The sequence below is a fragment of the Candoia aspera genome, chromosome 5 (genome assembly GCF_035149785.1).
Source record: "Candoia aspera isolate rCanAsp1 chromosome 5, rCanAsp1.hap2, whole genome shotgun sequence".
Classification (NCBI taxonomy): Eukaryota; Metazoa; Chordata; class Lepidosauria; order Squamata; family Boidae; genus Candoia; species Candoia aspera.
The window spans coordinates 62927760-62999848 of NC_086157.1; the positions used below are offsets into that span (position 1 = coordinate 62927760).

The 72089-nt window shown below is 39.8% G+C and overlaps 1 protein-coding gene across 1 annotated transcript; it reads right to left on the reverse strand.

Moving 5' to 3' along the window:
- Positions 1-216: 216 nt before the first annotated feature.
- On the reverse strand, positions 217-20092 carry LOC134498549 (interferon alpha/beta receptor 2-like). The gene is made up of 12 exons (XM_063304705.1): positions 20013-20092; positions 18632-18895; positions 16192-16288; positions 10419-10460; positions 8946-9069; positions 7702-7870; positions 6423-6642; positions 3941-4210; positions 3328-3470; positions 2505-2667; positions 2182-2300; positions 217-931 (listed from the first exon to the last, which is right to left on the reverse strand). Exons 3-12 carry the CDS (start codon positions 16229-16231, stop codon positions 302-304), a joined length of 1920 nt encoding a protein of 639 aa, XP_063160775.1. The 5' UTR covers positions 16232-16288; positions 18632-18895; positions 20013-20092; the 3' UTR covers positions 217-301.
- Between the last annotated feature and the right edge of the window lie 51997 nt (positions 20093-72089).

Below are 72089 nucleotides of genomic sequence, written 5' to 3' on the forward strand. Positions count from 1 at the left end.
CGATGCTCATCTCCGTTTCAAAGCCGAAGAGCCGGCATTTGTCCGTAGACACTTCCGTGGTCATGTGGCCGGCATGACTAAATGGAACGCCATTACCTGCCTGCCGAAGCAGTACCTATTAATCTACTCACATTTGCATATTTTCGAACTGCTAGGTTGGCAGGAGCTGGGACTAGCAACTGGAGCTCACCCCATCATGCAGATTCGAACAGCTGACCTTCCGATATACATATATACGTATACGTATACATATACACGTATACACACACACACACACACACACACATATCTTTTCATGGATTCATCTTCTCATATATCCAGTGGTACATTCTGTTTCTGAATCAGATGATTCACTGTCTTCAGACCCACTAAGATTTTCCCATGAACAAAGAGGGCTTTGAACATCAAAGCTCTGCCTATCTGGCATTTCAGTGAAATGGTTTGGTTCAAATGCATCAGAAATACAGGACTCCTTCAAGTCTGGTATATCTTCATGGTCAAATGTTGTAGAAAAATCCAATTTTTCATCCAATATTCCTAGCATCACAGTATTTAAGTTTACATTTAAGCAGCCTCTACGTTCTGATTCTGCTCCATGGGTGGAATTCACTTCAGAAGGATATAATTGGGTAATTGGGCTGCCTTTGTCAATATCATTCTGATTTTTTTCTGTTGTATTATCTAATGTTCTGGTCAGCTCATTTGTAGTAGCTGAGCAGCCTATGGACAGCTTCTGAGTGATGTCTACCTCAGAGAAGAATTTTGAAATCTCGTTCAAGGTGCCACATTTAGTATCGAAGTTACTTTCAACATCACTTTCACTGTCCTCATCCTCACTGTGTTGCTGTTCTTTACTTTCCTGGACTTGGACGTTATGCACTTCTTCGACATCCGATCCAAAGATTGAATAAGCCATGCTATGTTTGATGATCTGGGAAAAGTCAAAACAAATGTTGACATGCACAAACATTCACAGATGCCCTCAAAACTATTGGTATGTGATAAAAGACGGCAGCCCTAACCCTAAAACCTACAATTTCCATTCACTTTCAGTGATATGTCTTTGCTTTTCTGCATCTTCAATGCTAGGGCTTTATTAACCTTTCCTCCTTCTGAGAATCTAAAACACTTTCTTCTTCTATTACTCTGCACTGAATTCCCTTCCTATTTCCCCTCTTCCTTAACGAGGAAAAATGTGTTTTGAAGAAATGGACTGTGGAAAGTACAGAGAAGCTGTCAGCAAACCTCTTGGCAGCTAAGGCACCACCTTTCATTTCTTTCTATTAAGGAAGTTATGAGATGGCATGTGCTGGGATTCAGTGTGGCTTTACACTTCCAGTAGGAAACAGAGATGATTCTTGCAGCCTTGTTTGGCACATGAATTGTTTGGCACACGAAGTTAATGAATGAGAGAAAGCATGTGACAGATGCCACTTTTCTCTGACACATACCTTGTGCCCTTTGGCACCGAGAGATAAATAGTATCAGAGGGCAGGGCTTTAACAGAGTTCCTCTGCTGATGTTACTGTTAACCACACCCTCAGCTTAGATGGAGAGATGGATTTCCCTTGAACAGAAAACATTTCCTCATCTCTGATATAGGTATCTAATCATATCTAGAAGCAGCACATAATAATTAAGGGGGAATTCATTTAGCCTTAACAACATAACCTGTCTATTTCAAAGTAAGAATCCAGCGTAGGGATTACCAGTTGGCTGTTTAGAACAAATTAAACTTGCTTCTAAATCAAGTCTGAAGTTACATACTGTAGAGAAGCCTTCTTAAATCATGTGCATGCTCCTGATTGTAAGCTCAGACCCACTTGTATTTCAGGTTCTGCCAAAGAAGTGAAGCCAGAAAATGCACGTGGGTCTGAGAGGAGATAGAAGCAAACTGTGAGTGCTGTTCCCTTTGGCACGTTGACTGAACATCTAAACATAAGAGACTAAAATGAAGAGCGGTGTGCATCTCATAGCCATTAGGATAGAAATGGCTTGTCTTTCCCATAAGCTTATTAGTTAAATTAACGCAGGAGCTAAATCACCTCAAGTCTACGTAGGAACATTCAGTGGAATGTAAGGGACATGTTGCCCCTTCTGGGAATCCCTTTCACCATCTCCAGTTGAACTGCCCCAAAACATACCAATCGTAAGTTGAAAGAATCTTGCCACACTACTTACCAAGACACGTGGCCACTTTTTCCTTTTTAAAAAAATAAAACCAGTCTTATGCAGGATAAACAGACAGAGTACCACTACCAACACCATTAATACAGCCAAGATTGAAAGTATAATATGATCTGCAGGTTAAAAAGATATTTCATTAAGCAACAGTGCATTTGCAGATTATTACAAAACTTCCTGGTTTTGTCAGGGAGATAAAGACCTATAATATAAACATGCAAAAGTTGCTGAAATGCTAAACAAATTCAATGTTTAGTCTTTTTCACAAAATAAAACAAGTTCTGACCCATTCCCTTTCCTTGTTTCATAACTCATTGTACCTTGTCTATTGTTGGAGTCAATCATAACACATTTTGGAATGGTGGAAGTGCACTGCTTGTTATGAACTGTATACACATGAACAGCAATGCAGTAATTTTTATTTGGATGCAAATCTTCAAGAACAGTGAAGAAACTGTCATGTTTGGTTTTATTATCAATACGCTGTAAAAGACAAACAATTGGTCAGTTGTTTTAAAATGCATTGAAAAGATAGAGATAAATGATGTGAGCTGGTGAAACCTCACTTTGACCTGAAATCAAGGAATGGCTTTGCACTTGCTTTCTATTTAAGAATATCATCTTCTATATGGGGGTTAGAGAAATACTGAGATATTTTGTGAAGTGCTCTAAATTCCACTACTATTAATAACTACAATAACCATAATATCAATGGCAATAGCAATATTTCATTCCTGCAATTCGTATTCCTGAATTGTATGACATTGCAATGCCAATGTACTGTCTTGCTTTTTGATATTTTGTTAGTTTAATTCAACTCTATAGACTTGTATGTTTCCTATATTAGTCTTAACAACTCAATCCAGCAAGTTTAGCTGGAGCTCTGAACCCATAAAAAGCAATCTTGTCCATCTGGATTCCATCATTCCATTCAGTACCAGTGAATATAAACACTGAACTGTAACTATTGGAATTGTGGAAGAAACCAAGGTCAAAGTGGCTGAGAACCATATGAGTTCAACACATCTGAAGCCGAGATATATAATACTATAAAGTGCAGCAGAAAACTTAGCAAGTTTCTTAATTATGAAGTGAATTCCCTTTGATATTTTCTAAGAAGTTCTTTAATAATATACTACTTACATTTTCCTTGATATCAGCTGTTTCCACTGTGATTGTATAATGAAGTTCTTGATAAACTTTAAGTAACAGAGGTGAAAGTTTCACGGTGACGTTTACACAGCTTTGACAAACAGAAATATTAAACTGGGGTGGCCTAAAGCATCCTGATTAAAAAGTAAATAAAAGAAATTATCAGTGCAACTTCCTGACAATCGAGATTTTTTTTTACCTTTAGCAAATGTAACATTCTAAAATGTAAATAGCTTGGAAATAGGATTTCTAATAAAATCTATTTGAATTCTTATAAATAATGTTTTCAATAGAAAGATACATACTATTCTTTTATTTTTTTACTTTTTATTATTGTTTTGCTTTAATCATCAATGTCAGTTTTGATTCTAAAAGTCAGCCCTGAATGTAGAACCTGATCTTTTGTGCAACACTTAACTTCTAGCATAGGCTTTTAAAAATCTCGTTAAATGTGTAATATAACTGGAGATAAAGGTCATCAAGGCCAACTCTCTTGACAAGTGAACAAAAACCATTATCTCCCCAAAGGGAAGATGACCTGATTTGAGATCTCAGTGATAAAATTAACATATAGCAATTCAAACAAAAGTAAGGAATTACTTACGTGAAAAGTATGGACTGAAAGACAGACCATCTGAATAATTTATTCCATTGCTGGTGTATTGTATTACTATGATAATCATGTATCCTTTGCAAAAATCTGCAAATTCATTCGTTAGATTACAGAATGGCCTTGTAATATGGGTACATTCCTGGACTTTCTGGTAGCTTGATTTTAGAAAACTACATAGAAACAAGAATGAATACATTTTTTTCAATAGGAAAACAGTGATTCCAAAGAAATGCATGATAATTGGCCAAAATGTTGGTCCAAATTAGCTATGTATACAGTAGTCTATACAAGATTAGGCACCCTTGTAAAATTTTATGTTCATCTTTCAATGAATTCATAGTTGAACAGTAGCTGCCAGAATCTCTACATGTTGTGTAGTTAAATATAGCATCTTTCTGCAAATTTCAATGCACACTTATTATGAGCACAGATTCAAAAAGAGAAGGCAGTGAATGTGGCAGCTACAGAAGTATAGACACCCAATTTTATAATATTTCCTTTGGCAGAAATAATGGCTTTATTGTTTCTTATAACTAAGAATATTTCTGTTCTCACTTTTAGAATCTTTTCTCACTCTTCCTTGCAGAACTCTTCTAGCTCAGAAATATTTGTAGGTCTCCCTGTAGGCAGTGCATCTTTTTAAAAAAAAATAACTTTATTAGTTTTCAGAATATAATTAAAATACAAAATATAGAATATAGAACAGATAGACTACAGAACTAAAGAAAAAAGATGAACTATAAAAGTACAGAACAGAGAACAGAAACAGAAAGTGACTTCCAACCTTCTCCAGTACAGATATGAATACATTTACCAATATAATCTCTTACCATTAGTTAACTCTTAGTAACATTATTTCTATCAAATCAAACCATTTAATCATTAAAACCCAAAATCAAAACTTCATTTTTTTCTGACACAAGCAAGTAGTCTAAAAGTGGTTGCCAAGTAGAAACAAATCCAGAAACAGTATTTTCTCTTATCAGCGCTGTTAACTTGGCCATTTGGGCCAGTTCCATCAGTTCGATAATCCAGTCCTCCAGTGTAGGTATTTGTGGATCTTTCCATCTCTATGCATATAAAAGTCTTGCTGCTGTAATCATGTATAAAAGCAAAGTCCCATGTTGTGTCTTGAGCTGCTTCTCCATCAGACCTGTAGGCAGTACATCTTGGAGATGATCCTCTTACATTCACTGATAAGAATAACAGATGCTATTAAAAACAAAGGAATGGGCAAGAGGTGCAAACACCCAGGCACTGTTCCTGGAGATCACTTTTGGAGATTAGCCTGAGGTTTAGCTGTTATTTGGGAGGGTTGATGAATTTAATGCTTTTCTTTCTTCCCTGCCTAGTGAGCTTTTCCCTGCAGCTCATCTCTATCCATTTTTATTCCTCCCTTTTTCTTCATTTCCCTTCCTATTCTAGCCACTCTTTTCCCTTAACCTAGGTGTTGATAAAGTATGAGTCATGACCTCTGGGAGGTTGGTATTAATTTAGATGGCCATTTACTTTTTTTTAAAGCTGGTGAAGCATAATGGGTGGTCTGTCCAAACTCATTTACATTTTGTCTAGGCAAGCCTGCAGCAGGTTTGTGCAGAGAAAGTGGGGAACAAAGCCCAGAGCAAATTTCAAGAGACGATTAAACCCCTGTGCCTAACTATTTGTCAAAATATTAACCAATCACAGCAGTTTTACTTGTTTCTTTGACATTATGTGTTATTTAGTTCTATGGGGGGTATCACACACATTCATTTATCACTTCAGAGAGTCTCAGTATTGCAGAGTTTGATGACGTTTTTACTTCCCCTGCTCTTGTTTAAACTGTGACTTCTGGTAAGTATGTACACATATACATGTACAAGCAAGAAAATAGTCTGAAATACACCTTCAAATCAGCCACAAATATTTACACGGAACAAAAATAAGGGCTTTGGTATGGCCTTCACGGTCCCCAGACTTGAATCTTATTAAAAATCTGTGGGATTATCTCAAAAATACAATGCATGCAAGAATATTTCTGAGCTAGAAGAATACCGCAAGAAAGAATGGAAGAAGATTTCAGAAGATTTTCTTAACTGGTTACAGGAAACATCTGACAGCAAGTATTACAAAGTTGGAAAAGTGTCCAAACTTCTGAACCTGCTATGTTTACTGTTTTCTTATTTTGAAGCTTTAAACAAATGTGCATAAATAATAAATGTGCATTGAAATTTGCAGAAAGGTGCCACGTTTAACTATGTACCGTATAGGACATATATCACCTTTTGTTCACTTGAGGTTCATTGGAACAGACAATTTGACTGGGATGCCTAAACGTTTGCATGCACCTGTATAAGAACTGATGGCAAGAAAGTTTTTTTTTCTGGAGGGAGACACTTGGGGGTGGAGAGTTTCAAACTCTTGGATTGGCTGATAATTTTTCTTGATTTCCATGGAAATGTTCAAGGTCCTTTATTTTTAGAACTTCAGATGCCTTTACTGGGTTTCTGCTGAGAATTTCTTTTCATCCTCCACCTTAGAACGTACTTTATTTCTGGTGACTGTGCATCTGCTTCTGACAAAGCTGGACAGGTAGCCAGTTCCCATGGTCCTAGAACATGATGGTCTGGATCCTGACTTTGCTGCGACCTGGTGGGGGGGAAAAGAGAATGTCTGTGATGGAGATGCAAGCATCGACCAGAAAGAACCATGAATCACCCCCTGTTTTCTAGTGTCCATAAAGACATCAGACTCCCCTGAGAACCTTCCTTATAGTTCTACAGCCCAAGGCAGCTTTTCCCAAACTGGTACACTCCTTCTGGCAGTCGCTGTATATGTGCAGGGGGCATCAGGTTGGAGATGGCTAGTCCAGGCACTGAGGAAAGGCAAGGAGATTTTCTAGGACACAGCTCCATACCTGTAAGTTTCTTCCCCTGAATACTGGGTAGAGCACAATTTTAAAATCAATTTTCTGAACAGGACATTTAAGACTGGTTTTATTTTGGTGATCACTATTGACTTAATTAATGGCTGGGTTAATACACTACATTAAGCCAGAGAATAGTGTCTTTGTCTTGCGCTTAGCATGACTGTGAACTCATCCATTATGGATTATGATGGTGAATCCAATCAATTGTAACTTATCTGACAAGTTACAATTAAGGATCAGTGCACTGTGTAAACCCAGTTAAAATGCAGGGACAGTCTACGTGTATTACACTGCCTGTCTAAAGCCCCAAGTCCTAAACATAACAGTTCATGCTGAAGCAGAAAAATGGGGAAGACTGAGTAAATGGGCAACAAGATGAAAACCATATCTTCCCAAAGAATAGAGCAATACATAATCAAGTTCATGGCTGATATTTTTCCACCCACATTTTATTTTTATTTCTATCTTCATTATTACATTTACATCCTGCCTTATCTTGGGTAGTTCAGAATGGGACACATGGGAGTCTCCTATTATTTTCTTCTCACAATGCAACCCTCTCAGGAAGTTTGTTAAAAGAAAAAAGAACTGGCTCAATATCACTTATGAAACTCCATGGTCACATGGGGACATGAACTTGGATCTTCCAGCACAGTCCAATACCTATACCACATATGCTCTCTGATTTAATTTTGAACCCCAGGTTCACCCACACCCCAAAGCAAATGTTGTGGAATCCAGCAACGCTAAGATACATTATAATCTTTAAATTCATTGGCCTATTGTTTATTGATATAAAATATTGTGTTTAACAACACAGAAAGCAGGAGGTCAAAAATTATACACTGGATCCTCCTGAGGTAAAAAGACCATCAGGACAAATATAGATATGAGCATCAACTTCTAAAGAGTATTTTACTTGCCTGGAGTTGTTGTAAGAATTAACTTGTTCTTGGCCTCTCACTGCTGATTTCAACTCTGTTCCCATGGTAGGTAAATTACAGTCAACATTACTAAAGAAAATAAAGCAAGACATTTTCTCCTCCATTTTCTGTAGAATTTCCCAGCCATTCAACAAATGCAGCCATTTTGCTATAGCTTTATCAGCATCAAGTAGGAAAAAGTGCCATTGACAGTAATAATGACTGACTGGTTTATTCTATTTATACAAAACGAGAACATATCACCAACTGAGTGATAACTTTGGGCTTTTCCAAACTCTTACATTTTAACTGGATAATATCAGACTGTGGGTTTTGTTTTGTTTTTTGGTTTCATTCATAGGCACTTAGTAAAAACTATGACGACAAATAAAATTACAAAATAGGCATGTTGTATCCAGTGTTGGATGCAAGTGCCTCGGTCACAGGTTTGCATCATGACATCATAATGCACTTTTTGTCACTTGCCTTCCTTTGACTCCCCTGAATACACCAAGGATTCCATTGCTATTTTGCCCCATGGTTTTCAATTGGTTTTAGGTTCATACAGGGTAGCACCTATATACTCCAAGTATATACAGCACCCAGAATCCTTTCTGACTCCAGTTGCTTAAAATCGGCTTCATAGTTTTCTATCATTTTGAGACTGGAAACTGACAAGATTCAATTGTAATCCCAATAATAGGTTTTATAGAATTAAAGAAAGAAGCCTCTTTAAACTCTACCTTAAACTCAAGAAAACACTGAAAAATCTGGAGCTACTCAAGCAGGTGTCATAGCCTGGACACTTTGCTCTGTGGCCTTTGCCATTCCTAAAACTATTAAGTGTGGCCCCTGCCACAAAATGATTACCCACCCCAACTGTACCATGTATTTATAAGGGATAATATCCCAAGCCTTTGATCAAATTGCCTCCAATCTACAAAAGTTATGCCAAATAAATCTGTTGGCCTTTGAAAAGTTGCATTGTTTTGATTTTTCTTGAAGCAGTATCTAAGTACCTGTATTAAAAATAATGCTTTGTCCATCATGATTATTTATAAACATTTACAAAATATGTGTGTGTGTGTGTGTGTGTGTGTACACACACACACACACAAACACACACAAATATAAATATAAATATAAATAGGAAACAGATAGGAACCTCTCCTTATACATCACTGTGTAGCATGCTGGTGTCCTTGAACTATTTCCCGCTTTCCATGATAAAAAGTACTCAAAATCCTCTGGCCGTTTCATTTCCAGACTGAGTCGTGGCCCAGAAGTTTCTTGTGAGGAAAAAAAGACTCTGTTCGTTTATATTAATCAAGGAAGAAAACACATTCAGAACACACAAACATATCAGGACAAACCATGACTATTTCTCCCACAGCTCAAGTCTAGCCTCTTCTTGCCACTGCCCTTCTTCACAATTTATTTGACAGGTCTACCAGCAAATCCAAAACTAGTCACTTATCTTATCCCTCCCCTCATGCTTCAAGCAGACTGTTTGCCCCCTTTATTTTAAAGTAAGAAGCATGCTAAAAGGAGGAGGAGGAGGAGGAGAAGAAAGCGAAGGGAATAAGAACCATCTTTTAAATGGTGAAAAAATACAGTAGCTTTGGAAAGTAAGAGAAATCAGCACAGTGCATACAGTAGCTGGCTTCTATTACAAACAGAATGAGATTTCCCTGGGCTTCTGTGGACAAGAACAGTTTCAGCAAGCCATAATAGCCATGTCTGCATATCACATTAACACTTAGTTTAATACAGGGTTGGTTGGATACCTTTAGAATATTGAGGGCCTATATAGGTGCAAGCATAAAAATGCTCCCATGGAGGAGAATGCCTTCATATTTTATTTTTACAACTACTCATATTCATCATGAGAGTCAAGGATAGATATGAATAGTTGTAAAACATTCCATTTACCATAATGCAAATTGGTGCTTTCTCTCACTCCATCTAACCACCCGGGCTGCTCCTGGTCCTGTGTAATGTACTTTTGTCCCCACTTCTTTTTGAACAGCTATGTATATTTTGAAACAGGCATTAGACTGCAATCAATCAACATGTTTATTTTCTAAGAATATCTATGGGTTGATCTGGGGCCCAAGGAACTCTTGGAGATAAGGAGGCTGGTGATTTGCTTTTTAGCCTCCCAACATCATATTGTTGTTGTTGATGATGATGTTGATGTTGTTTAATTATATTTTAATGAATAGAACAGAAAGCCTGACAGACCCAAGCTAGAAGGGGTCAATTAAGCATCAGCTTTGCATGTTCCCTCCACCCCAGCAGTATTTTTCTTTAAAACTGGATTTTGGTTAATTTAAGCAATCCAGCTTTATCACCCACGATTTAAAGTGGCCTCATTTTGACATCAGCTGTCTTTAAAGGAAACTAAAAATAAACACTTCCAAAATCTTCCTCCAAGCCATGCAAGAAAAAGATAAAAAAGAGTAAGGGATATGTGAGAATCAGAGGCTTGCTTGATCTTTGGATATGTCACACTAAATCATGCTTTGCCATAGCATTACATAGACTGATGGACAGAATTTATATCATTTGCAGGGATGTTGCTTTTAGTAAGAGCTCATCTCTAGCAAGTTCTCTACAGTACAAGAAAAATACTTACCAAGTAAGCTGCTAAAAGTAGATATTATTGCACTGATGTATACTATAAATTAAACAAAACATATATTAAGAAAAACACTAAAAATAATATGATTATATATAAATAGCTGACTGGAAAGTACTTTATATAGAATAGAACCTAGCATCAGAGATTCATGGCTTTGTCCCAGACAGGGTGAGATATTTTGTTGAAAATTGTACTATGCAGTGTCATGTCAGAAAACACTTCTTAAGCAGCTTTGGGCATCCAATCGTCTTCAAGGAAGGTGGTGAAAAGTATATTATCCCCATTTCTTTCCACGGTTCTCTGTTTCATTTACTGTTTGTCCTCTTAACACACAAACGACCATACTTTTCTCTCCTTTATGGCTTTTTATCTGTAAATCTTTCCAAAACATTCAAGTTTATTTAGAAACTGCTATCAGTAAAGTGTAAAATAACCATCATATACTTTTGCATAATTAATTCCATTAATTATACAGATTTATTTGGATTTCGGATTTTTGCTTCTCTGTTACAATTCTTTCCTTCTAGACAAATAATGATATCCAGGTTATCTATTATTGCAAAAATTTTAGCAGGAAATGAAACAGAGAACCATGGAAAGAAATTAGATGGTAGGATTACCCTGCTATAAAACTTATTAGTAAAGTCAGGTGGAAGAATGTCAGGTTATAGGTATAGGATTTTATACTAGTTAGTGGTATTTTTATGGCAATGACAAATATATTATGGTGTATATTGATTTTATAGTATTTGTGCAATTTTCAACCTTTGTTTAATTTTACCTGTAATTGGATCACACCCTACTGGAGTGCATCTTTTATTTTTGTTTGTTTAATACAACAGTCAGGCACTTGGCTTTCTCTCACTGCAATAAATAAGACTGAAATTTGCTTTTCCTTTTTGTATTTTTTTCATTTATTGTAGCAGCTATAGACCATTTCTTTTATGTCAGGAGACTTACAGAACTACAAAGTAATATTATTTATTTGTAAAAGCTATATTTTCACCAAATATTCACAGACAGGAAGAGCTAAAAAATAGGATGTAGATGAAGTTAAGATCAAAGATGCAAAAGCTATCGGACAGAACATCACATATTGTACAAAACCATAAGGTGGTTTTAGCTTAGTACAACACGTGAACCCAGCCACTGTTGTTTGCAAGCCATGATTTTTTTTGGCTTAGGCATTAGATCAAAGCTAGATTAACTATAGCTTGTTCAATAAATCATGATTAACACAAACTCTGGCTTAGTACAATGTGTTAGCTCAGCTAAAAAGGTCTGCAAATTAAAGACAAGCCCTCAACAAGCTACTGAGGAAGAGCTGAGGATCTTTTGGAATATTAATGGTGTTTATGACATTGTTAGATTAAAGTCTTTAGGACATCTAATTGCTGATGCTGCCATACAAGAAAAGAAAACATGAAGCTGACAACGAAGAATTACAGTGGGAACAGGAAATGTAAGAAGTATGAACATGGGAAAGTTCAACACAGTGAAAGATGACATGAATCTACTACACATTGACATCTTAGGCATCAGCAAATTGAAATGGATTGAAACTGAATATTTTCAGTCAGAATATCATACTGTTTACTACTTAAAACATGAAAAACATAGAAGGAATGCAACTGCTTTCATAGTCAGGAAGGATATAGCAAAGAGACTGCTGGATACAATGACTGAATAATATCAATTAGATTTCACAGACAACCTTTAATATGATGGTTATCCATGTTTATGTTCCAATCACTGATGCAGAAGATAAGGAACTTGAGGAGTTTTATGGTCAAGTTCAATCTGAAATTGACTGAACATGCAAACAAGATGTTCTGATTGGGATTGGAGATGGGAATGCCAAAGCTGAAAATAGTAGGGAAGAACAAAGAGGTGGAAGAACTCAATTATTAGAGTAAAAACATGGCCAACAGATCATAAACTGCTCATGGACAGATTCCAAATCAGGGTATGCAAACTACTGTACAATAACCTTAATTTCACACATTAACAAAATAATGCTTAGTATCATCCAACACAAATTAGTGTCCTACATGGAAGGTGAGATGCCAAATGTTTAAGATGGTTTTAGAAAAGACCAAGGAACAAGAGGCATTATTGCTGAAGCGTGCTGGATAATTGAGAAAGGCAAAGAATATTAAAAAGAAGTCAATATGTACTTCATTGGTTATAGAAAGCCCTTTGATTGTGTCAACCATATAAAGCTCTGGAATGTCCACAGAAAAATGTGAATCCCAGAACATCTCATTATCCTCATATGAAATCTGTATGTAGGACAGGAAGCCAGTCTTGATGAAACATGGAAAAACTGATTGGCTCCAGACTGTGAGACATGATCATAAACCTTCTCCTTATTTATTCACCCCCTATATAGAATTTATATTGAGGGAGGCTGAATAGGAAGATGAGTGGTTTCAAAACTGGAGGAAGAAATTTCAATAACCTACACTATGCATATGACATACTCTGATGGCTGAAAGTATAAGCTCTAATAATGAAAGTCAAGAAGCACAGTAAAAAATTGGACTATGATTAAGTATAAAGACTAAACTAATGACAACAGATACAGCAATAAGCTTTAGAAATGACAATGAGGACAGTGAAGCTGTGGATAGCTTCTGTCTTTTAAAATCAACTATCAATAGTAAAGAAACTAGCAGTTAAGAAATACACCACAGACTAGCACCTGCTAGGGTAGCAAAAGGCCTTGGAAAGCAGCACCCTCTCCACAGCCCACATGCACTTTGCAGCAGTACCCTCTCCCCAATTACCGTCAGGACTACCTGTATCATATTTTGGACACATTATGCAAAGTCATGATGTTAGGAAAGTAGAAGAAAAGAGAAGAAGAGGACAACAAGGTGGATAGATTCAGTTACAGAGATGATGTGTGCCATAGTTGGGAGACCTGAAGGGGGAGGCTGGGGATAGATCATCCTGGAGAAAGTCTATCTAGTGATCGCTAAAAGTTGACACAGGCTTGATGTCATATAATCACTCAATCAGATTGTAATAGCTCATAGGACTCCCAGTTCAGCATCCGGGGCCTTTGTCTTGTGTACCAGTTGTGTCTCTTCCTGAACCAGGAGGCCTTGTTCACAGCCACTCATGTCTTAGCCACCTTCTGTTTGGATGATCTGGATTACTGAAATGTGCTTTACATGGGGCTGCCCTTGAAGACCACTTAGAAGCTACAATTGGTCCAGAATGCAGCGGCATGCACAAAGTTGGGCACCTTTAGGTTTGCCCACATTACACCTCTGTTGTGCGAGCTACGTTGGCTCCCAGTTTCCTTCTGGGTGCAGTTCAACATACTGGTTACTACCTTTAAAGCCCTATATTGCATGGGACCAGGTTATCTGCAGGACCGCCTTTCCCTGAGGGTATCGGCCCATCCTACCAGATCAGATAGGGCAGGCATGCTCTAGGTCCCTTCCCTGAAATGTTGCCATCTAGTGGGATCTTAGAAGCGTGCCTTTTCCATGGCTGCCCCCAACTTATGGAACAGACTCCCACCAGTGATCTGGAAGACCCCCACCCTTTTAGTCTTCTGGAAGGCCATCAAGATCCAGTTTTTTACCCAGGCGCTGGGGTAGAGTGATGATGTTTTGTGTTGGTTGTTAGAGCAAACCAAGGGGATGACTGAGGCGCTGGGCTTTGGTTGTGTTTTATGGTTCTTATAGTTTGGGGTTTTACTGTTGTTATAAGCTGCCCAGAGTTGTGTTTTAAGATGAGACATACAAATCTTTTAAATAAATAAATAAATTAGCAAAGCATAAGTGTTCTTTGAAAGCAAATGTACAAAACTCCTCTACAAATATTACAAATCCAAACATGAGGGGGGAGAGAAATATTTGCTGTTGCCTGTTCCCCTAATCCAGTCCAGAAGGAAGGCTGTCTAGGAGTTATCACATATGGTTGAACATGATTACATACATATTTATTGTATTATAACCAAAGGCTACGGAACATGGTTGTACTCCTCTGTGCAATCAGGAACTCAACATGTCTCAGTAACTAAAGGTCTGTAACTGTTACATCCCCTGTTCAGACCTTTTGGTTGAACTTAGGAAGCTCCAGGGGTGGTTGCGGCTAGAGAATTCTGTATTTCTATCTCCTTTACACACAATTAGAGCGCTCAGTGCCTGAAGTAAGCTAAAAAATTCTGTGATCTTAGGTAGAATTCAGAAAAAGATTTTGTTTATGAGCCTTCCTTCACTTAGGATTTACAGCAAGATCTGTACGGTGTTACCATCCATTTTTATCAACTTACTCCCAGCCCATGATTTCATAGAATCACATCGTGGTCTTATCTGAGTGGTCTTGTCCCAATGTACCATGTACAGAACAGTGTCTAAACATTTTTTACTTAAATTGCAGAGTACCATGATATGAAAACTTCATTGCAATCCCTCATCTGCATTTTGGAGATGTGCTTATGTGACCAGGCCAGCCTTAACTGTTGTAGGTAAATTCTGCTGCCCAGGCGATTTTATCACTGGGGAGCAGCCTGTACATTAGGAGAAAAGGTAGAAAATATTCTCCATTGGCTATTAATCAGCCAATCAATGCCTTCCAAACAGTCACCTGATGTACTAATGCATCTGGTTAGACAAACACAAATGTGAGTTTCAGGAGAATACTGTATCCTGAGGGAAAAAAAACACCCTCACAATAGCAAGTGCCAGATGCTTCTGCAAATCAATGAGAAAAGGTTGTTCATATTGGGAGACTGGGTTGCTGCAAAGATGTGCAGACAAAACTTGAAACTGTTCAAGCGAGCATGAAAATGGACTCTCTGGTTCTATCACAATTATTATTACCTGGCAACAGATAATTCCATACATAACACATTGACTGTGAAATGTATTATGCACAGCACAAATGGCAGGAAAAAACAGATTTTTTTAAAAATTTCAAAGGTATACAACATTTTATGTGAAGGAAGCCCCCACTGATGGTGAACAGAATATTATCTTTTTTTTTCTTGCTGCACTAACTCTGCTTTTATGCATGAGTCAAAGCCCTTTATAAAGCTCTTTAAAGATCACAGTTTAGGATTATAAGTAATAAGAAGATATTTTGCAATTATGATTTTTTTATTCATTTGTGTCAGAAGCATCCCAATTAAATAAGGCATATTGTAAAACATAGAATTTAAATATAAATGTTAAAATATATAAAAGTATAAAACTGGCAACATTGTGTTCTGTCGCACTGTCATGAGGTCCTCAAATGTGCATTGATCAGAGCACAGATGACAAGGGTACATACGTATGTGTTGTCTGCATGTCTCCACAATCACAAAAGGCAGAGGCCACTGGATAGCCCCATTTGTTCAGAGTATCTCTGAATGCAAAATGTGTTTCTTAAAAAGAAAAACTATGTAAGATTAAATATTTTTGGGACCTTAAAGGAAAAATGTTCAAATCATAAAAATGCTGAATGAAAGAAAATGATTATTTTTCAAAGGTAATTAAAAATACTTAAAAACAAATTGTGCATAATTTTACTCTCCAAATCAGGTAGGACTGCTTCTGCTGCTGCTTCAATTAATGTATCTACTTGAAGATTTTAAATTAATATTCTGCTTTAAATAAACAATTTGTTTTAGGCACATGGAGGGAGGTGATCATTACATCTGTTGGGCAAACCTCTTTCCACATTTAAATGATACCCCCCAATAAAGAAGAAAAGGGAGAAACTGGCAACCAAAATACTACATTCTCTCTAGTTAAACTTAACTTACCGAGTTTGCAGAAATTCAGTGGTTTCATGGAAAATGCCATTGTAGTTCAAAACCACATCCTACCAGATAAGTGTTGATGTTAGTTCTGCATCTGCAACTGCACCAAATAAAAGGCTGTTCAGATGAGAACAAACCTGGCTGTTTAACAGTGTAATATAATGTTAAAGCTTTGCTATGCCCTCGTATTCAGAGAAGGCTTTTTGATGTAACAGAGGTTTTTAAATGGGGGACGAAAACAAATTTCAGTTATCTCCCTTCTCTCTGCAGGCCTCTGCCACTCAAGTCTGCTCCAAAGAGGTGGAGGACCTCCAGAAAAGCATGGGATGAGCAGGGCCACAATTAGGGTCTGTGTCACCCAGGGCAAACATGGATTCCGCACCCATTTTGGCGTCCCCCCAGTGCTCATTTTGGTGCCCCCCCAGAGCGGCGCCCGGGGCACATGCCCCGTTTGTCCCCCCCAGTTGTGGCCCTGGGGATGAGGTACTGGGTCCTAATAGAAAGTGTGTGTGTGCATGTATTTCCTCTCATTCTCTCTCTCTCTCTCTCTCCCCACTACTGCTTCTGTTCACTGAAGCCTTTGCCAAAGGATACAATGAAATGTAATTCAATGAAACACTCCAAGGTTGAAGTCTGATGACATTTAATAATTCCTTCTTCAATTTCTGAAATCAAGATTTTATTCTACTAAATCTTTAGCCTATTTCCTTCCTAGCGGGCAACTTATAGCAGAATACTAACACATCATATAAAGGAAGGAAATGAAATTTCAGGTGCGTGCTATCTCTTTGCTCCAGTTAAAAGAGTTAGGTTTCTAAGTACTTTCAAAGCCCACCATGCACAGTGTTACTCAATACTCATGTTGTCCTTTGCAGGCAGAGGTTTAGCAATCAAAAACCAGAACTCATTTGTTTGTCCATGCCTTCACAGAATGCACCAGAGCAATAAAAAGTCAGAAGAAGCCAAATGAACTATTCCTTTTTTCCAGGAACCCTCAGTCAGACACTCTACTCTACGATAGCTGTACATATTTTACGTACAAAAATATACACATAGATTTCTCTCATATACAGTAATTCTATGCACATTTATACAGAAGGAAGGAAAATAAAGAAGCTAAGCTTGGCTTTTACTGAAATAAAAAGTAGTCATGATAAACAGAGTCACCCTGATTTCAATGTGGCAAAAGTATAATTAACATAATCAACAGCCAACCCTAATAGCATTGAAAGCAAAGGGAAATTAAAGCTGATAAAGCTATGCTGTAGGGAGAGGTTCTGTTTATCAAACTGTATGTAAGGAAGCAATTACAAACCTGTATTGTTAATGTTGGTTTGTTTGTCAGTTTATTTGTTTTACAAGTCTTACAATACATTCTGATTCAAGCCGACTCTGGCTGGTGTACAATTCCCATCTTAATAACTCAGACAAAAAACAATATGAATAGTAATTTAAAAATCCACAAAAATGTGTAAAAATTGGGAATACAACAGTCAACAGCCCCAAATCAAAACACTTCTTCACCAGGGGTGAAGCAAACACTTCCTTGCATTCCAGCCTCTATGGCCAGATGAAACACCCATGTTTTTATAGATTTTTGAAAAGTCAGGTGGGAAAGGGCCAGTCAGATGTCCAGGGGCAAAGTATTCTGCAATCTGATATTAATCAAAGTATATAATGAGGATCTACAACAGCACAACATCATGTCAAGTGAGGTGGTGTGTTCTTTGCCAGAATATAAATTGCTACGTGGGAAATTATTGCTGGGTCTTTCACATCTAATGCACCAATATATCATTTTCAGAGTTTCACAATAATCTCAATGCCCTGGGCCATGCAGGCATTAGATTTAAATATCGGTCTCTTATGGAGGCACCTTTAAATATCCACCTATGTTGCTAAATTGTCAGAGGCAATTATCTTTCCATACAGAAATAGCCACCAAACTATACTCAAAACACCAAAAGCTTAAAACAAAAGTTATTAATCAGCTTTGGAGATTATGACCAAGGACTTTCAACAGTAGTGAAATGTAGGCTTTCATGCCCAATCACCTAAGAATGTGGTTGTCTAGTTATGTTGCTATATAACCCTTTTCATCTGTTGAAATGTTTACTAGAAGTGTACAAAGTGTTTAGAGATCGAACAACTTCTGGTAAAGTCAGATTGGCCTATCCAGATGTTGCAATACTTTGGTGATATTGGAATAACCCCTGCTGAGATTGGAATGGGATGTCTGAGGATCAGAAAGTTTCAGCCTTGAAACATCTGAACATCTTTAATATTTGGCAGAATTTGTTCTGCTACTAGTTACAATCTACAGAGCCACAAAAGTTGACCATGACTGTGGTGAGACAGAACATTCATTCCAAAAGCTGTGACAACAGGACACATGATACATATACTGTATTCCATAATATATGTAAGGACACACACACCTTACCTTTAAATATGTCTCCATGAAGCTTGGCCTAAGAGGGCTGTGTCTTAGAAAGCTTTTTAAATGAAGTGTCTAAGACACTCAAGCTTTTAGAAACAACTATTTGATTCTCACCAGAACAAATGGGAAGTGACTGGCACTGAAACCAGATCACAAAAACACACTTGAGTGTAAACAATATTAAATCTGCGCGCACTTCCTTTTTCTGAAGGGCCATGGCATCTGTGCTAAATTTCCAGACAGGGAACTAATGTGCACTGTGTTAATCTAGATGGAAGGACAGTCATAATTTTTGAAGGAACAAGCAAGCATTGTTGCTGTCCTCACTATATTTTAAAAACATAGTGTTGATCATCAGCCATACTTTACATTAAGAACCCCCGTAACAGGAACCAATGCTGGAAATTAAAATATTAGTGTCCAGTCTGAAGTTCAGTTGCTAGAGAATTAGCCAACACAGCTTCTGAATTTCTCACAAATATAAACAAACAATCATTCTCCTAATTCTGTAAGCAAAAGCTGTCTTGGGGCTTCTTCTGCGTTGCAAAGGCAGCTGCCCTGCAGATGCTCAGGACCCTCCTGATGGTAGGAGGATTTTTGTGGATGGTAGATGGTAACCATCAGGAGCATCAAGGGAGCTCTCTGGGACCGAAGGCAAAGCAGCCCCCATTCCCTGTCATCAGTGAAGACCTAGCGGCTCCATTCGGGGCGGAGGCCTGTTCTGGTGCGTCCCTACACAAGCCGCTCTCGGGCGTGTAGCTGCTTTTTAGGGGCGAGCGCCGGCAAGTTGGATCAACACTAGGCCTAATACAGGTCTTAGTTATCGGTATCCTTTTCCTGTCATCTTGGGCCCCCCCGAAGCAGCAGAGGCTGCAGCGACCTTCGCCTTCAATCCGCATTCGCCTGCAGCTCCGCTTCCCCCACTCCCCAACGTGGCACTCGGGCAAATCCCCCGGTCGCTGCGGCCGAGGTCCGAGCGTGGGCGTCTCAAGGGCTAAAGACGCGGATGGCCCCCTGTGCTAATGCGTCCCCGGGCGGCTGCCCCTCTTCCTTGGGCTGCTGCTCTGCGCCACTGAAAAGGAGTAGTGCCAAATGAGGCGGGAGAGTTTTGCCCGGTTTTTCCTGCTTCAGCACAAAGCCCAGCCTCGTTTTCTCTCTGCTAATCGTGCAAAGTGGCAGAAGAGAAACGCCCGACTCCGGCCTAAGGGGGAGGGCACAACCTGCTGTGCCACGCCTGGTTCTCGCCGAAGCCCTGAAGTAGCTCCCTTGGGTGCGGCGGACGCTCGCCAAGATTCAACCGCTCTCGCCGCGAAGTCAGCAGTTTGCGGGCGAGGATGCCTGCCTGCCTCGCTTAATAACGGATCTAGCCCCGTACCCGGCGTACCTGCCAAGGGAGAGACCCTTTCCTCTGTGTCGGACTCCATCTTTGCTGAGCCAACTAAGCCGTTACATTGGCGCTCGGGGCGATCCTGAGATCACCCAGCTTCACAGCGGCGAGGCCGTGCTTCCGAAAGCGAAAGCAAAGTAGAGAGGGAGGGGCGGGGATACATAGGCTGGGGGTGTCTCCGCCGCGAGCTGCAGGCTTCGAGACGGCGAAGAAGCGCTGCCTTGGCCAAGGAAAGAAGGGGCGGGGTGTTGTGAATTAATCGCAGCCCCGCGCGGCGTCTGCTATGCCTGATTTCTTCCTCAGCTTCTTTCAAGTTAGATGTTTGGCTGCTTGAGCACTTTGATACCCACTTCACTCCTTTTGATAGCTGGATGCCACACTTAATCCTTAGGCCTCCAAAATTGTTAATGGTAGCCACTAGAAGATTCCCCATGCACACTTGAACACATGAAAAGCTTTCACCAGGGAATTGATAAATTATACAGCAAACCAAGCAATGTGGAATGTAGGATATATAAAACATTTAGGAACCATGTTAATTTGATGCCACTGAATTGAGCCTGAGTCATGGTGACTATGGACAGATGTTCCCTATCTTGCCCTGCTTCCAGTGACAGTTGTAGCTTTTCCAGAGACTTTTATGTTGGACCTGACCATCCAGCTGACCTATGTCTTGTCTTCTCCTCCTTCCTGCTGCCTTGCCAAGCATACCTTTTTTCCTAGTCATCCAGTTGCATTAGAGATCCGAAATACAAGAGTTCCTGCTTACAAATAATTACCTGAAGGAAGCAGTCAGCCTTTATTTCTTTCAGGACAGAATGACTGGTTCTTCTTGTGCTCCACAGTACCTCTAAATCAGTAATTCAAAGACATCTGTGTTTTTCCTTTCTCTTTCCAACTTTCCCTTGCTCTCATTGTTTCCAGCTTTCACACACACACACCATTTGGAAAACCATTACTTTAACTATTTGGATCTTCACTGTTGTAGAAATAACCTTTCATGAGTGTTTCACTATTTGTCATTGCCTTCCTTTGTAAGATTAACCTCCTGCACATTCTCCATCCTTGCTATTCTTGAGTCCAAGGAAACAAAGCTATCTAGTAGCTTTTTTTTTTTTTTGCTGTCAACTCTTAATTCAGTAAGCATGATGATTAATATTACATTCATCACAATATTAAATAATGACCAATATTATTTTTTTCTTCCATTCTTTCTTTCTTCTAGGTCATATATTTTGTCAGCCAACAAAGCGGTATCATTTGTATATTTCACGTTTTTAGCGTTTGGGCCTCCAAGTTTGATTCTAACTATCACCACTTCCAATCCTACCTTTCTTATAATATATTTGCTACTGAAATTAAACAAATATGAGAACAATGTACATCCTTACCTCATTCACTGAGAGTGTCTAAACCATTCTGGGTGGGTTTTTTGTCATATTCATGTGTTTCTTAATACATTCTTCGCTGTGAAGGTTCTTCAGAAGAAAAATTGTTATGCATGAAGTAGATATGTATTTATACCACATTGCTTGGGACATTATTGAGCACTCTATATTGTTTATTGCTTTTCACTATGGAAGAAAAATGGAAGATTTGAAAGACTTCTGGTGAGATGGCGAGGCAGGAGGCTGCGCTTATGTGAGCACCATCTGATAATTTTAAATTTTATACCATAAACACTGGGTAGGAGTTTTTAATTAACTTTTTAATTGAAGCACACAGCATCAGTGTCAACTGTGCTTTCACTGCAACAAGCTAAGTTATTGCAGAAGTGTGATACGCCGATAACAAATGTAAACTAAAGGTGGAAGATCTGAACATTGGTTCAGGCTTCAGCTAACATATACAAGCATATAGGCTTTAGGTATGTAACTTGCATATTTGTTCATTGATATAGAATGACACTATAATTATGCATATTGGGAGCCAAGATAAAAAAAAAACGATCGCTAACAGATCTTAGCAGAAGGGCAAGAGGTGGTGAAGTGCTCCAATAAAGATCTGGAGCCTTTTACCAGGATGGACCAGATCATGGTCATGGAAAATTCCAGAAGGAATTGGGAAGATTGATCAGTCACAGATCAGGGTCAGGAGGCTAGACAGTGTATCCCAGATGTCTTGACTAATCCTGAAAAAATAGGCGGGACTACTGGAGTCCTAGTCCCATGTTCTCTTGCATCTCCTTTCTTTGATCTTTTTCCAATCAGTCTTGATTGATATTGCTGAAATAGAGCTGTTAGCACTTTTGTTGTCTATTCTTTTGTAGCTTTCAAAAAGTTCAGTGGGTATTTCTTCTGTGCCTTCTATTTTTCTATTTGACAGCTGACAGCTTAGCAATGTCTCTTTTGGGTTTTATTGTTACTCCATAACTTTGTACCATCTCATGTTCTGAATAGTATATTATATAAACATCTGTTTAAAGTGGCCCATTCCAGTCCACTAAATTCACCTATTCTTAAAACATCTACCTGTGCTTGCTTTCTGCTTTGACAATTTCAAGTTTCCTTGGTTCATGCTTTTTATTGTCCATGATTGCCTGGTGGCAGAAACTGAGATCGCTATGCATGTATTACTGCATTGGCTATTCCATATGGCCTGGCACATAGATTCAGTGATGCCCCTTCTATCCAACTGACCCAGTGCGCTGGATAAAAACACTGTCCCCATACTAGCTATTAGTCTCCAGAGATTTCTAGAAGAGGCCTGTGTTGGAATTATCAGGGGTCAATTCAGCATTGTCTCATAAGCATAAGGGGGTCTCTCTAGCAAACACATCTCTATTGTGCTTGTGGGATGTCACATGGGTCAACTGATTTCCACTTCCTCCTTCTTCTTGGCCTTGGGGATTAACAGTCTCCATTACCCTTCTGGCACACATGCAAATAGGAGGTGCTGCAGGAATGCAGCCCTCCCCCTACCATCTCGCTTGCACTCAGACTTTCTATTCCACGTAGAAATGTGTCTACAAAGAACCAGTGATGATTAAGTGCTTTCTACTATGAACCTACCTGTATCCAGATCTACTGAATAAAAGTAAGCTATCTCTATTCTCTTCATCTAACTACAGTGTGAAGACTGAATTTATTTCTGAACGTAATTAAGCTTAATGTGCAAGCTCCTTTTTTGGTTCACGCTTCTACTCTGCAAGATTGCTGTTTGCTGCTTGGGGTTCTTTTATTAACCTTTAAAAACTCCATCAAGGGTTATGGGCTCAGTACAGACCAGTGCAACCCAGCAGAGTCCAGTATACTGACCAAGAACTGATGTTTGAAAAGGCTTTGGCCTCACAGCCAAAAGGAAAGCTGCTTGCACATTTTAAAAGGCAAAGTTCAGAAAAGTTTTTTTTCTTCTCTCTGAACAATGGAGAGAGAGGAGGGAGTTTCTCCCATACCAAGATTGACTGAGGATAATTACTCAGCATGGCTATTCAGACTGAGGATGCAGCTAGATTTTGAAGATTATTTAGATGCTCTGGATTTACCTGAACCTAAACCAGAGGATGGGGAGGAAGCCAAAACCTAGTAGAACAAAAGGATAAGAGAGCTAAAATTCTTATTGCCAGGTCTCTTCCAGATCACAGATTAGCAGAGATTAAAAATATTGCTACTGCTAAGAAAATGATTGAGAATTTATGCACCCTATACTCAAAAGCTGATGATCAGAAAGTGATCTCTTTGTTATGAGAACTGCATGTGTGCAATTTGGAAGACAATGGAAGTGTCAGTGACTACCTGATCAGGCTACAGGCAATCTTTGATGAGCTGAGCACAGTCCAGAATCTCACGAATGAATAACTTAAGATGTCTTTCATGCTGAGTACTTTACCAAATAGATTTTTTTCCTTTTGTTGCTGGTCTGAATATAGAAGGGGAAAATCTTTCTCAAATTTTTGGAGCAATAAGATCAGAATGCCGAAGGCAAAATTTGCATAACAATAGAGAGCCTGGCAGAGACATTGGTTACCTAGCAACAAAGGGTAGGCATGAGCCAGAGCAATCAGTGACACATCAGAAAAACAAAAGGAAAGAAAAGGGAGCCATTATCAGTAGTGCATGTAAGAAGCCAGGACATATTGCAGGGTTCTGCAGAAACAAGAAGGATATTTTCAAGGATAAATCCAAGGGAAAATCTTTTAAAAGTGAAAAGTCTTTACACACTGTTTATAAAGCTGATAACAATAAATGTCCTAGATGATGGGTAATCGATTCAGGGGCCAGCAGGCATCTATGTGGGAGTAAAAGTGACTTTTGTGAGTTAAAGGAAACCACAGAAGGAAGCATAACATTAGCAGATGGCAATTCAACTTTGATTCAAGGAAAAGGAAGGGTGCCATCGCAATGCATCAATGGAAGTGAATACAAAGATCTTATAGCAGAAGATGTTTTCTTTGTGCCAGACTTAGAAGTCAATTTACTGAGTGTCTTAACATTGAACAATAAAGGTTTCGATGTGATTTTTAAAGCTAACGGACAATGTAAAGTCACCAGTGGAGAAAAGATTTATGTTACAGGTTTTCAAAAGGATGGTGTCTGTTGGCAGAGTGCTAGAAAGCATTTGGTCCAGGAGAGATCAGAAAAGTCACACACCAGGCATTTCTATAAAAATAATTTTATTTACAGAAAACAAACATATTTAAAGGCTGTTTGCTGAGAGGAGAAATTTCTCTCAGCTGCATATTCTCTGCAAGCCTACACAGAAGGGAAACTGAAACTAAAACAAGTCCAGGCAAGTTCTTCCCTTAGGCAATGCAACCATTAACACGTGAAAAGGGGACAATTAAATTCAACCTCTTCACCTGGCCAAAATGATTAGTTACCATAGTAACCTTAATCTGTAGTAGAAAACATATTAACAGTGTCTACCAGGTGCACTGCAAACATCCACCACCAGATGTCAGCCTTGTCTATCAGCAGCAAAAGGAGGACAACAGTGCTACCACCTGGCACAGACATTTTGCACACCATGATTTTAATGCAATTTTCAGAATGAAAACTGAAGGCATGGTAAGAGACTTTGAAATAAGCAACCATGATAAATGCCAGTCAAAATGTCTGATATGCATCAAAGGAAAGACAACAAGACCAGCCATATCCAAACAAAGGGAAAGGCAGGCAACCAAGCCACTAGATCTTATCCACACTGATTTGTGTGGACCTCTTCAAGCATCAGCGAGCAGAAATAAATACGTTTTATGCTTTATAGATGATTTTTCCAGATACTGTGTGACCTACCTGATGAAGGAGAAATCCCAAACAGCGGACATGCTGAAATTGTATGTAGCCATGGTGACCAACAAGTTCAACAGAACCCCTCAAGCCCTCCAAAGTGACCATGGAGGTGAGTTTATTTCACAAAACATGCAAACATAGCTAACACAGCTAGATATAGAACACAGACTAACCATTCCATACGTACCTGAACGAAATGGAGTTGCAGAAAGGAAAAATCACTCACTAAAAAGCAGATCTGCCTGACAAATACTGGGCAGATGCTGTTTTAACAGCTACATACTTACAGAATAGACTGCCAACCAAAGCCAACAACACCTTTTGAGCTATGGCATGAATGCAAGCCAAGCGTAAAGCATCTGAGAGAATTTGGATCCAAGGCTTATGTACACATACCAAAGGAGAAAAGATCCAAACTAGACCCCAGAGCTGAAGAAGTCATCCTGATCGTGTATGCTCCAGGAAGCAAGGGATACAGAATCCTGAACCTGAAGACAGGAAAGTAAGTACATGCAGAGTGGTGTACTTCGATGAATGAGAGAGAGGCTACCATAGTCATGCTGATGATGACTGCGCAGAAACCAACAGCAGCAGTTACCAGCTTGAGATGTTTAGCTCAACATTCGAAAACACAACCACCACACTGACCCAGAGGAAGATAGCAGCCCAGGCAGAAACTCCACCAGAGTCAGATGATGAGGCCGAGGATGCAGAAGGGGTTGAACCACCAAGTGCCACTCCTGGACCTGCTCCAAGACGCTCATCATGACCAAACAAAGGAGTTCCAGCTGAGAGACTCACCTATCTTGCAAGGTTGTCATTACCAAAAGAACCTGCATCATGGAACAAAGTCCAGCAAATGCCACCAGATGAGGCAAGCAAGTGGAAGAAGGCAGCACAAGAAGAGCTAGAAGCTCTACACAAGAACAAAACATGGACTTTGGCAGAACTACCAACAGGCAAGAAAGCCATAGGATGCAAATGGGTTTTCAAAGCCAAACAAGATGAAAATGGAGAATTACAAAGATACAAAGCTAGACTAGTCACAAAAGGCTATTTGCAAAAATATGGACTTGATTACGATGAATGTTTTGCTCCTGTTGTAAAACATACCACAATCAGAATGCTCCTAAGTCTATCAGCTTCCAGGAACATGGGTGTTGAACACCTAGATGTAAAGACTGCATTTCTACATGGAAAGATAGAGGAAGAACTGTACATGCTAAAACCTCCAGGCTTTGCCAATCCCAAGACAAAGCAACTTGTTTGCAAACTTCAGAAGGGGATTTATGGCCTAAAGCAAGCAGCAAGAGCCTGGAATAAGAAGTTGATGCAAGTACTTCTTAAGCAAGGTTTTGTTCAAGAAAAGCTGATCCCTGTCTCTGCACAAGATGCAGAAATGGCAGAGAGGTGTACATTCTTTGTTATGTGGATGATTTGATGATTTGCCATAATAGCAAAAGAGACTTTGATGAAACCGTGTCCAACCTGAACAAAGAAGTAGAAGTCAAGCATCTGGGTACTACTTGGGGATACAGCTTGAAAAAGAAGAAGATAGAAGCTTTCTTCTAAGCCAGAAGCAAAAGATCCTAGAACTGTTGGAGAGCTTAGGACTGCAAAACGCCAATCCTATGCCAACACCAATGGAAACAGGTTTCCATAAGCAATGGGAACCTAGTGAACTTTTGCCTGAGAACAATGGCATAAAAGTGCCATAGGTAAGCTATTGTATCTAGCCACTACCACTAGGCCAGACATAGCAGCTGCAGTAAACGTTCTATGCAGAAAAACTAGCACACCCACACAGAGAGACTGGACTGGTGTTAAGCAGGTAGGAAGGTACCTAACGGGCACTATACACCTAAAACTAAAGCTACCAGCCACTGACAATCCTAAACTAGGGTTTACAGATGCAGATTGGGCAGAAGTCATTACTGACCGTAAATACACTAGTGGGCATGTATTTTTCTTTGGGGGTGGAACAGTAAGCTGGGGAAGCCGTAAGCAAGCTACAGTTACACATTCATCCACAGAGGTGGAGTATATGTCAGCAGCAGAAGCATGCAAAGAGGTTTCATGGCTCAAGGTATCACTTGAAGACATGGGAATAGAGGAACCTACCCGTATTGAGGTCCATGAAGACAACCAAAGTTGTATTAGACTTTCATGGTCAGAAAAGATTAATGGGAAAACTAAACACATTGATGTTTATCATGTAGTAAAGGACAGGCAAGCGCAAGGAATAGTCAGACTAGACTATTGTCCTACAAGGAGCATGATTGCGGACATTCTCGTGAAGCCGTTGCTGAGGAGCAGTTACCAAGAACCGTGGAAGAAGTTGAACCTTGTGGACTCTAAGACATGCTAACTTGAGAAGGGGTGTTGGAATCATCAGGGGTCAACTCAGCATTGTCTCATAAGCATAAGGGGGTCTCTCTAGCAAATGCATCTCTATTGTGCTTGTGGGATGTCACATGGGTCAACTGATTTCCACTTCTTCCTCCTTCTTGGCCTTGGGGATTAACAGTCTCCATTACCCTTCTGGCACACATGCAAGTAGGAGGTGCTGCAGGAATGCAGCCCTCCCCCTACCATCTCGCTTGCACGCAGACTTTCTATTTTCAAAGAAATTCTCTATAAAGAACCAGTGATGATTAAGTGCTTTCTACTATGAACCTATCTGTATCCAGATCTACTGAATAAAAGTAAGCTATCTCTATTCTCTTCATCTAACTACAATGTGAAGACTGAATTTATTTCTGAACGTAATTAAGCTTAATGTGCAAGTTCCTTTTTTTGGTTCACGCTTCTACTCTGCAAGATTGCTGTTTGCTGCTTGGGGTTCTTTTATTAACCTTTAAAAACTCCATCAGCCTGTTCGTAGCTATTACTTCCGAGATTATTGTTGCAGATTTTTAAAAAATATATACCCCTTTCGATGTGTAGGTATTGCTTTTAAGTTATGTTAAAAATTACTTAGTTTAGTTTAATTGTTTGAGAATTTTATTGTCCTTTCACTTCCTTTTGGTTTCCTTCTTGACAATGTGTAATAACTAAAATTTGGGCTTTGTAAATAAAGTGTGGGCTACATATAGTCCATCTTGCAATTATGCAAGCCTTTGTGAAGATCTGCTTATTAAACCTATACAGGTTTGACATCCTTCCTCAATACTTAGAGGATAACCTTCAAACCCAGAGGAATGGGGGTCTGATCACATACTTGTCCAAATTTCAGCCATGTCAATACAGTTTTCTTGGCAACAGTGAAGTAGTGATTTGCCTTTGCTGCCTTCTGGGTTTGATTCTGAGTTCCTTCTTCTAGCTGAGCTAGCTTCTCTCATGGCTGCAGAGCCCCACCTCTTCTCACCCCCACTGAGATTATTCTTAGCTTCACCTCTCTCCTTTCAGACTGATCAGCAATGATAATCCTACCAGGATCTCATAGCCCCTCTGCTGCTGTTTTCAGGGTTGTCGAAGCCATTGGGCCTTCCTACCACCAAGGTGGGAGTCCTCTACATTACTACATTAATATTTCTCCCCATCATTGATACTGGTGAGCACTGATACACTGAACTTTCTTTTTAAAAATATGTTTTATGAAAGTAGAATTGAAATCAGACTATCACAGAAAACCTAATTCAAACAGCAAAAAGAAAATGTCATGTTCACTGTTTCAATGCATTTCAAACATCGTAACGTTTCTGTATGGGAGGGAGCTGCTGTGAAACCTTGTACCAAGCTCTGTATGTGGAATCAGGAGAATGGAATGTGTTTGGGTTCCAGGTGCTTAATTCACCCTGATTTGGTTGCCGCTTTGGAACTGCCGAGTTTTCCCCTCCAGTGTCCTTTGATCTTTACACAGCTGGATGGTTCAGCAGCGGGGGGAAGGCCCGGCAACCCATTTCACTGGAACTATTGCAATGCAAACGGGCAGCCACCATGAGACTCTGAAATTTGTTATAGCCCCTGTTGGCAACCCCTTGGTCATCTTGGGGATCCCATGCTTGACCTATCAAAGCCCCTATATAAATTGGGAGCACAGGACTGTGACATTTAAAGATGGATTTTACCAAGCTCCTGCCACTGAGATGGTTGCCTGCGCTGGGGTTGGAAGGGCGGCGATTGCCACGTTGTGCCCTGACTTGCCACATTTAGAAGGCTTGCCCGCTCAATATCAAGAATTTGCAGATGTATTTGGGGAGATGGAAGCAGATCAGTTACCCCATCACTGAAAAACTGACTGTGCAGTTGAGCTGGTCCCCAATGCTCAATTGCCCAAGCCAAAAATTTATCCGATGACTCAGAAGGAGCTCGAAGTGCTACGGGACTTCATTGACAAAAATCTGTTGAGGGGATTTATTGAACCTGCCAATTCCCCAGTTGGGGCTCCTGTATTATTCCGGGAAAAGAAGGATGGCACGCTTTGGCTCTGTACAGACTATTGAGGGTTAAATTCGGTCTCAATTGTCAACAAATACCCTCTTCCCCTCATGAAGGAAATGTTAGCTCATTTGTCAAAAGGCAAAATTTTCTCCAAGCTTGATCTTCGCGAAGCCTACTTTCGCATTTGCATCAAAGCTGGGGATGAGTGGAAAACTGCTTTTAACTGCCCACTGGGGTCATTTCAATACAAAGTTCTCCCTTTTGGGTTGGCAGGGGCACCTGGAGTGTTTATGCAATTGATCAACGAAGTATTACATGATCACTTATTCAAAGGGGTCCTAGTTTATTTAGATGATGTTCTTATTTACACTGAAACCGAGGAGGAACACGAATGTCTCCTCAGACAGGTGTTATGCAAGCTTAGAAATGCCAAACTCTATGCCAAACTTTCCAAGTGTGAGTTCCACAAAAACCAACTTGACTATCTGGGCTATCGAGTGTCTGACCAGGGTATAGAAATGGATCCTGCCAAGATTCAGGCGATTCTGAGTTGGGAGCATCCCCGCACCCGGAGGCAATTACAAAGTTTTCTAGGATTCAGTAATTTCTGTTTACAGGCTGCTTACAAGTCTCAAGCTGACAAACATCATTCTCCACAACATGACTTTAAAGTTGGGGATCAGGTTTACTTAACCACTAAATTTATTAAATCAATTCAGCCCTCTAAAAAACTTGCTCCCAAATTTATTGGTCATTTTCCTATTATTGATATTGTCAATCCAGTTACTGTTACGTTGCGACTGCCTCACAATTTGAAGCACTTGCACCCTGTTTTCCATTGCAGCTTGCTTAAGCCTGTACCCCAATCGCCACGTTGGCACCCTCTACCTCCTCCTCCTGCTCCTATTATGATTGATGGGCAGCAGCACTTCGGAATCAAAGACATCGTTGATTCTCACAAACTTTGGGGCACCCTGCAGTATCTGGTCCGATGGAAACACTTTCCTCATCCTGAATGGGTGTCTGCTCACCATGTTAATGCTCCTGATTTAGTTAACCGTTTCCACCTTGCTTATCCATTGAAGCCTTCTGCTTGATGTATTGGGGAGTTTTTTTTTCTGGGGGGGCAGTATGTCATGTTCACTGTTTCATTGTATTTCAAACATCGTAACATTTCACATGCCATGGCGCTGATGCGCGTTTCTGTATGGGAGGGAGCTGCTGTGAAACCTTGTGCCAAGCTCTGTATGTGTAATGGTTGCCTAATCCCAAATACTCAGTCTCACAAGCTCGGGCTTAAAGATAACTGATTTATTAAAGGAATAGTATGCAAATACAGAGAAAGCTGAGAATGAGCAAAAGCGCGCCAAATACAAACTTAAAAGCCTTGCCTTCAATCCAGTCCCGCCCCAAGCACCCGTCAGCACACACCCCCTCCCAGGTGCTAGGAACCGTTACACGCGCCTGGGAAAGTAACCTTGAACAGGAGTGCAAACCCAAACATACATTCCAAAGTTCCAAAACAAAACAGAGCGCAGGAATGGAAAAACCCAGCCATGAGCAAGACGGGTATACACGGAAAACGGTTTGACATGTGAAACGTTACGATGTTAACAGAACATTGAAATGGGGAACATGACAGTATGTGGAATCAGGAGAATGGAATGTGTTTGGGTTATTTTCTCTGTTCAAGGACTTTTCCCGCAGACCATCAGAAACCGTTAGGAGCACCTGGGATTGTGGACTTGAGAAGATTCTAAGGGGGGAGGGATTTCGTTTGCACCGAGGGTTTTTAGTTTGAATTTGCCGCGCTGTCACCATTCTCAGCTTTCTTTGTGATCCTGCATGCTGTTCTTTAATAAATCAGATATCTCTGAAACCCTGCTTATGAGTTTGATGTATATTAGAATAGGCAATCGTTACAGAAAACAGCAATAACCAAGGAAGCATGGTGGTATTGGAAAATAATAATTTCTCACTTTATAAGATTATCCTCCTCAACCACAGTTGATGAGGGAATGTTATCCTGGTCTATGACTAATGTAAAAATAAGACTATAGTTTTGCAACTGTGTCTGTGATTCATATGAGTCAGTTTTCTGACTGTGTTAAATTTTTGGAGAGAGTCAGGTTAACCAGTAGGAAAACTTGGAGGGCAGCCTTCCCTAGCTGGATGGCCTCCCATTGGTTGGTCCACAACTGTCATCATTCCCTGGCAGCATGAATGGAAAGCAATGCAGGTTTAATTTGTTTGTTTAGCAAATTTACATGGCTGCCCAACTGAGTCAAATTACTCTGGGTGGCTAACAAAGCATAAAAACAAAAGTATATAAAAAATTGTTGTTTATTCATTCAGTCACTTCCGACTGTTCGAGACATGATGGACCAGTCCATGCTAGAACTTCCTGTCAGTCGTCACCACCCCCAGCTCCCCCAAGGATGAGTCCGTCACCTCTAGAATATCATCCATCCATCTTGCCCTTGGTCGGCCCCTCTTCCTTTTGCCTTCCACTCTCCCTAGCATCAGCACCTTCTCCAGGGTGTCCTGTCTTCTCATTATGTGGCAAAAGTATTTCAGTTTTGCCTTTAATATCATTCCCTCAAGTGAGCAGTCTGGCTTTATTTCCTGGAGGATGGACTGGTTTGATCTTCTTGCAGTCCAAGGCACTCTCAGAATTTTCCTCCAACACCACAGTTCCAAAGCATCTACCTTCCTTCTCTCAGCCTTCCTTATGGTCCAGCTCTCGCAGCCATATGTTACTACGGGGAACACCATTGCTTTAACTATGCGGACCTTTGTTGTCAGTGTGATGTCTCTGCTCTTTACTATTTTATTGAGATTTGTCATTGCTCTTCTCCCAAGCATTAAGTCTCTTCTGATTTCCTGACTGCAGTCACATCTGCAGTAATCTTCACACCTAGAAATACAAAGTCTTTCACTGCTTCTACATTTTCTCCCTCTATTTGCCAGTTATCAATCAAGCTGGTTGCCATAATCTTGGTTTTTTTGAGGTTTAGCTGCAAGCCAGCTTTTGCACTTTCTTCTTTCACCTTCATCATAAGGCTCCTCAGTTCCTCTTCGCATTCAGCCATCAAAGTGGTATCATCTGCATATCTGAGATTGTTAATGTTTCTTCCAGCAATCTGAACCCCAGCCTTGGATTCCTCAAGCCCAGCATGTCACATGATGTGTTCTGCGTACAAGTTGAATAGGTAGGGTGAGAGTATACAGCCCTGCCATACTCCTTTCCCAATCTTAAACCAGTCTGTTGTTCCGTGGTCTGTTCTTACTGTTGCTACTTGGTCGTTATACAGATTCCTCAGGAGGCAGACAAGCTGACTTGGTATCCCCATACCACTAAGAACTTGCCACAATTTGTAATGGTCCACACAGTCAAAGGCTTTAGAATAGTCAAGAAAACAGAAATAGATATTTTTCTGAATCTCCCTGGCTTTTTCCATTATCCAGCGGATATTGGCAATTTGGTCCCTAGTTCCTCTGCCTTTTCTAAACCCAGCTTGTACATCTGGCAATTCTCGCTCCATGAATTGCTGAAGTCTACCTTGCAGGATCTTGAGCATTACCTTACTGGCATGTGAAATGAGTGCCACTGTTCGATATTCAACATTCTTTAGTGTTCCCCTTTTTTGGTATGGGGATAGAAGTTGATTTTTTCCAATCTGATGGCCATTCTTGTGTTTTCCAAATTTGCTGGCATATAGCATGCATTACCTTGACAGCATCATCTTGCAAGATTTTGAACAGTTCAGCTGGGATGCCGTCGTCTCCTGCTGCCTTGTTATTAGCAATGCTTCTTAAGGCCCATTCAACCTCACTCTTCAGGATGTCTGGCTCTAGCTCATTGACCACACCGTCAAAGCTATCCCCGATATTGTTATCCTTCCTATACAGGTCTTCTGTATATTCTTGCCACCTTTTCTTGATCTCTTCTTCTTCTGTTAGGTCCTTGCCATCTTTGTTTTTGATCATACCCATTTTGGCCTGGAATTTACCCCCGATGTTTCTAATTTTCTGGAAGAGGTCTCTTGTCCTTCCTATTCTATTGTCTTCTTCCACTTCCACGCATTGCTTGTTTAAAAATAATTCCTTATCTCTTCTGGCTAACCTCTGGAATTTTGCATTTAATTGGGCATATCTCCCCCTATTGCTGTTGCCTTTTGCTTTCCTTCTTTCTTGGGCTACTTCTAGTGTCTCAGCAGACAGCCATTTTGCCTTCTTGGTTTTCTCTTTCTTTGGGATGTATTTTGTTGCCACCTCCTGAACAATGTTGCAAACTTCTGTCCATAGTTCTTCCGGGACCCTGTCTACTAAGTCCAGTCCCTTAAATCGATTCTTCACCTCCACTGCATATTCCTTAGGAATATTAGTGAGCTCATATCTAGCTGATCTGTGGGTCTTCCCTAATCTCTTTCATCTGATCCTAAATTGTGCAAGAAGAAGTTCGTGATCTGAACTACAGTCAGCTCCAGGTCTTGTTTTTACCGACTGTATAGATGTCCGTCACCTTTGGCTGCAAAGGATGTAGTCAATCTGATTTCCGTGTTGTCCATCTGGTGCAGTCCATGTATAAAGCCGTCTCTTAGGTTGTTGGAAGAGAGTGTTTGTTATGCAGAGTGAGTTGTCTTGGCAAAATTCTATCAGCCTATGTCCTGCTTCGTTTTGTTCTCCCAGGCCATGCTTACCTGTAATTCCAGGTGTCATTTGACTGCCCACCTTAGCATTCCAGTCTCCTGTGATGAAAATAACATCTCTTTTAGGCGTGTTGTCCAGTAGGTGCTGCAGATCCTCAAAGAACTGCTCTACTTCAGCTTCTTCAGCATCTGTGGTTGGGGCATACATTTGGATCACTGTGATGTTAGATGGCTTGCCCCGAATTCAAATTGAGATCATTCTATCATTTTTTGGATTGTATCCAAGCACTGCTTTAGCCACTTTACAATTAATTATGAAGGCTACTCCATTTCTTCTGTGGTCCTCTTGTCCACAGTAGTAGATCTGGCGGTCATTTGATGTGAAGTGGCCCATTCCAGTCCATTTCAGTTCACTGTTTCCCAAAATGTCTATCTTTAATCTTGACATCTCACCAATAACCACATCCAATTTGCCCTGGCTCATAGATCTTACATTCCAGGTTCCAATGGTGTGTTGATCCTTAGAACATCGGATTCGCCGTTCACCACCAGCACCGTCGGCCGCTAGCCGTCCTTTCGGCTTTGAGCTAGCTGCGTCATCATGTCTGGGGCTAGTTGAACTCATCCTCTGTTCCTCCCCAGTAGTATTGTGACCATCTTCCGACCTGGGATTCTCATCTTCTGATGGTATATCGACATATCTCTGGTTGTACTGATTCATTTAGTTTTCACGGCAAGAATCCTGGGGTGGGTTGCCATTACCTTCCCCAGGGATCGCATTTAGTCTGACCTCTCTGTCATGATCTTCCCATCTTGGGTGGCCCTTCATGGTTTAGCTCATGGCATCACTGAGGTGCTCAAGCTCCAGCACCACGACAAAGTAACGATCCTTTGCTGAAGATATAAAAATAGTAAAAGAATAATAAAAGACATGAGGTAAAGATAATCAACTCTTCAGTCAACTAACATCCTGGGCCTAAAACCTGAAGGAGCAGGTTTTTAAGGTCTACTGAGAAACCAGAAGGGCCAGGGCCATCTGAACCGCAGCAGGGAGGATGTTCTATATGATAGGCACTGCGACAGAGAAGGCAGACTTGCTTATGGAGAAGGAGAATGTTCATGTATTTATTATTAATAAGTTTATAAAACCTTTCCATTAAGAAATCATAAGTACACTATCCAAAATACATACATACACACATACTGTACCATTTTAAAGAATTAAAATAAGAATAGTCACGGTCAGCTATGTCCTTCCCCCTGCTGTAACAATCAGTAGTAAACCTATTGGTAGACATTAATGCAATGAAACACAGAAATTGTATTAAAAGGTCAAACAAATGTTCTTAGAATTAAGAGGATAGGAACCAATCAAAGATCCAAAGATCGTGTTTCACTGTGTAAGAACACAACAGAGAAAACTCTTTCTTCCATGTCTGGCAGTCAGGCTTGAGAGAATCCTTAAAAGGCCTGGATAAACATGTTTCCCTCCCATGTCTTGTCATCATTCAAAATCATGCTGCTATCAGCACCACTCCCCTCCTCTGAAAGAAGAAGCTGCATGTTTGTATCTGAACAAAATAACTTAAGATTTGATTCCCAATTGATGTCTAAGTACTTTCTGCCCACTAGGTGGTGCTATAGTTTTATTGGAAAACACTGACTGAAAAGCCCTAGATCAGTGTTTCTCAACCTTGGCGGCTTGAAGATGCGTGGACTTCAACTCCCAGAATTCCTCAGCCAGCATGCCCTAGATGTATTTAGTGATCACATTGACTTTTGTGTATGCTACAGGACTCAATACTTTTTAATTCCCTGGGCTAAGCTATGTACATCCTGCTTTTATGAATTATGATCAACAGAGAAATATTTCACATACCACCATCATCAGTAGAGAAATGGTCTTCCTTTATTAGAATCTGAGCTTTTCTGTATAACATAGAATGGGAAGGGACCTCAAGTACATCTGATCCGAACCCCTGCAGGTTAAGAAACAAATTCTGAGAACTGTTTTTTAGAGTTGATTTTTGATCAGGACTGTAGCTATTATATACGCTAAAATGACTATCACTCTGGAATTTGTTCCTGATGGCAAAATTCATATGGCATGCAATTGCAGCCTTGCACATTCTAATGCTTGATATTTAACGTAAGGCTGTTCAATTTAATATTTTTCCAAGATGTTTAACTATAATTGGTGTAGGCGACAGCTGGGATTTCACCATCTGCACTTTTCAAATCCAGCTTGATCTCTCTGGACTAATCAGTATTGATGACTATTATTCTTAATATACAGTCCACCTGCAATGGCTGGTCCCTCTTCTTGGCCCTATAATTCTGATTCTCATCCTGTTTTTTATTCTAATAACTCTAGGTCTAATTTTACCTCTTTGAAAGGTAATGATGTTTGGAAAACCACCAATAAATTGCTTCAGTACTTCAACAGAGTTCACAAGTTCACACTGTGATTTCTTTATACAGGGCTGGAGAATAGTCCACAAATGATACTATTTCTAAGTTTCAGTAGGTACAAGAGAAGGCATGGGAAACAACTCTGCCTTGGACCTTGGGTAAAAAAAATTAAAAGGGCTGCCAAAACAAATCCCTTAAGGCTTGTATTATTTTCAGTCCTCCAGTTTTCTAGGTTCATTTCTAAGTCTCAGCTTTTAGAGGACTAAATGTGGGAACAACAGACCCCCAAAGCCATACTGGGAGGGAAAGCCTGCCTGCCTGCCCTCCTTCCTTCCTTCCTTCCTTCCTTCCTTCCTTCCTTCCTTCCTTCCTTCCTTCCTTCCTTCCTTCCTTCCTTCCCTCCCTTGTTCTTGTTCTTTTTTGGTAGTTTGAAACTCCAAATAGATCATCATCCTTTTTTAAACAAATTATATCAATCCATAGGAGGTACCATCTGGCTGCTTTGGATGCCAGCTCTTATCACTTGCAACTATCATCATCATCATCATCATCATCATGGAGAGCCAGTTTGGTCTAGTGGTTAAGGCAACAGGCTAGAAACCAGGAGATTGTGAGCTCTAGTTCTGCCTAGACATGAAAGCCGGCTGGGTGACCTTGGGCCAGTCCCTCTCTCTCAGCCCAACTCACCTCACGGGGTTGTTGTTGTGGGGAAAATAGGAGGAGGAAGGAGTATTAGGTATGTTTGCCGCCTTGAGTTATTTATAAAAATAACAAAGGTGGAATTAAAAAAACTAAATCTAATCCCCCTCCTCCTCCTCCTCATTATCATCATCTTCTTGTATGCGTGACGAATAGAATAGAATAGAATAGAATAAACTTGTATTGTCATTCCACTATACTCCAAGGTGCACATTAAAATGAAATTTTGTTGCAATTGGCTCACAAAAAATAATTACTATAATATATAATACATATTCTTTACCATTCCACTCCCCTAGTCATTATCCCTAATAAATATCATGGTCCCACATACAACATGTACCACAATGAAGTAAGAGGGGATTATTAAGAGTTCAGGAGTCTAATAGCCTAGGGGACAAAACTATTACCTGATCTAGCTGTTCTGCATCGGATGCAGCGGAACCTTTTCCCAGAGGGTAGCAAGGAGAACAAGCCACAGTGAGGGTGGGAGGGGTGTCTGACAATATTTTGAGCTCTGGAGAGACAGCGTGTATGCGCTATATCCTGAATGGGAGGAAGTGAAATCTGTTATCCTCTCTGCTGCCCTCACCACCCCCTGCACAGACTTCCTATCTGAGGCACTGCAGCCTCCAAACCAGATAGAAATACAGTTGGTCAATATACTTTCTACAGTATCTCTATAGAAAGTAAGGAGGATGGGAGGCAACAATGATAAGATGGTGGGAGCTGTAGTACAAAACAACAGGAGAATTACCTATATCTAGATTAATATAAATCTGCAGGGTAAAGGTAGGATCAGAGAAATGTGGATTTATCATTGCCATAAGGAAACACAACAGTTTCATGAGGTGAACGTTCTACCAAGTAGTGCTTGGTTTCAGTTCTGAAACTGAAAAACTAACATTTTCACAGTCAGCAAAATGCCCAAAAATTCTTCCTAGATTGCCATCTAGACTAGCTGCTAAGTGTCTGAACTGTGTGACTATTTATGTATAGTATATCTGCTTGCAGCTTCAGCAAAGGATTGTTACCTTGTCGTGGTGCTGGAGCTTGAGCACCTCAGTGATGCCATGAGCTAAACCGTGAAGGGCCACTCAAGATGGGAAGGTCGTGACAGAGAGGTCAGACTAAATGCGATCCCTGGGGAAGGTAATGGCAACCCATCCCACTATTCTTGCCGTGAAAACTAAATGGATCAGTACAACCAGAGATATGTCGGTATACCATCGGAAGATGAGACCCCCAGGTCGGAAGATGGTCAAAATGCTACTGGGGAGGAACAGAGGATGAGTTCAACTAGCCCCAGACATGATGACGCAGCTAGCTCAAAGCCGAAAGGACGGCTAGCAGCTGACGGTGCTGGTGGTGAACGGCGAATCCGATGTTCTAAGGATCAACACACCATTGGAACCTGGAATGTAAGATCTATGAGCCAGGGCAAATTGGATGTGGTTATTGGTGAGATGTCAAGATTAAAGATAGACATTTTGGGAAACAGTGAACTGAAATGGACTGGAATGGGCCACTTCACATCAAATGACCACCAGATGTACTACTGTGGACAAGAGGACCACAGAAGAAATGGAGTAGCCTTCATAATTAATTGTAAAGTGCCTAAAGCAGTGCTTGGATACAATCCAAAAAACGACAGAATGATCTCAATTCGAATTCAGGGCAAGCCATCTAACATCACAGTGATCCAAATATACACCCCAACCACAGATGCTGAAGAAGCTGAAGTAGAGCAGTTCTTTGAGGATCTGCAGCACCTACTGGACAACACGCCTAAAAGAGATGTTATTTTCATCACAGGAGACTGGAATGCTAAGGTGGGCAGTCAAATGACACCTGGAATTACAGGTAAGCATGGCCTGGGAGAACAAAACGAAGCAGGACATAGGCTGATAGAATTTTGCCAAGACAACTCACTCTGCATAACAAACACTCTCTTCCAACAACCTAAGAGACGGCTTTATACATGGACTGCACCAGATGGACAACACGGAAATCAGATTGACTACATCCTTTGCAGCCAAAGGTGACGGACATCTATACAGTCGGTAAAAACAAGACCTGGAGCTGACTGTAGTTCAGATCACGAACTTCTTCTTGCACAATTTAGGATCAGATGAAAGAGATTAGGGAAGACCCACAGATCAGCTAGATATGAGCTCACTAATATTCCTAAGGAATATGCAGTGGAGGTGAAGAATCGATTTAAGGGACTGGACTTAGTAGACAGGGTCCCGGAAGAACTATGGACAGAAGTTTGCAACATTGTTCAGGAGGCGGCAACAAAATACATCCCAAAGAAAGAGAAAACCAAGAAGGCAAAATGGCTGTCTGCTGAGACACTAGAAGTAGCCCAAGAAAGAAGGAAAGCAAAAGGCAACAGCAATAGGGGGAGATATGCCCAATTAAATGCAAAATTCCAGAGGTTAGCCAGAAGAGATAAGGAATTATTTTTAAACAAGCAATGCGTGGAAGTGGAAGAAGACAATAGAATAGGAAGGACAAGAGACCTCTTCCAGAAAATTAGAAACATCGGGGGTAAATTCCAGGCCAAAATGGGTATGATCAAAAACAAAGATGGCAAGGACCTAACAGAAGAAGAAGAGATCAAGAAAAGGTGGCAAGAATATACAGAAGACCTGTATAGGAAGGATAACAATATCGGGGATAGCTTTGACGGTGTGGTCAGTGAGCTAGAGCCAGACATCCTGAAGAGTGAGGTTGAATGGGCCTTAAGAAGCATTGCTAATAACAAGGCAGCAGGAGACGACGGCATCCCAGCTGAACTGTTCAAAATCTTGCAAGATGATGCTGTCAAGGTAATGCATGCTATATGCCAGCAAATTTGGAAAACACAAGAATGGCCATCAGATTGGAAAAAATCAACTTCTATCCCCATACCAAAAAAGGGGAACACTAAAGAATGTTGAATATCGAACAGTGGCACTCATTTCACATGCCAGTAAGGTAATGCTCAAGATCCTGCAAGGTAGACTTCAGCAATTCATGGAGCGAGAATTGCCAGATGTACAAGCTGGGTTTAGAAAAGGCAGAGGAACTAGGGACCAAATTGCCAATATCCGCTGGATAATGGAAAAAGCCAGGGAGATTCAGAAAAATATCTATTTCTGTTTTCTTGACTATTCTAAAGCCTTTGACTGTGTGGACCATTACAAATTGTGGCAAGTTCTTAGTGGTATGGGGATACCAAGTCAGCTTGTCTGCCTCCTGAGGAATCTGTATAACGACCAAGTAGCAACAGTAAGAACAGACCACGGAACAACAGACTGGTTTAAGATTGGGAAAGGAGTATGGCAGGGCTGTATACTCTCACCCTACCTATTCAACTTGTACGCAGAACACATCATGTGACATGCTGGGCTTGAGGAATCCAAGGCTGGGGTTCAGATTGCTGGAAGAAACATTAACAATCTCAGATATGCAGATGATACCACTTTGATGGCTGAATGCGAAGAGGAACTGAGGAGCCTTATGATGAAGGTGAAAGAAGAAAGTGCAAAAGCTGGCTTGCAGCTAAACCTCAAAAAAACCAAGATTATGGCAACCAGCTTGATTGATAACTGGCAAATAGAGGGAGAAAATGTAGAAGCAGTGAAAGACTTTGTATTTCTAGGTGTGAAGATTACTGCAGATGTGACTGCAGTCAGGAAATCAGAAGAGACTTAATGCTTGGGAGAAGAGCAATGACAAATCTCAATAAAATAGTAAAGAGCAGAGACATCACACTGACAACAAAGGTCCGCATAGTTAAAGCAATGGTGTTCCCCGTAGTAACATATGGCTGCGAGAGCTGGACCATAAGGAAGGCTGAGAGAAGGAAGGTAGATGCTTTGGAACTGTGGTGTTGGAGGAAAATTCTGAGAGTGCCTTGGACTGCAAGAAGATCAAACCAGTCCATCCTCCAGGAAATAAAGCCAGACTGCTCACTTGAGGGAATGATATTAAAGGCAAAACTGAACTACTTTGGCCACATAATGAGAAGACAGGACACCCTGGAGAAGATGCTGATGCTAGGGAGAGTGGAGGGCAAAAGGAAGAGGGGCCGACCAAGGGCAAGATGGATGGATGATATTCTAGAGGTGACGGACCCATCCCTGGGGGAGCTGGGGGTGTTGACGACCGACAGGAAGCTCTGGTGTGGGCTGGTCCATGAAGTCACGAAGAGTCGGAAGCGACTAAATGAATAAACAACAAATTGCTTGCAGACATAGAAGGAGTCAGTCCCAGAGATAGTCCCGGGTTTGGGTCTTGTTGGGCACTTACTGAAACTCTCAGCTGACCACTGGGACAAGCTGGCTCTGCAGCTATTTCTCTTCATTGCAGCCTGCTTTACTGCACTCTCCCTCTGGCTTCAAGGGAGGAAGGACAAGAATTTGCTTTCCCTTTGCACCCCCTGTGCCCTCTGCACAGTAATGGGAATTGAATGCAAGTGAGAGTGTCTGGGGAACTGGATATATGAAGAGCTGTTAAGTGCATATTTCCACAAGGTTCCATGAAAAATCTGAAGCCAGCTGTTTATTTTTTGTGATTTCACCCAGCTACAGTCTTTTTTATTTATTTATTTTATCATATCTGTATAACTGCCCATCTCACAAAAGAGTGACTCTGGGCGGCATATAACACTCAATTAAAAGAACCAGTAAATATATATAAAACAATCATTACAACTATAAAAGCTATAAAAAACAGACAAAACAAGTGAGGATGATGTTAACCTTAGTAAGGGAGCCATCACAAAACCTCCTTGGTCCCCTTGGACCTCCAGGCCTGATCACATAGCCAGGTCTTGAGGGACTTGTGGAATGTCAAGAGGGATGGGGCTAATCTCACTTCTGGGGGGAGAAGAATCCACAAGGCAGGCGCCACAGCAGAAAGGCCCACCTCGTCAGGGCAGCAACTGGGGGGGGGGGAACTGGGGCATGTGCCTCAGGAGCCGCGCTGGTGGGGTGCCAAAATGAGTGCTGGGGGGGGCGCCAAAATGAATGCTGGGGGGGTGCCAAAATGGGCATGGAATCCATGTTTGCCCTGGGTGACACAGACCCTAGTTGCGGCCCTGCACCTCCTGGAACCCGACAAATGTAATTCCCTGACAGGCAGGACCCGTAGCATGCTTTCTCTGCCATTAGCATGCTTTCTCTGTCTTAGAAGAATGCAGAATCTATTATTTGAAATAAATACATCTGGTGGGGTGGAAGTACAGGACAGGGTACCCCCCAGTGTTCCCATGATCTCATTTCTTGTAAAAGTCAAATGATATAAGCAGTTCTTCATTACAAAATATCACAGTGTGATGTGCTTCAGTAGAGGATTCTAGCCAGCCAGTCAGCTTCAAGGATACGGTGTGGCATCTCTTTTCAGTTTTCCACATACACCGCCACCAAGACACACAGACACGCATTCTGTAGCCACCACACATGCTAAGAACTTACCAGACTGCTTTCTGTGTCTGCGTGATCCATTCTTCTTTTCCTAAAGAGGCCTTTGTCTTGTTTCTAAGGGATTCTGTTTCAGATGCAATCTGTGGTCACTAACGAAGTTTGCTTGTAGTCTTATCTGATGGCATTCAAGTGTTAGTTTGGGGAGAAAAATAGATGCAACAAACAAAATGGAAGCTGCACACCCTTCCTTCCTGGCTTTTGGGTGTTACCAGAGTCAAACCCAGCTCTTCAATTTGCCTAATCCTATCAGGAACCCTCCAACATTCCATCTCCTTAACAATGGACTTCCCCAGGTCTGCTGCTGCAACAGAGACTTTTAGAGGACACTGAGTTCACAAACCTCACTTTCTAATCACTTTTGGAAATTGCTCTTTAACTACTTTTAAGCTATTAAAGACCTTCAGAATGACAAGTTTGAAAAGTCTTCATTGGGTGGGGTTATCTTCAACTCTGAACAAAAGAAAAATGAAGTATATGCTTAAGAACTTAAAGAATCTGGAATAAACAGCAAAAAGCTAAATAAGATTTTGATCTTAGAAAGTTATAAATGGACTAAGGGTCCAGATAAATTTGGAATATTGAAACTTCTACAATAAGAATTCTGAATTAATTATGAAGAACAAACAGCTTCTCATGGGAAATAGATCTGTTTTAGTTTTTGGAAGACATAACAGAGATAAGCAATTTTATGATTTAAAAACTGGACACTAGAGGGAACTAAAGATTTTAGGTAGAGGAAAAAAATGCAAGCCTATGAAATGCAAAACATTTTAACAGTGAAAATACTGAAGGAGACTTTTAAGAATGGAGTCAGAAATTAGTAGCCACAATATGCATCAACAATGTCAGTAATGATGTCTGCTTCTATGGATAGACTATGTCCCAAAGACATTCCATTGAAGGAATGACAGATGTAGAACAAATTTTATCTGACAAGATAGAGATGGTATCAAAAGTAGATTTTCCACTGACAGACCAAGAGAATGACTTGGAGAAGGATGTTTTACTGGATCTACAAATGAAATTGGATGAAGTTTTAAAATTTAAAAGGGATATGATAAACCAAGAGATTGACCTGGACAATTTTTTCCTACTGGATGTACAAAAGAAGCTTGTTAAAGCCTTGAAGAACTTTGTGCAATAGGACAAAAAAGAAATAAAGAGAAATAAAATATGACAATATTTGAATGAACTAAAGATTAAGACTGTTAGAAGTAAAGGAAGGAATATGACGTTGGTTTATTTGATCAAGGTTAAAACAAGATATGTTGTTACTTCTGGCACTGCTTTATGGATTTTCTGCTAACACCAGGACTGAAAAGATGATGCTTTATGGATTTGTCTATAGACAAGGGATGGGATATGGGATGAAGAGATAATTGTAACCTTAGAGGGGCATAAAGAGTCACCACATTTTTTTACTTGTTATGTTGAAAGTTGGAAGTCACTTCTTTATATACTTCTTTTCTCTTTCTTTATTATATTCTTATTTTTTTCTTTCTTGTCCTTTTTTCTTTTTCATCACACTTTTTATCCTTTCTCTTCTCTTCTCTTCTCTTCTCTAGTTTAGTTTGTATTAGATTTTACTATTATAATTAAAATGTGTGTGTGTGTGTGTGTGTGTCTGTGTGGGTACAATAACCAATGTTTACCTTTTTTCAGTATGTAGTGTCTATGAGGAAATCTATGTACCGCTCACCAATCAGTTCACCCTCTGTCATGAATACATAGGATTTAATTTCAGAAGACCATCATTAAGTAACACCTAAGATGGCATTTGGGCATCTGTAGCAAGAGTTCTTCTATGCACATGGTGTTTGAACAGATATATGAATGTGCAGTTCAGATCAAGTTAAGTTGTTCCACTTCCTTGAAGAAAGTAACAGTTCAGATCTCATGTAAGGATGTACTGGGCTAAGGAATTAACTGTCTTCTGCATCCCCCCAGTTAGGCTACCCTGTTATAATGCTTCCATTGTGTTATTTCTTGTGAATAATCACTTAATAGCATCCTGAAAGTCATTGTTAATATTATAAGAATGTAATTTACAGCTCAAATGGCAAAAGCTGATCACAATTGTTCTACGTGAGAACATAATTTTCAACTCCCTGCAGAATTGTTTTTCTTTGCTTTTGTTGTACAAAGCTAAAAGAGAAGAGCTTTGAAGAGTTCGAACATGAATACAAAACAAATATACAAGGTCAAGCTAATTATTAAAATAATGACCCAGAGATAGAAAATATAACCAACTAACAGCACAATATACAATATAATATAACCAACATTAGAATGTGGTTAATAGAAACACAGGACCCAGATCAAATTCTGAAGAAATATTTGTCAGCCTGGAATTGAAAATAAAACATGAGTGAGAAACAGCTCAGTTCTTTTCAGCTGTACTGATTTCAGTATGAAGGATCTAGGCATAGGCAGAATTTTTAAACTGAGAATAATCTGATTGAAATGTATTTAACTTTGGCTAGATTAGATATATGATCCAGCCATTCTCCAAGTGTGGTCTGGGGATCCCTGGGGGTCCCCAAGACCCTTTCAGGGGAGTCTGTGAAGTAAAATAAACAAACAAACAGATATTTTAAAATTTCTCAGTTTTGATTTCTAATACAGTAAACATTTATAGATATAACCCACATAAACCAATAGTCTTTTAGGTCCTCAATTGTTTTTAAGAATATAAAGGGGTCCTGAGACCAAACTGTTTGAGAACTGCTGACATAATCTACATTTGTGTGCTTGAGCTGAGGAAGAGGAATGAGTTATTCTCCTTTTCCCCTGTCACAGAAGATGAAATAGCAGAAGATATTTTTCTTCATTTTTTATTTTGTTTTGTAACACAAGTGAATTCTACTTGCTTTTTAATCACTGACCTTTGAATGTCACACACATTGTTATAATACATGGAATATTTGGTACTTTAAATTTTCATGTTCTTTAAAAGCTAGTTTGTAATTTTGTCTGGAAATAATAATTAACAACAGTTATTGTGATACTTTACGTAATTTGTGAATCTCACATAATAAAGGGAATGGTAATTATGGTAATGATAGATGGTTAATTATTGCTAGATTTCCACTTTTGATTAATGCTGCTCCAATTAAGGCATTGATGTCTTGTTGCTAAACACCTGGCAGATTGCCTAATTAACTTAGGGGGGGGAAAAACCACGTACAGTGTTTTAAGGTAATTACTGTATTTTATTTTTTAGCAGTTGTTTGTATCAAACTTGGACACTTGCTTCTACCACTTGAAATGTCTCAGCAACCTTGCTGGAACTTGGCTATGGGACACTTTCATGTTGAATTACTGAATGCTAAATATAGACCTGGACAGACAATATCTGTAACCCTGTTTAACAGACCATTACTTAGGAAATAAGATGAAAACCAAGATAGTTGAAAAAAGGCTAACAGCCCAATTTCTGGGCGTGATTACTTGGAAGTACCTCATTTCATTCAGTGGAACTTACGCTAAGTAAGTATGCATAAAACTGGAGTCTAATAGAATTTTTTTGTCAAAATATATTACCAACATTCTCAGTTTAGTGAGTTTTTTCTGCATCATAATAAGCTGAAATGAATTGTTTATTCACCCTATTGTCTAATAAATTGATCGATCCATTACGCTGAACATATACAAAATGCTCAATGGAATGTATCAATCAACTTGCTAGACAGTAGGATGAATAAACAATTCATTTCAGTTTATTACTTTTACAATGTAGCCAGTGATTTACTTAAATCAGTGAACTGATTTATATTACTTGGATTTCATTGGTAACATTATTGCAGATCTCTACAGCAAAAATGTTGCAGTTTTCCTATCAGGAGGAGAATGAAATTTTTTCAGTGCAGCAATTCTCAAAGTGTGGTCTGGGGACCCCTGGGAGTCCCCTAGACCCTTTCAGGGTGTCTGTGGTATCAAATAAATATTTTAAAATTTGTCAGTTCTAACTTCTAATATAGTAAATATCGACAGATATAACCAACATAAACCAAAGCTCTTGGGGTCCTCAATCATTTTTAAGAATGTAAAGGGGTCCTGAGACCAAAATGTTTGAGAACCACTGCCTTAGGGCAATTCTACAATGCAGCCTAAGTCTCCTTTGCTGCTCCCAGCTGTTCTTTAAGCCAACTTCTGACAATCCAGTTGGGCTGGCAGTGAGGCCAAGTGGTGCTCAGTCTGGACTTTTTTTTTTAATTCGTTCAATCATGTCTGATTTTCGGAGACTGCCTGGACTATTCCCTGCAGTTTTCTTGACAAGGTTTTTTGTAAGTGGTTTGCCATTGCCTTCTTCCTAGGGCTGAGAGAGAGTGACTGGCTTAAGGTCACCCAGCTGGCTTTGTGCCCAAAGCAGGACTAGAAGTCACAGTCTCCCAGTTTCTATCCTGGTGTCTTAACTACACCAAACTGGTTCTCACAGTCTGGACCATGCCACCACAAAACTTGGTCATTCCCCTGCTTCTTGCCTTTCCTATCCATGCAGGAAAGGCAAGCCTCACTAGATGGCTTCTGTTGATTAATGTCTGCCTTTTCTCTTGAAGGGTTGTTCCTTCCTCATTGGTCCCCATGCCTTTCTGTTGCTTTCCTGGATATTTGCACCAGTTGGGGTGGAAAAGAAGGGGTGGCATATTATGAGCAATGTCTATGGAGAAGTATCAAGTGTAGGAGTTGAAGCTGGCAAGAAGGGAACTAGCAGGGCTATTAGATGAACATACAACAATTGCTAGGTGTCAAGGCCATCAATTGCCATGCCAAATACCCATTAATTCCCCACTGTGGGAAAAAAAAGCTTCAAGCGTTAGAACAGTGTTTCTTAGACTTGGCAACTTTAAGATGTGTAGACTTAAACATGGCTGACTGGGGAATTCTGGGAGCTGAAGTCCACACCTCTTTAAATTGCCAAGTTTGAGAAACACTGTCTTAGAACATATAAAAGTCCTTGACACTTTGCACTACAGTGGGCAATCATTAGATGGTTTAAATCTTGTCTACAATAAAGATTCAGATCTAGCTGAGCTGTATCTGTGAGATTTCTGCCAGGTCAAGCTAAAAAGCTGAGCTAAACCATCAGGATATCTGCCATTTATGGCTGAGTCCTGGGCTGGGAAGTTTGACATCAGAAACTGGACTCTGAAGCTCTGTGGGGATGGGGGGAAAAGAGCATGAGTAATGGTTGCCATGAGTCCAGAAACCAGGAGGCAAGGTCAGTCTGATGGGAAAAGAGCCCAAGCGCAAGCTCTGCAGAGCTGTAGCATTGCCAAGGGAAAGACAACCTTGCTCTGCTTTCAAATAATTGGGCACAGAATCAGAAATAGGTGGCTGCAAGGTTGAACAGATCTGGAGCTGCTTCTGAACTGCTGCAAAGCCCTCTCTTAGAGATCCCCTGAGACATATCTGGAGCAAGCTTCCGGTCTACATGGAACAAAGGAGATGTTCCACATACTGACATTGCCCCTTATTAACCACAGAAGTGGTAGGCTGCACAAGACAATTTCCCCAGGTTTGCTGAGAAGAAAAAAAATGCAAATAATAGTTTGGTCCCATTTTCAGAAAGAAAATTAAATTGTTAGCAATGAAATATATGAATACTTCACTTAAAATTGATAGATACTGTGTGTGTGTGTGTGTATACACACACACACACACACACACACATACAGTACTGTATATACAGTATATATCACAAAAGATTCATATTTGTATAAATTAACAGTAGTGTGAAAATTATTCTGCCTCAAGTACACAGAATGTAATTATTCTTATGTTACTACAAAGGATATTATTTCCAGTATGTATATCATGATCCTACATTTAATTTTCTATTATCAGAGTGACCAGAAAAAAGAATGTGTTTGCTGCCTTTTTTTAGGCCACTTTTAGGACTAATATGCATACTTTAAAAATGTATATTTATGGAATAACAAAGATCACCAAAATTAAAAAGTGTAAAATATGATAACAACCAAAAGAAGAATATTTCAGTGGTAGAAGTGTTATACTTCTTATCCAGCAAAGTGACCATACTAGTTGTCACACCACTTTCCACCTGCAAGATTCTTGCTCACTGCAGAATGAGACACATTTCCAGCAACAATTTGTTTTGGCTTGAGAAGTGGGAAATTTTGCTAAACATCTGCCTATATATTTTAGATGATCTCAATTAAATTGATCATCTGAATCAGCTTTCCTCATCCTGGAGCCCTTCAGTTGTGTTGGACTTCAACTCTCATAAGCTGTGGCTATCATTATGGAAAATTATAAGAAGAAATTAGAATGGGGAAGTCAGATCTAGAATGTGCCCAGTTATCTTATACTTTGAATGGCATCACTGTTGTGCAGGATAAAAAAGCAAAAATAGATTTTCCTTTTTCAAATTTTGTTTTCACTTTTCTAATGTCATAAATCTGAGTTGTTTTCCTTTTTCTCAATTATAACGTTCACTTTTATTCTTTGTAACCTCCCATTATCCACTGAGTTTCCTTCATTACCAAGAGGAATGTTGTTATTGTCTATAAAATGGAGTGAACCTTGTGTTATCTCTGGTACTGAATGAATAAAAACTTACTGATTGTCTTAGTGAAATGACTCTACAGTCAGAACTGAAGCTGTTGTTGAGATCATGCTGTCCATGCCCTGTGCAAGCATAATGTTCATTAGTTGTAGAGTAACAGACAAACTCCTGGCCTGCCGATAGTAAACATCTACTCAGGCAATACATGCCCATCTTGGCTGCAAAGAGATGGCAGAGCTAACTACCAGCTCTCCAGCTATGAAATTATTGTTTGGTGAACAAAAGAAACAAGTGTTTCTTAATTCTGAAAAGGACCAGCAAACAAGTATCCTGTTGTTTCTATTCGAAGGATGGTGCTAAAGAAGCAGATGTATATAAAATCTCTGCTTGATTGAAGGCAATAAACTGGCAAGGACTAATTGTTCATGTGGACCTTAAACAAGACGATTCTTAATTATTGTCTTTTTTTTATATAATCCATGGAGCAATTTGGGAACATCTGTAAAGTTACAGCAAGCAGAGAACCACAGGGGAGTACCACACAATTAGATGCTGATTTGCATACAACTCAGCATTTGTTACAAAGCATGTGTTTCTTGCTTCTTCTTTTTTTCTGTAACTGAAATTACAAAGTGTTGACATTAGATTTACATTGGTTAAATAAAGTATTTAACTAGAAGCAGCTGAGATAATTGTGGAAGTAAATTGCCCTAACTGATCCACCATGTAATCTTAAAAAGTAGAGACAGTCATTATTTGAAAGTATTTTAATAGCCTTCCTCAGAAGGACTACAGCAAGCAGAGTCACCAAGCATTATCATATTAATTGTGCCTTTCTCAGCTGTGTACCTGCCAGATATATTGGACTTCAAATTCCATCAAATTTAGCCAGCACGCTGGCCAGAGGGTGATCAGAAAGATAGCTCCAAACAAATAGAAGGAACTATAAGTCTGTTGCAGTGGGAGGATTCTGCATGTAAAATCAGACAATTACTTTGTGATATTGATTGAAAAAGTAAGTATTTGTGATATTTTGGTCCATCATAGAATTAGGGAATGAATAAGCAGATAATGATGAGCTTAAACTGTATAGTTACATGATGAAAGAGGTATATAGACAACTAAAACAAAAGTGACAATTAGTATGCTGGCTTGTTGCAGCACATACCCCTTTTTAAAAAAGTATTTCATGTCTGCAGAACTACCACTGCATCATAAAATGTTGTCCTGCAAAGTTGTTACTGCTTTTATGGAGAAATGCCTTGATCATTTCAACTGTCTCATATGGAGCTAGAAAATTATTGGCCTGTGCTGTGAAGTCTGCTAAGTCACTCCAGACAAAATCCTGCAAAACGGATTCAGCTTGTCTTGTCCAATCTTTCTGGGATCCATTTCAGGCACTATCATAACCTCTCAGTACAAACAAGGGTGCTTCAGCTGCCTACAGGCTCTCTCCTCTCCACTTATACCCCCAGCGTCTGCAATATTTTCTTATTGAAGAGTGAGGGAGAAAAGAAAAAAATGGTGACAGGCCCAAAGAGGTAGAATTATGTGCAAGTCACCCCAGAGATTAGTATGCCCAGCCACGATACTTGGTTTGCATCTGTCCTTGCAGAGGCAGGAGCTAATCAGCTGGAACTAAATGGTTTGGAAGGAAAATAGGAGAGCCTGACCTGGGGAGTCTTTTCCTAGTACATGAGTAGAGGCACTGAAGCTGAGAACATTCCTACCTGCTTGAGCTCTGTAGAGTGAAGTGGGTGAAAGGGAGGCCTTGGGTTGCAGGAGAATGTTCTACCTTCAGATAGTACATCCACTGCTTCTTTGGTTTCTGAGCAGGGATTGTGACTTATGCGGGAGCAACGGTTGCATGAAGGGACACAGAACTACATCTCTGGGTAGTACGCCCTTGCCCTTTACCCTAGCCTTCTTTAGCCTGTAGTCATCCGGGTGTGTTAGGCTTCATGGTCACTGGCTGTGAAATAGATGATGGGAGCCGATATTCAATTCAACCAGACAGCATCATGTTGGTGAAGTCTGTTTTAGAAATCAAAGATAGTGTTTACTTTGTATTACTATCCCAAAGTCACCTCACTGCAGAATATCCTGATGTATCCAAGGAATCCCATCCACCGAAACTCTGTGAAGTGAAAAGTTCTGACAGATTTTCAGTTTTGGAGAATTCCTAGAGTCTTACTTGCAACTGGATATTCAATGTAAAGGTGGTCAGACCAGTTTATGAGGAACCCCACTATGAGCAGCTCCTGAATTTTAACTCTAAATCAGATCAATTTGAATCTATGTGGTCCACTGGCAGTGATGCTGAGAGAAGACTAAAGCTACATGTGAACATGTTGGATTAAGCATGACTATCCTGCTACTGAACATGCCAGAACTACTGTATATATGAACATGTTGGGTGAGGTAGGGGTTGTTAGGATCTCTGAATTGGAAGCCTGAGAGTCTAACAGTGACTCTGTTCCCTCCGAACAATTTCTGCTTCCCCTGAAGGCACATGTTTCCATATTAGCTATAAGCATGGAAGTAATTGCCTGAGAAGAGGAGGTGTACTAGGCTCCAGTCAAAGAGCCATCCATCCCAGGTTTTATATTACTAATGGAAGGTGTGGAGGCAGGGAGGAGAATCCCTGAGTGTAGTTCTGTATTGGAGTATACAGTAGTGCTTGCTTGGAACTCTCCATGGTGCTGCAACTGTTGGCTTCCTGGCCCCATCATAACCTGCAGGCATCTTAACAGAGTGGACAACTTTTTCCCATTGGATTTGAAGGCTGCAGTGCTTTCTGTATGACTCAGAAATAGTGATAATATGTCAAAATACATAAAAATATAAATGTGTTTGATAGGGAATTGAATGGGTTTATATAGTTCTTAAAAACTATACGGTTCTACCTGTTCTTAAAAACTGTATGGTAGCTGCTGATACAGGGTTACAATTAACTCAAGGTGTGATAAACCCTGTTTCCTCCTTCTTCATCTGTGTTATACCTTGGCATTCTCATTTGAACATCTAGAACTATTTTTCCCCCAAACAATTTTTGATATGAACTTGCTCTCTATTTTCATTTTCGATCATCTAGTCAGCTTCAGGTTTGACTAGCAGGTATTTCTCTTCAGCCAGAATTATTTGCCCATGTAATTTACTTTGGAAACAGTATAGAAAGGTTTTACCATTGCCTTTCAGGATTTTTGTTTTGCTTCCCAATCTAGCCTACAGCCCTAGATAGTCTCCCATACAAGGGCTGAGTTTATCTTTCAAGATCAGTCAAGGTCAGTTAGGTGCTGATACATACACAAAGATATATTCATGCATACACACACACACACACACAGAGGCATAGAGATCTAATTGGCTGAACATCTAACAGTTCAGCTTGAAGCCATTTCCCCTGAGATGATAAGATCCCGATAGCATTCCTCTGTTTAAGGCCTTCAGGTTGTTTTTTTTAGTTAATTAAGACCAGTTGCCTAGCAAGCACCATCTGTTCCTAAGTATATTTTGATCACTTTATCCACATTCTGTTCTCGCTGAGCAAATTTTTGTTCCAATAAGTTGGAACAAAAATAACATAGAAAATTCTCAAGCAGGATACTAGATTCCTGCCAGCTTCTGTTCATGCCTTCAAATCTTATTTGTTTTTCTTTATGAAAGAAAATATGGCTGAATACCAGCTCTCCAAAGACAGGTTGAAACCTATTTAATTTTCCAAGTTCACTATATGAAAGCATCTTAATCTAGCATTCTGTATTAATTATTTCACTGGTTGTTTTTGAACATGAGATGACAATAATGTTTTCCAGGTATGCTGAAACCTGTTGTGAGATGGTGACCAATCTCTCATCTATCAAGGCAGATTGATATGGTTGCAATTTCAAGAAGCCTACATGTAATGGGCCATTTTGTATGACTAGCCAGTTTTGAAATTAGTTGTTTATTTAGCAATCTCTCTTTTCAGTTTTGAAAGTTATTCTCATGGTCACTTTCTATGGTTTCCTATGGCAGTAGTTTATTGCTGATCAATGCTGGCAGTAAATCTTACTGGCTCACCTGGACTTATTTTTTGAATAGAGATGCATGTAGTTGTGCTATTAATCAGCCTGTGAGATCCATCATGAAAATGTTTGTGAATTATTGTAGGAGTCACATGTCAATATATTTAAACTAACATCAGCCTTGTTCAACATGTCCAGTAATTATGAAGGACACAGGCGCACCAACATTTTCGAGTCATGCCAGACTTGGCCTTTCAGTGGCACGCAAGAAGCCAGTTTTGTAACAATGAGCCCAGAAAAAGATAGGTCAGTGAGGATGGAGATATACTAGGAGTTGTACTGCTCACTAAGAAGTCATGTATGGTGAATGGTGGACTTTCCTTTGATTCACTCATTTGGGGCTATTTTTTTCTTTTTCCTTTCTAATGGGAAAAATTGAACATTTCTATGTTACCTCCATTCCAACCTTGAATCCGGACAAGCAGGAAATGGAACGTAGAAGGAGGGCAATTTTGTGAGGGCCCTTGATTTTATTTGTTTCTTGAAACAAAGTCAATTTGCAACATTATTTGCTCAATGCACTTCACCCAGTCAGGTACTAACCCAGTTAAATCTCCTTACTGGTGGTTCTGACAGCACATTATCATATTGATATTGGACAAACCCATATGATAACTGGGACAAACCCCAGCATTGAGAACACAGACCTCACCACATTCTCCAGGAAGTACCTAGGATCCAATGAGCCCTTTCACCAGTTCCTTCCTTATTGACCAGGAAGGCAGAAATTGACATGGCTTGGCCACTGCAGTCAGTTGGTGTTGGGAGTTTCTGCAGATAGCTTTAGCACTGAGTTTTGTATTGGAGAAGCTCTTCTTTCTCTTCAGTTCTTTTTCTTGAAGGACTATATATGAGCAAAAGGGGTCAATTGAATGGGTTTAAGTATTTCCACAACTGTTTAACTTTATGCATGACTGGGTCTGTTTTGTTCAGATTAGGGCTATTCATACTAACCTCAAAAATTATTTGACTGGGTCAACTGATCCCTTTTTGATGTTCCCACAAGTCATTAATCCCATCACAGACTTAGTTTAGCATGTTATAGAAACAAGGCTCCTTTGTTGCTCATGGGAGTAGCTCATTTGTTTCTTAAAACTGCAATTTGGTGATATTTCATCAGCATGTTGCTGAAATTCAGTGCAACTTGGAGTTCCTTAAAGTTCTGTGATGACCATCTATGGGTCATAGACCACTCACTTAGGCATTTGGTAGGATATATTCTCATATATTTATAAATCAATAAATGATCTAAGATATAATTGGCTTGGCTGGCCATAAATTATGATAGTTGTAGTTCAACGTATGTAGAAAACACCAGACTGGATAAATCATCCTTAATATGCATCCTCATTGGCCTTTAAAATACACTGGTCCTTTCTTATTTAGAAAAGGTACCCTTTATTTTAAACATATTCTGAAAGTCTCTTAAAAATACCCCTAAAGCAATGAAGTAAAACTTTCAACTTGTTTTGTTGCTAGTTGTTGATACGATATTCTCTTTATTTTTTCCTAGGAATATTTCCAGAAAAATATATCCACATTAAAGATCCATGCTGTTTGGAACAAAGAATATTGGAACAAATTGCTATCCTCCCTGCACAATCTCTCACAAACATAACTATGACATCTGGCAATTTGTCAATTCAGTCATTCAGAGAATTAGTGAAATCAAACTTTGATCAAGCTGCCAAACTTCCATTTTCATTTTAAAAGTACTAATGAATGCTTTCTACTCTGAGATAGTATGACAAATAATGTTGGGACTTTATAAAGCTTCAAAATGATCCATAAAGGTGTCTTGGCTAAAAAGTGTAGCAAAAAAATATACCAGCAGTGAGCACAATTTACCAGGAAGTTTTTCCTCCACAAGCCCCATTGAAATTAATTAAATTTAATAGGGCTTGTCCAAGAAACTATTCTGGTGGATTATACCCAATGTTGTAATTGTCTTCTTCTGCAGGATTTTAATCTATATTTACATATGTAAAGACATTGATCACTTTGTATAAGAACACTGTATGTAATTCGTAAAGGAGGGTTCAAGAAATATGGCTCTAAAGCTGTCCTCTGCTTAACATCACTTGTATTTTATTTCAGTTTTCTAGCAATAAAAATCCATGTCATTAAGACAGAACAGATTTTATTAAAGGAATGTTATTTTTTTCAATAAGATTTAAATCACACAATCTGGTGCCTTTCAGATGCTGTATATTTGTCAACAATTTCCATCATCTTCATCCAGCAGGATAATTATTTGGATTTGGAATTTGAGTGCTAATAAATTTGAAGGGTATTTGGTTGGCAGAAAGCTATTTAAATATTTCAGCCTCTCCCTTTTTTTCTCTTAAAAGCAATCAAAGATCACTGTAGATAAGTAGGCTCTTCATTCTAGAAGGATACTATCTAACATAGGAATTAAGATTCCTAAGCAGGGGAGGGTCACAGAGAAGTCAGTTTTTGTCTTAAATAGTTTACTAATCTAAAATAACTTTTATCTTCTTTGCATTTTTGAAATACAAATTTCCAACTTGAAAGAGGAGTCAGTTACAGGCATAACTTGACTGTATGTACCATATCCAAGCCATACCAGCAGCATTTTATCTATGGGGTTGGGAAAAATGAAGATGGCCAGTGATGGAATATTAGCTCTAGTGTGTTATAGCCCAGCCAGAAGGCTGCAAGGAGTCTAGCATAAACAGAAGCAGCTGGCTGCACAGCATGAAGTGGCGGGGCCACAAAATGTAGCAGATGTAGCTTCAGCTGTTAAAGGATAGAGAGCATCAGCGTCCAAACCCAGGTCACATGAAGGACCTGTTTTAACTGTGACAGGACACTGTCAAACTGCCATTCTCATTGCTTTCTTTTAAAAATCTGTCATATCTTTGTAATAGCAAACCCCAAGCTTCAAGTTCCCAGGATAAGGGATACAAAAGAGCATGGTGAACTTATTACTTGATGCGCAATCATTTTATTTTTTAGAATAGAATTACTTCATTTGATCTGTTTAGAATTGAACAAAAATTCAGTCTTGAGCAACATTACTATTAGGAAATTACAGTGACCTGAAAGAAAATGGTAAAGCAAAGCCAATTAGCAGACTTACAAGCAGAATAAGAATCTTCAGCTAATTTATTGTCCATTAAAACCCAGAGGGAATGAACATTCAAGAACTGTACTTAAATTTAAAACAATTAGGTTTATGCTATTTTAGACTTTCCAACGTAAAATAACAAGTTTTGAAATGGATAAATGTACTATTTATCACAGAAAATCTAGTCTTCATCTCTGATCATCATAATAATGTTGAACAGAAATATAATGTAGATATGTTTCTCTGTTAACATGTGAAAATCTGTATTTTATAATATTGGTTAGTAAATAAAGTAAGCTTTACAAAAATATATACTTGTAACCTCTTCCCATGGGATTCAAGTCCTTGATAGCAAAGTGCTAATTTTTACGTTCTATTTATGCCTGGCTAAAATCTAAACTTTACATTTTTTTTTTTTTTGCAGGTGGACAGGATTAACTTAAATTTGAATTTTTTGTGCTTGCATTGATGTCTTATAGGTATAACATGTACATAACGGTGCAACACTGTGAGTTCTATATATCACTTTATAGGTTTGTGATAATGAAATCTTAATTTTTCTTTATCATGGTAATCTTTAAGCAACAGGGCAAACATGCACATGTACATGACAAAAATAGAAGGATGTTCTAGGAAAGAGTTCAAGGAAAATAACTGCAGTGGGGAAAGGAACTTTCCTAAACTTAAAGTGTATATTTTCTGTAGATCATTTTCTTTTCAAAGATTTTGTTTCTGTTTACTGAGGGCTCAGTTGCAGACATTGGTGAAATATTATATATGAAAAGCTGCAGCTGCTTCTTCAGAGCTGGATCTGTAAAAACAAATTTTAAAGACTAGGGTAGGAGGTTGAATCAAAAGTTAGAAATTTATGTTAGATTATAGTTGATAAAAACAGCCCTCAGTGAAGTTTAAAAACTTCCATGGTAGCTTCCAATGTAAGAATAATAAAGTAATTAATTTTGGTGTCTGTTTGTGTGCCTTGAGTCAGTGTTGACTCCTGGCAACTGCCTGGCCTAATCCCTGCAGTCTTCTTGGCAATATTTCAGAAGTGGTTTGCCATTGCCTGCCTCCTAGGACAGTGAGAAAGTAATTGGCCCTAAGTCCTTTCACAGTGGCTGGAGGCTCCGAGGGTCTGGATGAGGGAGAACAGGCTTCGACTGAAACCTGGCAAGCTGGAGTTGCTGTGGGTTTTAACACCCCTGATTGTGGGGATTTTCCACCTTTAACTCTGCATGGGGATGCACTTCCCCAGTCAGAGCTGGTGTGCAGTTTAGGGGTCCTCCTGGACTCTCATCTCCTGCTCAAAGAGCAGGTGGCTGCTGTGGCCAGGGGGGGCTTTTGCACAGGTTTGTCTTATGCACTAACTGTGCCCATTCCTGGACTGGGAGGCTTTGCTCATGGTGGCACATGCCTTCCTCACTTCCCTTTGGTTTACTGTAACATGCTGCACATGGGACTGTCCTTGAAGAGCACTTGGAAGCTGCAGTGTCCAGAATGCAACATTGCGGGCAGTTTTTGGCATTTCTCATGATGCCCATGCAGTACCGCTGCTCCATGAGGCACACTGGCTCCCAGTAGGCTTTGGGATGCAATTCAAGGTGCTGGTTATCAGCACCTATAATATCTACCATGGCATAGGGCCAGGCTAATTGCAGAACTGCCTTTTTCCTATTGTTTATGCTCACCCCACCAGATCTAGTAGAAAGGGCATGCTCTGGGTTCCTTCTATCAAACAATGTCATGGCATCTTGTTGGTCCCCAGAGTGGTGCCTTCTTAGTGGAAGCATCTGCCTTATGGAAAAGCATCCCCGATGATTTGGATGGCCCCAACCCTGTTAGCCTTTCACAAGGCATTGAAGATGAAGCTGTTTTCCCAGGCATTTGGGTCAGGTAGGTAAATGACCTCTGCTACTATTGATGGTGAGTGAAGTCATTGCTTATCCTTGGGCACCGGGGGTCATGTTTGGTGGGTTTTGTGTTTTAATCCTGTAAGCCACCCGGAGTCACTTATGTGAGACAGGCAGCTTTATAAATTATATAAATAAAAGAAAATAGGCAAATATGAAAAGATTTTATTTATATACACACACAAGTTTATAGTATACTCTCCCACTGAGGTTTTGCCCCTTTGTCAAACATCAGTTCTTTAATTGTGTGTGCAGTGAAATCTAGATTTTTTTTTTCAGAATCCACTTTGTCCCCTTTCCCCCCCTACAATCTTACAGTATTTTCCCAATTATGTGCAGCTGATGAAGTAACCTAATGAGAGTGAAACCCACAGGAATACTAGAGAGAAGAATAATGTGTGACTAATCTTTAGGGGTTGGAAGGATTTGAGTTTCAAGAGAATGAAAGAAAATCCCTTGAGCCAGTGTTCCCCAACCCAGCACCCTCCAGATGTAATGGACAACCACTCTCATCATTCTGGCTGGGGACACTGTTGCATAAAGCTGAGAGAAAAAAGGGAATACCACTAAAGAGAAAGTTTTGAATAGTTATTGTTTGGAATACAAATAGAAAATGAATGCTGACTATGACCAGAGGCTCTGTTTATTCCAAAAGTCTTAAGCAGTAATTTCTCTCCAGATGTTAAAGATAACAGCATGCTGGCTAGGGAATTCTGGGAATTGAAGTCCACACATTTTAAAGTTGCCAAGTTTTATGTGTCATTGAAAAACACAGAACTTCACAACAGAGGGAGATAGATGAATGTGCCTCCAGCCTCTATTCACATATTCTTTTTGCCAGTAATGTATTTTCTCTCCAGAACAATCTTCAGAATTACATTTCTGGCTAGCATTATTGCTGGGTGATGAGGCCCACCATGAACTTTTGAACTCCTGAAGTTTAATGAGTGGTAGAAGTTCATTTATAGAAAAATCATTGTAGTCGTTGCCCCTGTTTACATACACATTATCAGGGAAAGAGCACAGGATCTACATGATCTGTTCATTTAGTCTTGGCAAGCCTTGATAATACTAAACTTCTCCATTAAGGTCTGACATGACAATAAACATTGAAGCCTTGGTGCCTGATGTTTGTGCACAGGTGCCTGACTTTCCACTCAAAACATCTGGTCCCTTGACAAATTGTTACAGTTACTGTTCCTCACCACACCGTTGGTCCCTGGAAGATAGCAGAGCCCTACGGCACACGTACTGCTAGGGATCTGTTCTCAAGTTGTTGCCATGAGCCAGCCGTATGATGACAATTAGAGGCAGTTAGTGTGCAGATGAGACTTGCGAGTGGCAGGTGGTGAGGATGAGACTCAATTAACTAACATGCACAAAATCCCTTCCTAATGAGGCTGGGCCAGCCCAGATGAGCAAAAACCATGTGTCTCTGACAGCAACAGAAGACTCAAAGCTGAAAGGGAGGGAAAGTGGTCAACAGGTATTAGCAGTACAATGAAAATATTCTTTCAAGTTCCTTCTGGGCTAGAAGTCAAACAAATGGTGATTTTGGTAAAATAAAGACTATCTGCTTTTCCTGAGCAAGTCAAAACCATTCTGCCTGAATGTGCTTTTGGCCCTTAGTCATTCTTAGGACACTCATTTATGTGTTCCTATTTTATTATGTGTTTTTTGCATTGGATTTTATTGTGTTTTTTCATTGTTACCTACTCAGGGTCTGTTAGGATTTGATAGGATATAAATTCTGGAAAATAAATACATCAAATAAATAATGCTGGGAGAGGAGGAATGTTTCCTCAATGATATATTTTCTTTGCCTCAGAATTGCTATTTGAGGAAAAATCCCTGAATTTTATAGTATATCAGAGCAGTGACATCTATGTAATTTATTAAGAGCATTTGTTCCAATCCAGCTAGAATTAGTCATACTTCATTGGAACCTTATGTACAGGGGCTCAGTATAACCTTTAATGGGAATTAATTATGAGCTGATAGGTGTGGGATTATACGGCAATCCCTCCAAACCAGTGGTCTGGCTACCACACGTCCCACTGATTTCAATATTATCTCAGCACAATTTACTTTAGACTGATCAAGGTAATCTCCTGGAAATGTCTTTGAAGAACCATAAAACTGATATGCAGATATGTTTCTGTCTTGTAGGATTTACCATTCCAAAGAAAGTAATATTTGTATTAACCAATATTTGTATATTGTGACTATAGGTCATTGAACTTCTGAGTGCAACTCAGAAATCAAAACAAGCTTAACTGAAGTTACTACCACAAAGGAAAAAATATCTCTCTGAATATATCTTCAATTATTCAGAGAGATACTGAAGCCCATGAATTTGAACTTATATAATATTGCATTAGATGGTGACCAACATACTTTGTCATGACTGCATCTTATGAAGGTTCCTTAGTGATCAATGTGATATTGTATTCTCCAATCTATCAGATATCAATATTGAGAAATAAACATTAAAAGCAAAAAGAGCCTGTTCTCTATATTTCACCTTATGTGGTTGTGCGTGAGAGGGTTGTGTGTTTCTGTGTGTGTGTGTAGTGTATGATTTCCCATCATGCTAACTTTCACCTACTCATCCCCTTGATTCAGCCTGATGAAAGATTTTGAAAAATTCAAAATTTTCTCTATTATTATCTGGCATTTTGATTGGTCCACTTATTAAAAATATTGCTCTATCATGAATTGTGTAGAGATTTGTTTTATGCTTTGGATGTCTCTTGTGTAAACATATAAACATATGGTCTCCACAAAATTCTCTATTTGAGTTAATATGTGTTCCGGTGATTATTTTTGTTTCATTAAAAAAAATCTAACATTGTAAAATTTATCTGCATCTTGTCTTTTAGCATCTGACTTGTTTTCCTCCAGTCTATAGAAAGTTTGAAGTATTGTCCACCTACATGGGATGGGAGGGTGTCTAAAGGTGGAAAATAAGGGACAGTGCGGGTGGGTGGAAGGATATTGATCTTGGCTTTACTTGCAGATTTTTCTCTGGAAATGTTTCCTTAGGCCAGGCTCCGAAATGGGAACAATCCTGGATGGAGAACATCAGGGTTAGGAGAATACTTCCAGACATGTGCAGAGGCTTCCTTCTGCCTTCTGAGTCACTCATTCCATCTGAATCTTTTTAGTCCTGGTATCTACTTCTGTCATAGCTTCCTAGTAGTTGGAGATCACACTTCAACAACTCAGGATATGAGGAGAGAGCAATGGACTAAGATGGCAGGCCTGTGAGAAAGAAGCCAGCAGAAAGAACAGAAGGACTCCACATGAGGAACAGCAGCTTATTATAACATTACCAAATCCTGAATGTAAAACGATTGAACTGGAGGAAAGCAAACCAGAAGGTACAAGAGTTGATAAAGTGTGATTGATCTCTGACCCAAGCTTCTAGCTGGCTGGCTGGCTGGCTGGCTGGCTTATTTATTTATTTATCTGCTAAAAGTATAAACTGTTCCTCCATCCTGGAAAAGGATTCCAGGGTAATAACATATTCAATATAATATAATAATATAGTAATCCCAATAAAATTTTATATTCAATGACAGTAAAATTGAGAGGCATAAAACAATGCCAGCTAGTTAAAAACATTATACTTTTAAACTTAAAGGGCAGCACAGGCAGCGTTGAGCAGGCCTCAGTATGCCCATGTGACACCCCTGCTCTGTGAGCTGCACTGGTTGCTGGCGAACTTCTGAGTGCAATTCAAGGTGCTGGTTGTCCCCTGTAAAGCCCTTCATAGCGTAGGGCAGGGATATCTGAGGAACTGCCCATCTTCCATGGTTTCCCACTATCTGGTCAGATCAAGCAGAGTTGATGCACTTCAGGTCCCTTCAATTGAACAACACCATCTGTAAGGGCCTTTCTCTGTTGCGATGCCTGCCCTCTGAAATGAGATGCCCCTATCAGTCTGGATGGTTCCCACTCTGTTGATGTTCTAAAGATCTTTAAGATTTTGGCTGTGCTCCCAGGCCTTCAGATAGGGTGGCTGCAGAGCCCCATTGGTGTGTTTTTATTGTGATATTATTGTCTGGATGCTTCTGTTTTTTTTCCTTCCATTCTTTTTTCTTTATGGTTTTTCTGCTTTTAAATCGCAAGCCAGTCATTTTGGAGTTGGGTGACCTCCAAATCTAATAAACAAATAAACCAACAAACTTTTAGGATTGGGATGTATGCTTTTTTCTCATTCTGAATAGGGCACTTAGGGAGTGTGCATTGTATTCCCTCTCTCTTAGGGGTTGCCATTGCTGTGATGTCTCTTTCGGCATACCAAGTGGGTCTTGTCAATGCACACATCTTGCCCTTGGAAGCCATGCCATACAGAAAGTTTTCCTTTTCCTTTTCCTTTTGGAATGGTTGGTATTCTTGTTGCAGCTGCTTCGTAAATTAGCTGACATCTATAAAAGTGGTCATTTATTTCTGCCCCATTGCTTAGATCTACTTGTATATGCTTTTATGCAATTTTGAGACTGGTACTGTAGATCATTTAAACTAAAGTGTAGCTCTTCACACCCCACCCTCACCAGTTAACTAATTGGCTATATTCCTGGATACATGCATACCCCCACCTAATACTGTATATATTAGAGCTGCACAATACTTTGAATGAGGTCTTCGAAAAGTACTTTGGACTATGGGTGATAGTGAGAAAGGGCATGGCTGCTTTAAAGAGTTGCAAACAGTGCCCTGCTTGTACTCCAGCACGCTCCCAAATCTAATCTGAAGTGCTACACTGTCTCTTTGTTAAGCTGTTGTTAAAAAAGTAACCCTGAGACAGAAACCTTTATGAGGGACAAGAGTATAACATAGCCCAGCCTTCCCCAGCTAGGTGTCCTTCACAAATCCTGGGTCTAAATTTTCAAAAAAGCCATTCAATCTGGGAATACTAGAATCATACTGCTAACTCATCTGGAAGGCACCAAGAAGAAAACTGATTTGTTCTATAGCACTGTAATGTTTACAAGATCTGTATAACACTGAGTGTTATGGGAAAAAATGTCCTTCACTGTTATAGTGAGTTTTCACAGGTCCATTCTGCAACCATGGTAATCCATAATGCCATAAGAGAAAAAGTACCATTATACCCAGTGCATTCTAATCTATTCAGAACTTTTTCAAAGCCCCAATCAACTGGAAATGCCCTTAGAAAGTTCCTTGCCTGCAACTGAGCTGTCAAATTATGTTTGTCTGAAAGAGTACAGAGGTTTTGTTTCTAATTACTGTGATAACACTCAGTTTTGACAGCTGCAATACCTGGTTCAGGATAGCAGTTAACAAAAGTCAACCATTAAACATGTTTTCTAAAAACATGACCTAGGAAGTTATTACCTTTCAGCAGCTCCAGCTAATTAGATGAGACAAGTTGAAGTTAATTTGGTGGAAAAGATTTCTTGACTTAATGACATTTATGGGTAATTAGGCACGTTGTAAGAGAGGAGTGCACATTTACATTTCAGCTTATTTTCAGTACCTAATAAGAACCCACCTTTTTTTTCACCAGAGGCTTCATATTCTCTAAGGGTTGGCTTTAACCACAGCTAGCAAGCTGGATCCCCTCGTTATTCTGGAAGCTGACAATTATTTGCACAGCAAGTTACCACACACTATGGAGGCACACGGAGCCAAAATTAGGTATAATAATAACAGTAATAATAGCATTAATAATATAACCCTGCCTCTTCATGATTGCCCCAGTTGAGGCTTTGAGTAATTTCAGGCCAGCTTCAATTTCTTCAAATAGTTTTGTGTTTTTATGGGTCTGGTCTTGCTCTTCAGATCTGTCTTGTATTCTCAAGAGTTCTTTCACATTGTTTTCTAAACATCCACATCTAATTATGTAAAGCTATGCTGGATTATACCAATGTTTGTGCCTCCACATAGTAGCCTGTTCTAGCACCACTGGAAGACTAGAGTGGACAAATTGGGGCAGATCATTATGGAGGAGGAGGTCTATTTATGTAATATCTATCAGTTAACACCAGCTTGATGGCATATAAGCAATTAAAATAGAAAAAATATCCCAACTTCATTAAAATAACCTACTGCAGTGAATATCAGAACTGAATGTTATGCCAACTTCTCTGTGCTCAGATGGCCTTGCTAGCCTTTAAGCTAATGAGGGTTGCATTCAACATGTTTGTTCATCAAATGCATTTGCAAAATAAATACAGTCAAGGAACAGTAAAGTGGGCAATTGGTTTAAGTCCTGCATAAAGATGAAACTGTGCAAAAAATAGTTCAGAATTTGGAATAATCAGTTGGATGAATATTTTGTTTGAGGGAAAAAAGGAACCAGTTAAAATATAATCCCAGAGGGTATTTTGTGTCCTTCTGCTGCAGTTATTTACTTTTTCCATTTAATCAAGACACTAACAGGATTAATTTATATAGGTTCACTATGATTGCTTATCAATGGATCTGCCAATGGCTAGAGAGGCATCTCTAGCCAATCAGCACACTATAATAGTATTATTTATTAGCTATATTTTCATTCCAACATTTTTTGGCAAGCTTACCAAAGTTGTAATAAATGTGCTAAAAACAATAACAGATAAATGACAATAATAAACAGTTTTGCCGTGAAATGAAACAAATAAAATGGCTCAGCAGATATAAAATGTACAGGTATAATGGTGTCTCAAGCTGTATGATCACCCACCTCAGAGACATCTTTGTTTTTCTGGTTTTTGTGTGCTTGACATTTCTGCTTATTGAGTTCTGATACCTCTGCCAAATAGTGGTTGCGGCCTTATTTCTGAAGGGCCCTAAAATTTAGTATACTGTATTAACAATGTTCCATCACTTCCTACTGAGTCACATTTAATTTTAAGACAATGCCACTTGGAGTGGAGGTCTATCTATAGACCTTAACTTTTCTTATTTCACAGAGTTTTCCTGGAGAATTTAGGCTGTCAGGAATCACATATTGTTTGGACTAGAAAGGGAGAAACAAGGGCAGTTCCACTGGTGCCAACTGCTGCTTCTGTTCCCTGGCCTAGTGGGGGATTGCTTGGGCACAGCTGCATTGGCTGCTGGCCACAGATGGCTGAAATCTGGGCAAAGGCTCAGTGTAAACAAGGCCAAAGATCAGTGGGCTATGTTTGAAGTGCCATCAGTCATCTTTGGCAAACTGCAATAGTATGTTCAAACTTTTTTTTTCCTGGCAGGAAAAAAATCAAGAAGTTGCAAGGCAGAAATGGAACTGAGGGTGCAGGCAGGGAGGGACAATTAGCCTTGACTTAATTTATGCTTAGCAGTTTGATGATTGATGGTATTTATGCACTGTGGACTTCACTTTGCTGTCTGAGGAAAAGGACAAGATGGAACCATCTCTACTATGTACAGAAGATGATCAGATGTCAACACCAGAGATGAGATGTACAATTTTAAGGTAGCAGGCTGTTTTGGGTAACAGGGTGTTAATGGTGTACCCCTTGTTCTTGTTTCCCAGTTTCCAAAGCTTGAGGCAACTGTCTCACTGTACCTTATGACAACCCAGCCTTCAATGAAGACAGGATGCCTCTCAATACTTTGCTGTTATGTTCATGGCCTGCTGTGAGCTTCTCACAGGCATCTGACTGGCCACTGTGGAAACAGAATACTGAATTGGAATGGCTTTTGGTCAGATCTAGCAAAGAAGTTTTCTTAGATAATCTTTAAAAAATACAGAAGCAAAGAAGCTCTTCTTCATTTACATACTTCTGTTGGTTTAAGCAGAAAAAAAAATCTTAAAGAACATTGTTGGTGAAGTATCCAAACAGCAGATACTTACCCACATGAAGAGACATGGCATTGGTAATTCCCGCTGGTGGCAATTTGAGAGGGATGGAATGGAATAGGAGTCCCTCTCCATTGGCAGAGAGCATATTTTTCGACAGTAGCATCCTGATATTTCAATCACATGCCATATGTGTATAGACCTTCTGTCAGTGGTGTTTTCTCCAACGATGAGTTCAAAAGTGGGGCATTTCTGGGACCATCCAAAAAACTGACATCCAGTCCATTGATTTGTTGGATCAAAATTCTCTTCCTCTCTCCAACAATTCCAAACATCTGGCCTTAAACCTATATGTCTCTTGAGCTGGTATAAATACTTTCAATTAGCTTTTGTGGATATGGGGGAGAAAAACTGCTGGAGGTGAAAAAGAAAAAGCCTATTTCCATTGGCTATAACTTCAGCTGTGTGCAAAAGCTTTGAAAGTGGTAGATAATTTGCTACATAACAACCTGTTTCTATCTAGGATTACTTGGCAAGAAATCCAGATGCTTTACAGCCAACTTACATTGCAAAATACTAAACATGTCCTTGTTACAGGCAAGCCCATTGATTGAAATATAAGGGTACTTAATTCTATGATGCACTGTAACTAATACTTCTGAATCATGATGAAAGTGACAGTATTTAAATACAGGTCTTTGTTATGGCTCTCTTGACCTTTGGAGTACACCTTAAAGAGAAATATTTAATTTTAAGACCTTGCACTTTCAATGACTATAGTCATATGCCTCTGGTTAGTCTAAAAAAGCTCACATTCTTCAAAAGATCAGTTTTTATTGAAACTGACTCTCATGCTATTTTATACATTGGGTTGTTCTAAATAACTCTGCATTTCAATATACATTGAACCTATCCTCATTATTATGCTTTGCTGAAGCAAGCTGTGTTTTAAAATCTGTTTTCATTTGTGAGTATACTCAATATATTTTATTTCAGCAAAGATGCTTTTTTTGTAGTCAGTTTTTCAGTTTGCTGCAACGGGCTTTACGTCGGTTCTTGTTAATCATTGCTGACCCAAATGAATTGATGGGATCAGTGTTTGGAGGTTGAAACCTTTTCCTCCATTCCTATCCCATCCTAGGTATGAGATACTGTTTTCATTTATTTTTTGTGTAATGTCACCTTGTTTGGGAAATGACACATCTTGGTGCAGTCTTGATTGTAGGGATTCTCAATGCATCACCATAGAAATTCTAAACCTGAGATATTTTATTTGAAGCAATCAATTGCAATTAAGTGCAAATCTACCACAGCTATTTTGTAAAAGAATCAGATAATTCGGGTGCATTTTTGAGTTCGTATAATATTTAGGTGTCATAGCATTTCCCTGCCATGACAGAAATTTTCCATGGTTATTCATCCAACTTGAGAAATGCTGCATTAAAATCTAGAGTTACAAAAGAATGCTATTTTGGAAGTTTGGTATTCTGTCCTACATTCAAAATGAACTTGGGGTGTCCCTGTGAGAAAAGGAATTTTAGAGAGTTGGGAATAGGTCAAGAAGAACAGTACATTTTTTTCAATCCTTTGGTTCTCTGACCAGTAAGGGGCACTGTTAATCAGTCAGTAACTGAAGGACCAATTGTTATTGAGGGCTGCTGATTCACCAAGTTACAGGCACAGACAGAAAATAATACTGCAAATTATATTGACCAGTTATCAGATATAACTATCACATTGTAAGTTGACTTATTTCTACAACGATTGACTATTTCCTAATTAGAAATGTTCACTATAAACTAGAGTTGAACAAGCACATATAAGTCCTTTTGGCTCTATATTTTCCTCAGGGTAAAACATTTTAGGAGGGAGTGATTTGGCATGAAGCAATACTGAGGGGAACAGGAGGAAGAGTTCATTTATTTAAATACTATTATCAATAATATTCTGACGTATACTTCATGGCCCACTGACTTTGATTTTACCTGGGACTTGTGCCCTGGCAGAAAGCAGTTATAATCTCCCATTTTAAAATCCCCACAATTTAAACTGGCCTCTTGTTAATACCAGAGGCCAATACTAGCTAGACATTCAGAATGACTAGGGAACAGACAAACATAGAGTGATGTGGGATGAGCCGCATAAGTTCCTCCCCAAATTTCCATCCTCAAATTCCCATTCCTGTTAAGTGGAGGTGAGATTAGGTGTGGACAGCACTGAAGTGCCTGCGAGGGTCGCTGTGCTTTATTGCTCCTGCACTTTTCGAGATGGAGAAAGGCACATGGGGTCAAAGCAGCACTATGGAGGTTGTTGAGGAGAAGGCTTGCTCCTTTCTTGGCCCTTCACAGATGGCCTTTGTCCATATAACATAAGTCAAAGGGTCAGCACTCTGCTTTGCTGTGCGCAGACAAAAGCTTTCCTTGAAAGGTAGGGCAGGAGTGCCAGCTTCCCACTTGGTCCAGCTGGATATTCACTTTCCCCCCTGCACAGTGAATTAAGTGATATGCATTGTAGCATATAGTATCTCCTCTGTGCAGAAGGAGAAGTGAAGTTTCTCCCCCTCCCTCCAAGGAAAGCACTCTATACAGGACCAAATGGATGGCCAGTGTTTCCTGCCTGTACCCAGCAGTGGATGATATAAGAGGTGCAGCTTTGTGGAGGGGTTTGGAATTGCCTCCCTTGCCTCACCTCTTGATGTCAGGCAGAGACCCAGCAGCTGGATCTGGCCTCTGAACCAGAGTGACTCTCTGTCATTTCTCCACATGTCTCTTTTCTTTGCACTGGTTCAGAGAGAACCATTTTGCATATTAACTCCTCACAGTTCTAGGATATGCTGCATACAGTACTATATACTGTATATCACAATTTTAAATTATATATGTTGTGACTATCTTTTTTATTTTTCAGCAATTTAGGAACAAAGCTACAGTATGTGGGTGGGAAGGATGCTCCATTAATACAGTATGTCAGAAAAAACTGAATCTAGTTTACTGTATATGAAGGTATGAATTTCTAGCTGGCAACGCAAATTAAAACTGACAACTGTTTTATGAATTGCCCCTTTCTTAAAAAAAAGGGGGGGGATCATTAAAATGGGAATGTAAATTCACCACCTGCAGAGCACTTGGTTGGTTCAGATTTGGGATAGTTTGGCATGTTTGTCTTTAAAGGGGCAATCCATACGCCTCCTATGGGGTTGGCCATATCTCTTCAAATGATTGAGAGATGTCAGAAAGCAGGAATTGAAAAATAATTATTCCAACTGTAGTGACTACTTTGAAAATGAATAGGAGCTGTCAGACAGCCATTTGAAAGCAGGGTCTAGCTGCCAGTACAGGACATATTAAATGGATATATGAAGAGGCAAGCAATGTCGCCTTTGATTTTACTAATGAGCTTGTGCTCGATATTTGATGGAAAGAAACACAGCTATCTACAAAGACATAAAATTTTTTAAAATGCCAATATTTTTCTCAGGAAAATATTTTGTCCTTTGTCCTGAAAGCAAAGCTACCACCATTGTAGAATAAAAGAGTGACAGTATATGGCAGCTGATGAAATCTTAAGTCCAGCACTTCTAGAAATCTTTCCACTCTATTGCTTCATATAACTTTTTATATTTCACAAGTATGCAGAATTTAGAATTTGCAAGGCGAGAGAGAGATCGTCTGTGACAAGCAGAGCATGATTGTAGGTTCCAAAGATACTGCTGAGAAGCTCCCAAACAGAAGAAGTTAGAGACAGCACCCCCACCCCCACCCTGGTGAAAGCCCCTGCTTTTGGAGAGCATGGTTAATTAGTGTATATAAACAATAATTATATTTTGTATAAACCTATTTTATGTGAATATGTCTAATCCTCCTCCTTTCACTGACAGCTCCTTTTACTTCAAAATCAGCTTGGCCTCTTTGCCGGCTGAGGGAATGTTGGAAATATCAGTTCTACCTATTTCAACTTCAGCAAAGGATTGTTACCTTGTCGTGGTGCTGAAGCTTGAGCACCTCAATGATGCCATGAAGGACCACCCAAGACGGGAAGGTCGTGACAGAGAGGTCAGAATAAATGCGATCCCTGGGGAAGGTAATGGCAACCCACCCCAGGATTCTTGCCGTGAAAACTAAATGGATCAGTACAACCAGAGATATGTCAGTATACCATCGGAAGATGAGACCCCCAGGTCGGAAGATGGTCAAAATGCTACTGGGGAGGAACAGAGGATGAGTTCAACTAGCCCCAGACATGATGACGCAGCTAGCTCAAAGCCGAAAGGACAGCTAGCAGCCGACAGTGCTGGTGGTGAACGGCGAATCCGATGTTCTAAGGATCAACACACCATTGGAACCTGGAATGTAAGATCTATGAGCCAGGGCAAATTGGATGTGGTTATTGGTGAGATGTCAAGATTAAAGATAGACGTTTTGGGCGTCAGTGAACTGAAATGGACTGGAATGGGCCACTTCACATCAGGTGGCCACCAGATCTACTACTGTGGACAAGAGGACCACAGAAGAAATGGAGTAGCCTTCATAATTAATAGTAAAGTGGCTAAAGCATTGCTAATAACAAGGCAGCAGGAGACGACGGCATCCCAGCTGAACTGTTCAAAATCTTGCAAGATGATGCTGTCAAGGTAATGCATGCTATATGCCAGCAAATTTGGAAAACACAAGAATGGCCATCAGATTGGAAAAAATCAACTTCTATCCCCATACCAAAAAAGGGGAACACTAAAGAATGTTGAATATCGAACAGTGGCACTCATTTCACATGCCAGTAAGGTAATGCTCAAGATCCTGCAAGGTAGACTTCAGCAATTCATGGAGCGAGAATTGCCAGATGTACAAGCTGGGTTTAGAAAAGACAGAGGAACTAGGGACCAAATTGCCAATATCCGCTGGAGAATGGAAAAAGCCAGGGAGTTTCAGAAAAACATCTATTTCTGTTTTATTGACTATTCTAAAGCCTTTGACTGTGTGGACCATAACAAATTGTGGCAAATTCTTAGCGGTATGGGGATACCAAGTCAGCTTGTCTGCCTCCTGAGGAATCTGTATAACGACCAAGTAGCAACGGTAAGAACAGACCAACTAACAATGGAATGGTTTAAGATTGGGAAAGGAGTACGGCAAGGTTGTATACTCTCACCCTACCTATTCAACTTGTATGCAGAACACATCATGCGAGGTGCTGTGCTTGAGGAATCCAAGGCTGGAGTTAAAATCGCTGGAAGAAATATTAACAATCTCATATATGCAGATGATACCACTCTGGTGGCTGAAAGTGAAGAGGAACTGAGGAGCCTTATGATGAAGGTGAAAGAAGAAAGTGCAAAAGCTGGCTTGCAGCTAAACCTCAAAAAAACCAAGATTATGGCAACCAGCTTGATTGATAACTGGCAAATAGAGGGAGAAAACGTAGAGGCAGTGAAAGACTTTGTATTTCTAGGTGCAAAGATTACTGCAGATGCTGACTGCAGTCAGGAAATCAGAAGATGTTAATCCTTGGGAGAAGAGCAATGACAAATCTCGATAAAATAGTTAAGAACAGAGTCATCACACTGACAACAAAGGTCCGCATAGTTAAAACAATGGTATTCCCAGTAGTAACATATGGCTGCAAGAGCTGGACCATAAGGAAGGCTGAGAGAAGGAAGATAGATGCTTTTGAACTGTTGTGTTGGAGGAAAATTCTGAGAGTGCCTTGGACTGCAAGAAGATCAAACCAGTCCATCCTCCAGGAAATAAAGCCAGACTGCTCACTTGAGGGAATGATATTAAAGGCAAAACTGAAATACTTTGGCCACATAATGAGAAGACAGGACACCCTGGAGAAGGTGCTGATGCTAGGGAGAGTGGAGGGCAAAAGGAAGAGGGGCC

What these genes read in the sequence shown, in the direction of transcription:
- LOC134498549 (XM_063304705.1), bottom strand. Translation starts at nt 16,231, where the DNA reads ATGGCATTTTCCATGAAACCACTGAATTTCTGCAAACTCG. An exon ending in TTTCAGTCCATACTTTTCAC is followed by an intron (nt 3,471 to 3,940) that starts GTAAGTAATTCC and finishes CTTTTTAATCAG; the next exon opens with GATGCTTTAGGCCACCCCAG. An exon ending in AAAAGTGGCCACGTGTCTTG is followed by an intron (nt 932 to 2,181) that starts GTAAGTAGTGTG and finishes GACTTTTCCCAG; the next exon opens with ATCATCAAACATAGCATGGC.